Raw genomic sequence first — 72,089 nt, forward strand, 5'->3', positions numbered from 1 at the left:
TTAACTCATGTATGCCCCCTGGTGGTGGAGCATGTATGCAGTGGGCCTGGAAGCAAAGCCTGCTCCATATATGGTGATCTTTCACAGCTAACACACACTGATATCTCTGATCACAGCTGTTAACTACCATGTTTCCCTAAAAATAAGACACTGTCATATTAATTTTTGCCCCAAAAGAGGCACTAGGTCTTATTTTAAGGGGATGCCTTATTATACTTACCTAGAAGGCTCGGTCCAGGTCCCTCCCGCTGTTCTCTAGAGCTCCAACACGCCGAGCCACAGCATTGATTGGCCAATTCATAAAGCTTGCCTCCAGAACGAGATGGCTGTAATTGGTTCTTCGACCGCTGCTCAGACAATCAATACAGCGCTGGATGAACCAATGACAGCCATTGCATTGATTCATCTAGCACTGCATTTATTGGCTGAGCAGCATTCTAGAACCAATCAGAGCCATCACTTCCTGGAGGTGGGATTTATGAATCCCGTAACCAGCGAGTAATCTTCTGTGGGTGAACGTGGACTACAAGATGCACCATGGAGCTCCGGACAGCAGCAGGAGGACCCCGACCGAGCCTGCTAGGTAAATATTCCTTTTTTTAATGTAATACAGTTAGAGCTTATTTTCAGGGTAGGGCTTATATTTGAAGAATCTCCCGAAAAATCAAAATAGGCCTTCTTTTCATGCTAGGTCTTATTTTCGGAAACAGGGTATTTCGATGCTGCTGTCAAATCTGACTGTGGCATTTGAATGGCACAACAGAGGGAGCATACTCCCTCTATCCCCTGATTGGCCCACCTGCAATGAGATCATGAAATGCTGTTTAGGTGTCATGGTAGCCAGGTACTTGTAAAGACTTGTGTCTTTCTGCCTATTAAGATGTGCCTGTGTCATGTGTTAATAGAATGGCTGCATAAATCTATGATATACTGCAATATTGAAGTACTGTAGTATATTGGATACGTGATCAGATGATTGACAGTTTAAGTCCTCTATGTGAACTAAAAGAAAGTAAAATAAGTTGTTTTTTTTAATTATTACAAAAAAAATTTTTAAATCCCCCCTCTTCCACTTAAAAAAAAAAGAATAAATAAGCACATGTAGTGTCATCCATAAACGTCTGATCTATTAAAATAACATACCCCGCACAGTGAACACCGTAAGAAAAAATATACATAATGCCAAAATTGTGCATTTTTTGGTCACCATGTTTCCATGAAAAAATGTTATAAAAGGTGATAAAGTCAATGTAACCTAAAATAGTGTCAATAGAAACTACAGATTTTCCTCGCAAAAAAGAAGCCTTCACATAGCCTTATCGATGGCAAAATAAAAGAGTTATGAGGTCAGAAGATGGCAACAGAAAACATTTAAAAGCATTTAAAAATATAGTTCTATATAACTTTGTATAACTTTGTGTGAATGGTATGTTTCCACATTGCTCCTGCATTGACTACATTTGAACTGAATTGACTGATTTGACTCGACTTTGCTGGAATGCTCTCTGCTGTGCCATTGACCCATGCTCATTTCATTGTATAGCTTTGTGTGAAGGGTATGTTTCTACATTGCTCCTGCATTGACTCCATTTGTTGCTATATGCATTTTTCCCTCTCACCTCTCCCAACAGCTTTTTTGCCCACCCCTGTATCATCTTAGTGTTGTTGGTCACATTTTATCAAAAGAAAGCAATAAACCTCCCATCCTGTTTACTAGTCCTGCAAGGATGGGCCCAGCTGGTTAACTAATGTAATTTAACTAGCCACTCCCAGCTGTAGCTGTGTAGCTTGATCTATAGATTATTTGTTGGCCTCATCGGCACACATGGGTGTCCTGTAATAAGTGTCCTGGATCAAGTGTCTTATGTAGTCAAATTGTCAGGACTCGGGGTCCGGGAAACTGGAAGTCCCTGAAAATACCCGCAACCCCTGTCCCTACCTATTTGCCCCCCTGGGCTAAGCCCCAGGGCGACAACTAGGCGACGGTCCCTACACTCACTAAGGAAGGGGGACACTGGGACTAACAAACGGACAGACACTGGAACAAACAACAGCAAGGAGAGTCAGACAATCCGTGTCAGCAACGAGAGGGTACGTGGTACAAGAGGGTCAGGCAAAGGCAACGTCAGGTCAAAAGCAGAGAGTCAAAATCAAGAGCCAAAATCACAAAGTACGCTGGTGTAGCAGGAGAACCAAACTAACACTGGCACTGGTCTCCAGACACAAGCAGGTATAAATGCTGTCAGAGCTCCCGCCCCAGCAGCTGATTGGGGCAGGGAGCCTGACAGCAGCTGAGTGCACCCAGCAGCACTGGGGAACCCGCCCCCAGCCCTGCAGGAGGCAGGAAAGGAGACACATGCCTGGTTGCTATGATACCGAGGACGCGATGCGGGGCAACACCCACCGCGTCCCTAGCAACCCGGCGGCGAGGAGGAGCTCGGCGGCCAAGGGAGGTAACGAGGACCGGGACCCCCCTGCGCCGCACAGCAGGCGCATGTGTGACAGGACCGGCGGTGCGGGCACGACGGACCCGCGAACCGCCAGTCCTTACACAAATGATACAGTTAAACAGCACAATTCGACAGGGCAGGAGACAGGTAGACTCCACATTCCCCCACACTCTGCACATTCACATCCTCATGTTTGCACTAACCTCCACCGCTATCTTCACTACAAGCCTTAACACTTTCTTCCTACACCCAGCCCCAAACACACTCCATCTACATCAGTCCCTCTCCGCTCTCCTCGCCCGTGCAGAGCTCTCATACACTCCTCACCTTCCTCAAATGCCTCCATCCCCCCCTCTCACCATGCCATTCTCACAAATCCCCCAATCACCTGATTACCCTCGCTACCCTACTACTTTTAGCTGCGGGGGATAACTCTCCCAACACTGGCCCACCCTGCACAGCTCCCTACCAACACCTCCATCCAAGTCTAACCATTAGCCTGCACACACACACCCCTGTGCCTTTCAAATGCACCCTTTGGAACTCCCAGTCAATGTGCAACAACTCCCAAGCATTCACAACCTCTTCATTACCCAGCATCTCAACCTGCTTGCCTCCACCGAGACATGGATACAGCACCCCGACTCAGCCTCCTCCGCTGCATTGTCCTTTGATGGTCTGCAGTTCTTCCACACCCCCAGATTGGACGACTGGCGGAAGAGTAGATGTTCTCCTCTCGCCAAACTGCACCTTCCAGGTCATCCCCCCTGGCTCCCTCCCTCACCTTCTCATCGTTTGAAATACATACCCTATGACTGTCCCTGCATGTCGCAGTCATCTAATGACCCCCGGGTCCCACCCGCTTGTTCCTGGAACATTTTGCTGCTTAGCTCCCCATTTTACTAATGACCCCATGTATGCATCTACCTCCCAGCTTTTAATGCTCACCTCCTAATATTCTTCCGCCTCTGCACTGCTTCCCACTTTACTAACTCCCCCCCCTCACTTTCTTACCACAACCTCCTCTCCTTCTTTATTAGGCACCCTAGCATCTCCCCAGATCCTCCCACCTATCGCACTTCTAGGAACCTTCAGACCGTCTACACCGGACAGTCTGCCGAGACCTTACAGTCTACCCTGTCCCCCATCTCTTTCCTCTCATGCCCAAACCTGGTTGACGAACACTACTCCACCACCCTCAGATGCACTCTGGATGAAGCAGCACCCACTGTGACACGAGCCGTCCACCACAGACCATGACAACCTTGCCTCACGCCCCAAATGCGCTTCATCCAGCAATGCTCTGTGTATTGAACGTCTGTGGTGCAAATCCAAACAACCCACTTCACCCACTTCAAATTTATGCTCAACCTATAACCTTGCCATCCAGCATGCCAAACACGTTTAATTCATCTCCCTTGTCTCCTCTCTATCCCACAGCCCCAAACGACTTCGATACCTTCCACTCCCTCCTCAGCCCCAAAGAACAGGCTCCCGTGACGGATCTTATTGCTGAAGATCTAGCCACCCACTTCAAAGAAAAAATCTAAAACATCCGCAAAGAAATCTCCGAACACTGCATGGCAAGCCCCAGTCCTGGTCTCTTCAGCACTGCATCCATCATTCACTATCTATACTAGAACTAACGACAAAGGAAGAAGTATTCACACTGCTTTCTGACACTCGCCTCACCACCTGCGCTAGCAACCCTCTTTCCTCACACCTTCTTCAGTCCCACCTCACCACCATCTTTAACCTCTTCCCTCCTCATTCAAACAGTTCATCATATCCCCTATGCTAAAGAAACCAACCGTTGACCTGACCGACGCTGCCAACTACTGACCCATTTTCGACCCTTATCTCCAAACTGCTTGAACAACTGGTCTATTCCCACCTCACTCACTTTCTATCTGATAACTCTCTCCTTGACCCCCTTCAGTCTGGCTTCCACCCCCTACATTTGACCAAAACCGCCCTCACAAAAGTATCAAACGACCTGATGATGGTCAAATTGAGGGGCAACTACTCCCTACTAATCGTCCTTGACATCTCTGTTGCATTTCACACTGTCGACCATGACTTCCTGCTTGCTATGCTTCGCTCCATCGGCCCAAAAAGACACTGCTCTCTCCTGGTTCTCCTCCTACCTTTCTGACTGCTCTTTCAGCCTCTCCATTGCTGGCTTTCTCCCCTCCACTCACCCTCGTTGTTAGGGTCTCCCAAGGCTCGGTCCTTGGCCCCCTTCGCTTCTCTATCTACACAGTCCCAATTGGACAGACTATCCACAGATTTGGACTTCAATACCATCTCTACACTGATAACACCCAGTTATACACCTCTTCCCACGACATCTCTGCACCCTTCCTCCAAAACATCACCAACTGTCTGTCTGCTGTCTCTAACACCATGTCCTCCCTTTTTCTCAAACTTAACCTCTCAAAAACTGACCCCCTTGTCTTTCCGCCCTCAACCAGCTGACCTCACCCCAACATCTCCATATCAGTATCTGGCACCATCATAACCCCCAGACAGTACAGCCGCTGCCTTGCAGTCACACTGGATTCTGACCTCTCCTTTACTCCCCATATCCAATCTCTGGCCCGAACATGCCACCTGTACCTCAGGAACATCACTAAAATCCGGCCATTCTTCACCACGGACACGCTAAAGGCACTTATTTTCGCCCTCATCCATTTCTGACTCGACTACTGCAACTCGCTGCTCATTGGCCTTCCCTGCACTAGACTCTCCCCTCTCCAATCCATACTTAATGCGTCAGCTAGACTCATCTTCCTATCCAGCTGCCTCTCAGATGCCTCTACACTTTGCCAGTCGCTGCACTGGCTGCCCATACACTACAGAGCTCAATTCAAACTCATCACCCTCAACCACAATGCTCTCCAAGTTGCGGCGCTAACGTACATCACCCAGCCCATGCGCTCTGCTCTAAGGCTAAACACCCCTCTAATACAAACCTCACATGCTCAACTCCAGGACTTTTCTAGAGCAGCACTGATTCTTTGGAACGCTCTACCCCAAAACATATGCCCAAGGACTTTGACCTAATAGTGTCAACTCTTCACAAGCCCGTTCTTCCTTGGCGTATCTTCGTGTGATGCCTTTTCTTACTTTCATATCTATTTCTCTCCTACTTTTCCTATTCTGTTTCTCTTCCACCTTTTCCAATAATCCGTACCTCTTCTCCTACCCACTACTTATCCCCATCACCCCGTTTCTTTTCTTTTTCTTCCCCCTCCCCACTCAGTTCATTTCCCAGAGAGGACAATTTTTTTCTTTTTGGGTTATCCTTAAGGTTCATGTGTAATGTTGCCGTCCAACAAAGGATACAAGTTAGAGGATCAAGAATTTCCTTCTCTATGCTGTCCCATCTTTCCCCTTTCATTTCTCTTTAGTCTGAAATGCTGCTATCATGTAATGTGTATATTATCACTGCAGTATTTAATTTTCAGGCTGGTTAACCCTACCTCTTAGTCTGTAATATTTGCTTTGTTGTATTCTGCAATTTACCAGTGCATTGACTTTCCTTTTTGTTGTATATATATTTTTGTTTTTTTCTGGTTAGTGCTTCACTTCAAGACAACAATGACAACTATGCTGTAATTTTGAAAAAAAGTTTTAAATAAAGAATGTATAAAAATAATGTATAATGGCGGAATGGATTTTTTTTCCATTTCATCCCACCTAAAAAATTGTAAGCGTTTTTCAGTACATTAATGGTATGATTGAAAAATACAACACATTCTACAAAAATGAATCCTCAGATGGCTATGTCAACTGAAAAATAATGATGTTTTTTGAAAGCTTGGAGAAAAAAAAAGACCATGTCCTTAATGGGTTAAAGGGGTTATTCCATGAAACAAACATATCACCTATTCACAAAATAGGGGATAAGAATGTGTTTGGTGGGGCCTGATAAGGTAATTGCTGGGACCCCTCCAATAATGAGAACAGGGGTCCTGAGTGTCACTGAATGAATGGAGTAATGATAACATGTGTTATAGGCAAAAATTCAATAAAATTCTTGGAATTAAAAAAAAATGTTAAATAACTATTACATCCTTAGGCCTCATGTCCACGGGGAAAATCAAATCTGCTCCGGATTTGTAACGCGGATTTGGGCCGCGGATGCAGTGCGGATGAGCTTAAAATAGTATTTTATTGTATTTTATTGCATGCGGATGACACGCAGATGCGTTTTTTTTCACGCGTGTATGGACGCGGATGGCATTTTTGCATCTGCGCGTGAAAAAAAAGCTGCATTCAAAGTCCTGTAACTTTTTTATTTTTCTAAATACGGAGCTCTATGTGGGCTTATTTTTTGCGAAATGAGCTGTAGTTTTTATTGGTACCATTTAGGGGAATGTACGGCTTTTTTGATCACTTTTATAGGATTTTTTGGGAGGCAAAATGCTAAAAATTAGCATTTTGCCTCTGTTTTTTAGCGTGTTTTTTTACGCTTTTTGTCGTACAAAATAAAAAGCGTGTTCAACTTTTTGTACACGTCGTTACGGACGTGTCAATACCCAATATGTGGGGTTTTAATTTTTTTTCCCTTTTTTTATGCTAATATTAGAAAAAGCATAAAAAAAGGTGTTTTTTTTACATTTTCTTTACATTTTTCTTTTCTTTTCTTTTACACTATTCGAGTCCCTCTGAGGGACTTGCAGCACTATGCCTATGATCGCTGTCATAAGGCATGGCAGAGCTACTGCTCTCCCATGCCTTATCGCCTATACAGCGATTATAGGCACAGGCAATACAGGACGCCAGTGTCTGGCGTCCTGTTGCCATGGCGACAGGCCGGGCTCTCGCGATGACATCGCGAGAGCCGGCCGGAGACACCGAGGGAGCGCGATCTCTCTGTCAACTCTTTCCCTGTCGCGATCTACTTAGATCGCGGCAGGGAAGGGGTTAACAGCGGGGGGGGGGAATGCCCCCCCCGCTGTTGCAGCGGGACGCCGGCCGTGACTGACAGCCGGCTCCCGCTGCAGGATAGCGCGGGATCTTATGTGATCTCGCACTATCCCCAGGACGTACCGGTATGTCCTGTTGCGGTAAGTACCATGCTCCGAGGACGTACCGGTACGTCCTGGAGTGGGAAGGGGTTAAATCCGCAGCGGATCTCATGCACCCGATAAATTAGTATTTACAATCCGCAGCGGATCTCCCACACCCATAGAGGTCTATGGGGGCCATCCGGAGCGTGATCCGCACTAAAATGGAGCATGGCACTTTTTTTTCATGCTCCAGATTTTTTAAATTCCTTTTTATTGACCATCCGCGGGTATTTATCTACCCGCGGGTGGTCAATGCATCCCTATGGGGTGCGGATCCGCGCGCGGGAGATCCGCTGCGGATTTTAAATCTCATTTTGCCCGTGGACATGAGCCCTTAGGGCTCAGTCACACGAGCGATTTTTAAGTGCATGTATAGGCGCGATTTTAAATCGCATCTACATAGAACCAATGCTTTCCAATGGAAGCGGTCACATGTGCAATTTTTACATGTGCTTAAAATTCGTACCTGCAAAAGATAGAACATATGAGTGTGAATGGACCCGGTCATGCAATTTTTCTATACGCGATGTGCGATTTTTTTTTTTTTTTATGGCACCCATACGTGCAAGAAAAAAATCGCTCGTGTGACTGAGCCCTTATAATGTACCATATATCTTTCATGTGACCCCTACTGCCAATCACATGCATGACACATGCCTGCTGAGGCCAGAGATATGCTGCAGTGGTTATGTGAATATATGGGACGGACTGGACTTGTGGCATATTTAACAGTTGAGTAACTGGTGTTTTACTATTTTATACTGTTTTCTGCATATAGCCCATTTAAAAAAGCATCCTGCAAAACCCTTTTAAGTTACTGACTATTAGCCGACTTGAGTCAATACGTTTTACCACAAAAAATTGGTAAAACTTATTGACTCGAGTATAAGCCTAGCTATATTCGAGTATATACTAGGTAAAAAAAAAGCAATACTCACCTCTCAACCTGCGTGATGCTGTCCCCGGCGGTGCGGCAAGCTGCTTCAGTTTTCTCCCCGCTGTCATCTCCCCGGCTTAGTTTTGAAATCCCCACCGTCAGCGCTGTGTGAGGAAGCGCTGTGATTGTATCGAGCGCTGGCCAATCACAGCCGGCGCTCAATAAACCAATCACAGCCATTCAGAATTACATCACTGAATGGCTGTGATTGGTTTATCGAGCGCCGGCTGTGATTGGCCGGCACTCGATCCAATCACAGCGCTGACGGCAGGGATTTCAAAACCAAGCCAGGGAGATGACAGCGGTGAGAAGACGGAAGCAGCTTGCTGCACCGCCGAGGAGAGCATTGCATCGGGGACACAGACGCTGGCTGAGAGGTGACTATTGAGTTTTTGTTTTTTTTTACCTCACTTGAGTATAAGCCGAGGGGGACTTTTTCAGCACATTTTTTTGTGCTGAAAAGCTCGGCTTATACTCGAGTATATACGGTAATATTAATTCTATGCATTAAATTTTCTGCTACACGTGGTTTTTTCCTTCTTCTCACAGTTGTTTTGGTTATTTGAAGTTTCCGTAAAGCTTAGTTTTGTCTACATAACATGCAGTTGTGCTATTTATTTACTGTAAATTTGTTTGCTACAGAAAACTAATTATTAAAATGTGATGACAATGGGTAACATTCCCGAAAATGAAGCATGTAGCCTAGTGTTTAAGATATATTGTAAATAAAGGTAATATTGCACTGTGATCCTCAGTGTGTTTAAGTTGCTACTTTCATCTAATGACCTGTTATGTATAAATAAAAGAGTGCCGTATGCATGCTTTTAGGAGAAGTATATTTTTAACAACTTTTACACGTGTTGTATATTTATAGTACAGGGAAGAATATAAAAAGCTCAAAAAAGATAGTAATTTTAACTCACGGGAGGAAAAATAAACAGATTAGATCGTGGGAGGATTGAAAGAAATATGGGCCATGCACTGGGCTTACTGATGTCACATCACACATTTGGTGATGTCACAAAAAGGAAATCTTCAGTGATTCAGATTTGAGGTCCATTCCGTTGTCAATTTATAAATAAAAGTATATTGAAAGGTATACATACAAGTAAAGTAGAAAATAGTGCACATGGTATGGATATACTTACGTATTTACAATGTATAACATAATAACATAAAAGCATTGAATAGTAACCCAATACAATAGAGTACCAATTATATGAAACATAGAATGAAGAAGAAAAAAAACAGAACAAGACAACAATTTACATGACCGATACTATAGGAATAGATAGTAACGAGGCAACAAGAAATGAGAAGAGGACCACAGAGGAGAATAACACATGGGATTGGATGAGGAAGGAAAATAATATGTTGAACGAGCTGAGGCAAGAATGGATCACGTTAATAAAGTCAAATGCAGGTCACCTCCCAGCCATCCATTCTGCAAAAGCAGGAGAGGCCCTAGAAATAAATGAGGGGAACCATACAATCTGGTAGGAAACCACTAAAAAAAAACATTAAGGCTCAATAGACCTTGCAACTATTTCCTCCCTTCTCTGTAGCATAGAACAAGTTGGAATCCGCATAAAATACATAACATAAGTTTAACCTACCAAATAATGGACACTCTAAGTTAGAGACATATTACACGGCATGATTAGTCATTAGATATTAGTGATTTGCATGATAATTGTTAGGTGTAAACGCATGCAGCAAGGTGTAAACGCATGCAGCAATAAATGGTTTGATTATTGCTGATTGGAGCTTTCAGCGAGCCTAAAAATCATGGTTCCTCTGCTGCATATCCTTTTGTGTAAACAGGTGTCGTAACAGTTTATTGAATAGAAAGTAGTGGTAGAAGGGTTGACTAGAGGTGTGGTCATGATCGAAACCACCCAATTATTATTGTTCAGTGTAAATGTATGCCAAGCGAACGATGTACGAGTGCTATGCCACCACTGGTTGCATGCTCGTTCCAATTTATCTTAGGCTGGATTCAAATGAAAGTATTTGCACAGTGTTTAGCATGTGCAAAAATACAGAGTAAATTGAACCCATTGATTTCAATGGGTTCATTCAGATGCACATATTTTGTGCACACATTTAGGCCTCATTCACACTGAACTTAACCATGCAAAAAATAGCATGAATGGACGATTTCATGTAATCAAGCCACGAGCTTAATTAGTGGAGAAATTTCCCATTCACACAATTTGGAGCTGCGTAATGTTGAAAACGAGTGCTGCAGCTCTGAGAGGGGAGAGAGATGAAGGAAAGCCCTGGAAGAACCCATTTCTCTGTGGGGCTGCTCTTCATTTCAGCTGGGCTGGAGGGATATCCCCACTGCGGCGATGATGGGGTTCGCCTGCAGGAAAGAATAGGGGAAATCCCCCCAGCGGCGCGATGTCAGGGCTCGCCTGCAGGGGAGAATAGGGAAATTCCCAGCAGCGCGGGATTTCCTTATTTTCCTCTGCAGACGAACCCCGACATCGCGCCGCTGGGAATTTCCTTATTTTCCCCAGCAGGTGAACCCTGGCTCTTCAGGATTCCCCCATAGCAAGAAGAGATTAGGGGCGGGGCTAGAGAGAAGGCAGAGCTAGAGGGGTTCTCCCAGGGTTTCCCCCATAGCCTCCTTCACTTGGGGAAGTCCTCTAGCCCTGTCCCTTCTTTCTCCCCACTACATGGATTTGAAAGGAGATGAAAGGAAGCCTTGCAGAGAAGGGGGTTCCCCTGGGCCTTTCCCTTACCTCTATCTCTACCTGCTGCAGGGGGAGAGAGGTTCCTCTGCAGAGGAATTTCTTTCTCTCCCCTCTATGGGGAATTCCTAGACAGCTGAACAGCACATTTTAAATGTCTCACTGTAAACTCCGAATAGGGCCGATATAGGGGTTACTATTACTACTGAGGCCACTGTGGGGGTCTCTATTACTACTGGGGCTAACATAGGGGTCACTATTACTATTGGGGCTGATATAGGAGAAACTATTACTACTGGGGCTAATAGAGGGGACACTATTACTACTGAGGTCACTGTGGGGGTCACTATTACTACTGGGGCCAATATAGGGGACACTATTACTACTGAGGCCACTCTGCACGTGGCAGCATACCTCAAGCTGACTTAAAGGAGATGTCCCGAGGCAGCAAGTGGGTCTATACACTTCTGCATGGCCATAATAATGCACTTTGTAATGTACATTGTGCATTAATTATGAGCCATACAGAAGTTATAAAAAGTTTTATACTTACCTGCTCCGTTGCTGGCGTCCTCGTCTCCATGGTGCCGACTAATTTTTGGCCTCCGATGGCCAAATTAGCCGCGCTTGCGCAGTCCGGGTCTTCAGCAGTCTTCTATGGAGCCGCTCGTGCCAGAGAGCGGCTCCGTGTAGCTCCGCCCCGTCACGTGCCGATTCCAGCCAATCAGGAGGCTGGAATCGGCAGTGGACCGCACAGAAGAGCTGCGGTCCACGAAGGTAGAAGATCCCGGCGGCCATCTTCAGCAGGTGAGTATGAAGACGCCGGACCGCCGGGATTCAGGTAAGCGCTGTGCGGGTGGTTTTTTTAACCCCTGCATCGGGGTTGTCTCGCGCCGAACGGGGGGGGGGTTAAAAAAAAAAAAAACCCGTTTCGGCGCGGGACATCTCCTTTAAGTTATGTTTATATGTGGTAGTAATGCTGTGTTATTTCCGCAGTTCAAATTTCCGTGCCCAATTACGCAGCATTTTCACATCCAAAAACAGTCAAAATCCGCCAGGTCAGGTGAGGTGCCGCCAGTCAGGTGATGCTGGTGAGGTGAGGCCACTAATGGCTGCTGGGAACCAGAAGCTGGGGAGTACTGACAGAGGGAAACTTATGGAGGAGGTGAGGGGGAGCGCTGCATAGCATGAAATCAGCTGTGGGTAGGCATCAACATCCGCACCAATGGTTCTCCAGGGCTCTAGCTAGAAAAAAAAAAACACAGGGCGTCCGTCCCTGTCTATTTTAAAATGGCCCTGTCATTTTTATAATCACAGAGGTAAAATCATATGTCGTGATAAACCCTGCCCTCTGGCGTGTTGGTACTTTGTGATAAATAAGTGGGTTTTGGGTTGCAGTTTAGGCACTCGGTATCTAAAAGATTTGCCATCACTGCATTATACAAATCTGAACACTGGATGTTTATGCTCCAAAAAGTTGCTTTTGCCTAGTCAAGTAGATACCAGCAAAGGGCTAATGCCCACGGCCAGATTTCTGCCGCGTGAAATACGGTGGAAATCTGTGGCGCTATCCCACAGCTATTAGGTTCTACTGAACCTAATAGCGCAATGTTCACGCTGCGGAATTCTGCTGCGGAATTGCGCAGCATGAAAGAAACCGCGGCATGCTCTAATTGCTGCGGAAAAACGTGCTGCCGGCTGACATTGCCATCAGACTTAAACCTATACCAATTGAAATAGAAACCGTGGATGGGTCGCCCTTGTCCTCGGGACCGGTCACACAGGAGACAGCCAAACTGGAGCTTTGCATGAAACCAGACCATCAAGAAACAATTAGCTTCCAGCTCAACTTGTTCCCTAAATTTCCAGTGATTCTCGGGATACCCTGGTTCTCTACCCACAATTCCTCTATCAACTGGGAATCAAAGACTATTGCTTTCCCTTCAAAATTCTGTAAAGAGAATTGCCAGGTAGCACCATCCGCCCCTAAAAGAGTGCAAGACCCCGCGAATGGTCAACAGGATTTTGAGAAGTTACTGGTTCAATACCAGATGTTCAAGAATGTCTGCGGCAAGAAGAAAGCTGAGCAGCTGCCACCTCATCAGCCATATGACTGCCATAATGAGCTGCTCCCTGAATCTTCTATTCCATTTGGGTGTATCTACAACCTAGCAGAACCAGAGTTAGGTTTCCTTCAGGAACATTTGGATGACAATCTAAAGAAGGGCTTCATCCGTTCATCCTCCTCCCCAATGGGAGCACCCATTTTCTTCATTAAAAAGAAAAACTACTCTTTGGCCATGCATTGACTACCAGGAACTATACAAGATTACTATTAAGAATCGCTATTCTCTCCCATTAATTCCAGAACTGCTGGAGAGGCTTCGGGCAGCTAAGGTCTTTACTAAACTAGACCTCAGAGGAGCATATAAATCTGGTACGGATCCACCCCGGAGATGAATGGAAGACGGCTCTTTAAACAAAATATGGACACTTCGAATCTCTAATGATGCCATTTGGTCTCTGCAATGCTCTCGCTACCTTCCAGCACTTCTTCAGTAACATATTTCGAGACCTATTGGACCAATTCGTAGTGGCATATCTCAACGACATCCTCATTTTCTCTGATAACTTGGATGAACATCGCAAGCACATTTGGGTGGTCCTGGAGCGACTCCAAAAGAATACTCTCTACCTTAACCCCTTAATGACATGGCCTATTTTGGCGTTGAGGACCAAGCGATTTTTTGGTATTTTTCCATCTCCATTTTTCAAAAGCCATAACTTTTTTATTTTTCCGTGGACGCGGCCGTGTAAGGGCTTGTTTTTTGCGTGGCGATCTGTAGTTTTTATCGGTGCCACTTTTGGGTATATAGACAATATCGTAATTTTTTTTTTTTTTTTTTTTTAATGATAACAGGGAGAGAAAACGCAGCAATTCTGCCATAGATTTTTTTTTTTTTTTTACAGCGTTAATCATGCAGCATAAATGACACACTAAAATTTTTCTGCGGGTCGGTACGGTAACAACGATACCAAAATTGTTATATTTTTTTTAGGTTTTTACACTTTTTTGCAATAAAACCCCCTTTTTTTGGAAATCTTTTTTTTTTCTCTATAGCTGCATTCAAAGTCCTGTAACTTTTTTATTTTTCTATGTACGGAGCTCTATGAGGGCTTATTTTTTGCGAGACGAGCTGTAGTTTTTATTGGTACCATTTTGGGAAATGTACGGCTTTTTTGATCACTTTTATTGCATTTTTTGTGAGGCAAAATGCTAAATATTAGCATTTTGCCTCTGTTTTTTAGCGTTTTTTTTTACGCTTTTTGTCGTACAAAATAAAAAGCGTGTTCAACTTTTTGTACACGTCGTTACGGACGCGTCAATACCCAATATGTGGGGTTTTAGTTTTTTTTCCCTTTTTTTATGCTAATATTAGAAAAAGCATAAAAAAGGGGTTTTTTACATTTTTTTTTTTACATTTTTATTTTTTTTACACTTTTCTTTTCTTTTTTTTAATACTATTTGAGTCCCTCTGAGGGACTTACATCACTGTGCCTATGATCGCTGTCATAAGGCATGGCAGAGCTACTGCTCTGCCATGCCTTATCGCTTGTACAGCGATAATAGGCACAGGCAATACAGGACGCCAGTGTCTGGCGTCCTGTTGCCATGGTGACAGGCCGGGCTCTCGCGATAACATCGCGAGTTCCGGCCGGAGACACACAGGGATCGCGATCCCTCTGTGAACTCTTTCCCTGCCGCGATCTACTCAGATCGCGGCAGGGAAGGGGTTAACAGCGGCGGGCGCATCTCCGATGCCCCCCCGCTGTTGGAGCGGGACGCCGGCTGTGACTGACAGCCGGCTCCCGCTGCGGGATAGCGCGGGATCACATGTGATCCCGTGCTATCTCCAGGACGTACCAGGTACGTCATGTTGCGGGAAGTACCAGGCTGCCATGACGTACCAGGTACGTCCAGGAGCGGGAAGGGGTTAAACTAGAGAAGTGTGAGTTTAAACAGATCCAAATACAATACCTGGGATATGTTATCTCCCCAGACTGCCTGAGTACAGACCTTAACAATATTACAGCCCTCCTGGACTGACCCAGTCCAAGAAATGTGAAAAAGTACAGCACCTAATCGGCTTTGTGAACTTTTACAGAGAAATTATTAAGGACTTCTCAAAGGTTATCTCTAGCATCACCTCCCTCACAAAAAAAGCACACACGTTCTCCTGTGGAGAAACTAAATACTGATTCACCCAAGACCAGAAGTGCTTTTTGTTGTTGAGGTGGACACCTCTGACTCTGCAATAGGAGCTATCCTATTACAATGAGTCAGATATAGGATGCAACTACACTGTTGTGCATTTCTGTCCTACACCTTATCACCCGTGGAGAAAAACTATGACGTTGGGAACAAGTAACTTCTGGCCATCAAGGTGGCTGGCTTCCACTGAATGGAAGCACCTCTTGGAAGAAGCCCATCATCCAGTAACGGTTCCTACTGACCATAAAAATTTTAAATTTCTCCGCACTGCGAAGAGGTTATCTGCGAGGCAAGCACGATGGGCCTTGATCTTCTCCAGGTTTGATTTCATTGTATCCTACTACCCCAGTTCTTGAAATGGCAAGGCAGATGTATTGTCCAGGATATTTTCATAGCCTGAAGAGAGGGCAAATACAGACCACATAATTCTGTCCTCCAAAAGTTTTTGGGGCATCCTACACTCTGAAGACCTGCTAACAAAGCGTAAGGGAGGATATCAAAAAAGCTTGTTACTGAGTTATCCTTCTAAAGATGTGAAGCTTTTCTTTACAGAGCGGTTTTGGAGGCAAGAAAACCAACTATATGTTCCGGAGGCTGGTCGACTTAAAGTTCTTAAACTAGTCTATGATTCTAAGCTTGCTGGTCACCTTTGGATCACAAAGACTGTAGAACTTTTACTTTGTTCCTTCTGGAGGCCCAACTGCAGGAGGGATGTGAAGAAGTATGTCATCTCTTGCAAAGTATGTGCTCAGAACAAGATGCCACGAGCTTGCCCTCTAGGTTTGCTACAGCCCCTTCCAGTCCAATCCAGACCCTGGGGATCTATATCCATGGAATTTATAGTGGATCTGCCCCCCCTCAAAAGGGAAGACTACTGTCCTTGTGGTCATGGATCGACTTACAAAGATGGCCCACTTCATCCCCATAGAAAAGATTCCCAACCCTGAGCACATCACGGAGTTAATGATCTGGGAAGTTTTCGAGTTAAACAGAATTCTGGATGATGTGGTCTCTGACAGAGGGGTCCAGTTCACCTCAAAGTTCTGAAAACACTTCGGCCCTGGGAACTACTGTAAATCTTTCTTCTGCCTTTCATCTCCAGTCTACTGGCCAGACTGAGAGCACGAACCAGACCCTGGAGCAGTATCTTCACTGCTTCATTTCTCATCTCCAGGACGACTGGGTGGACTACCTACCAATGGCGGAGTTCACCTACAATATCTCCAGCAACGGTTCCACCGCTCTGAGCCCATTCTATGCCAATTATGGATTCCATTCAGTCTTCATTCCTGGCCTTCGAATCAACACTTCTGTCCCAACTATCAATCATAGACTGATGGAATTAGTAGAAACTCAGATGAGGCTGAAGGAAATCTTACGAAAAGCCCAGGAAGTTTATAAGAAAATGGCAGACAGACACCACCAAGCTGCTTCTATTTTCCAGTTTGGAGAGAAGGTGTGGTTATCTACTAAGAATCTTAAGACCAGCGTACCCTCTCTCAAACTTGGGCAAAAATTCATCGTTTGAAAGTTCTAGGCAGCCTTAAGATTCACCTCATCTTTCACGTGTCACTACTGAAACCATTCAAAGAGAACACATTTGCTGGAAGAAGTCAGCCACCTCCTCCACAAGTAAAATTCCAAGGGGAAGAGGAATACATAGTTGACAAAATTCAGGACTCTCGGATTTGCAGAGGTCGATTTCAATACCTGGTGTAATGGAAGGGGTATAGACCAAAGGGAAATTCAAGGGAGCCAGACCAGAACGTGCATGCCCTGAGACTCGCAAGGGAGTCTTACCTGAGGTACCTCGGTAAGACAACACCTGGGATGTCCAGAGACCGTCCTGGAAGGGGGGGGGGGGGGGGTGCTACTTTCAGGACTCAAACTGGAAACCTCTTGTGCTGCAAGCCCTGGCCCTTCCTATTGAGCTATCCAGCCTGTGAACACTTTCTCTGCATAACCCTCAGCCCTGTTCTCTTGTTTCTTGCTTTGATTGCATCTCCTATAAAAGCCTGGCCTTGTCACTCCCTTAGTGCATGATTATTCTGCCTCACAGAACCATTTAGTCAAGCTCCACATTACCTGCTCCTCTGATATTATTGCAAAGACTAGCCAATAACGACTCCTGGCTTCCACCTGACTACGCTTCCCGCCTCATCCTTTCTACTGCAAATGTGACCACCCGAAAAAGACTCCTGGCTTCCACCTGACTATGCTTCCTGCCTCATGCTTTCTACTGTAAACATGACAAACTGATAACAACTCCTGGCTTCCACCTGACTACACTTCCCACCTCATCCTTTGTACTGCAAATGTGACCACCCAAAAACGACTATGGCTTCCACCTGACTATGCTTCCCACCTTATCCTTTGTATTGCAAATGTGACCACCCGATAATGACTTCTGGCTTCCTCCTGACCACTCCCCAGACCCACTCAGCTACTACACCCATGGCTCCTATCCAGTGCCGGTAAGAAGTTACAAGGTGTTAGTATGGAATCTGGTAAGAACAAAGCTGTGGATGAATGGCCTACTCAAAGAAATTTAAAACAGGTTCAGGTGGGAGGTAGAGGGAGGTGTCTAGCCTTCCCTGTTAGGGGAGGACTACAAGAATGGGACAGGCAGATACCCTAAGTGGTGTAGGCTAGCAGAAGGTGGACAACCAGCTTACCTTGGCTTTAAAAGTCATCAGAAGGTGGCAGCTAGTCTCCCTTAGTGGTTGAGCCTAGCAAGTGGTGATGTGAGGTGGTAGAGGAGCTCCCTGCTCATTCACTGAAAATAGAATTGCTTAAGGAATAAGACAAAGGGTGCATTTGCACAGGGTCCCTAGCAGTCGGGTCCCCTGCTGCTGGCACCTTTTTTAGCTTTATCTGCCTCCTCAGAATACAGATACAGTTGAATACCATAGCCAATGGTAGATTATATTATAGGTGCCTCCCAAACCACCTACATTATAATGGACAATTACTTCATTAGATGCAGCCTGGGCAGGCAGCGGTTGCATGCAGCAGACTGGACATGGGTTATCAGATAACCAAGGAGTGGGCATAGAAGCTCTGCATACTGGCCAGCAACTCTGGCTACCTCCCTCGTGTGGCGCGCACACACATAAGCTATTCAAAGATATCTGGCTACAGCTGTCAATGGGGTTGTCATCTCCATCCATGGCCCCATCTAGCTACTTGCTATCTGCCACTGTGTGAGTATGTTACACTGTGTAGGTGTCAGGCAACAGATTTAACAGTCTCCCAGAACTTCATGTGGGACTGTGAAAAAGAAAAAAATATTATAAATAATATTATATGCTGTGGACAGGACCCATATACATATCTGTTTTTGATTTTTTCACAACCCTATTGTCCCCAGCTGCTTTCTGCCAAGCCATTTACAACATCTCCTAACCTGCCTTCCTCTTTTGCAATGAAGTCCTATTTACACTGGAGGCCAGTAGAAAGGAGATGGGCTGCCCCTCTTGGCGATAGATGCCTACAACAGATACAATGGAGGACTTCAGACGGGTAGCTTGTAGTTTTCTGTCAGCACTGCCCGGTCAGGGGTTAAAATTCCCCGCCTCCAGGAAGCGCTGGCTACGATTGGTACTCGATCTCTGCGGTTTTAGCCAATCAGAGTCAGCACTCGATGAACCAATCACATTCATTAAATGGCTGTGATTGGTTCATCAAGCACTGGCTCTGATTAGCTGAACCGCAGCGCTTGAGTACAAATTCACAGCGAGCGCTTCCTGGAAGCAAGGAATTTGAACCCCTGACCAGGAAGCGTTAAGAGAAAACTACAGGCAAGTGCCAGAGAGAAGATGCGGCGGCGTGGGACAGCGGCTATTAGGTTATGTATTTGTTTTTTTATGCAGCTAGGGCTGATTTTCGTGGTAGGGCTTATATTTCAAGCCTCCCAAAAATCCTGGCAAAAGAGCGCTACAAAGTCGCAAGAAAACGCAGCAACATCGCACAGACCACAGATGTGATATCGCTACAATTTTCTCGTGGCCCGTGCAAAAGAGGACAAAAATGTACTTTTATTGTAGTATGCACAGTATGCAAATCTACAGTCTGGAGTCACCTGAGTGGTCTCAAAGCCTTTCCGAGCCAGTGGTATAACCACGCTCAGTCCTGGTTGATGGAGAGCTCCTAGGGTGTGTGAACTGCCGTGCATGCTCTGTCCATTTCTCCTTGACTGTAGATTGTGCTCATGCATAGTCAATTAAGGTGTATCCATCCTGGCTTCACAGGTTCATTGTGCATGTGCCGGAAACTGGGCTAATTTTCGCTTCTCATGGCACTGCAGTGTCATCTGAGGATTTGGCATCCACATGCTTGCCTTTCCTACACAACATGAACAAAAACGTGTCTTAGGCCGGATTCACATGAGCGTATGTGTATTTATATGCACATTTGTGCTGTGTTTTGGCAGAATTGGCATTGCATATTTGCTCACACAACTGCGTTTTTTACTGTACTTTTTGCGGGCGCAAATCAGCCATTGAAATGGTGAATTTGTTTAATGAGTTCAATATGTGCTCTTTTTCCTGCACAAGCTGTATATTTTTTTGCGCTACCAAAATGCGCATGCAAAAAGTAATTTTTTTGTATGTGCTATAGCATTATGGTGGGGGGGGGGGGTTATACTGAAAAAAATGGTAACAGGTTTCCTTTAAGGATGTGAATCGATCTGGCCATGAGGACGCATTGTATTTGTTCATTTTCGCTGCACTGCATTCTGGGAACCATACTATAGCTTTTTACTTATCTTGCTTAAATTGCTGCGTGAGTTTCTGTTTTTTATTGCAGGGTGGATTTTTTCAGGTACACAAATTTTGTTATGAATAGAAACTTTCTTTAGGGCTTTTACCCACTACGTTTTTTTTTTTTTTATGCTGCGATATCATTTTTTTTCAATGGGACTTTCTAATGTTAAAATCGCATCGCACAAAAATCGCAAAAGCACAAACTTGCGATTTTTGTGCGATGCGATTTTAACATTAGAAAGTCCAATTGAAAAAAACGCAGCGATATCGCAGCATAAAAAAAACGCTAGTGGGTAGAAGCCCTTATTAAGTGGATTACCCCAAAACCCTCAATTCTGCTATTATTACATTATGTTTGAAGCTTATTGCAGGGATTGTAGTTTTTAAGGGGATATACTGTGTAATTTGTTTACGTTTTATTATAGTTTCTGGCTTTAATTTAATAAACACTTTTTTGTATTAAAAATAATCTTGCTTATTCTTTATTTCTCGTATGTAGTTTTCTTTAGCTGATGATTTTGTAAAATTTTTTTTTTGTCCCACAGGGACTTTTAATTTTTAACTTTATCATAATGCATTGGAATACTGATGCCTATAAAAGCTGTGGATCACAGACGCCTACTTGTAAGGTATGCCCAGAGCCCCTTATTGTGAGGATGTGCTTTATTATACAGTTTTTCCCTTTTACGTGCTCTACTGAGCATACTGCCGAATGTGAACTGGTAGATGCATATGTTTTCCATTGCTATGCTGCCACCTAGTGGCTAAATTATGACATTAATTGATATAGTACTGTTGTATTTTTGAGTACCGTATATACCGGCGTATAAGGCGACGGGGCGTATAAGACGACCCCCCAACTGTCACCTTATACGCCGGTATACAGTGGAGAAAAAAAAAATTCATTACTCACCTCCCACGGCGTTCTGTCGCGCTCCGGCAGGATGTCGCTCGCTCCTCGTCCCCGGCGCAGCATAGCTTTCTGAATGCGGGGCTTGAAATCCCCGCTTCCAGAAAGCTAATACACACGCCGGCAGCCATGACATCATTGAATGGCTGTGATTGGCTAAAGCACACGTGGCTTCAGCCAATCACACTATTCAATGACATCATTGAATGGGTGTGATTGCTAACACGTGCGCCTTCAGCCAATCACAGCCATTCAATGCTGTCATGGCTGCCGGCGTGTGTATTAGCTTTCTGGAAGCGGGGATTTCAAGCCCCGCATTCAGAAAGCTATGCTGCGCCGGGGACGAGGAGCGAGCGACAGCCTGCCGGAGCGAGCGACATCCTGCCGGAGCGCGACAGAACGCCGTGGGAGGTGAGTAATAAATTTTTTTTTTTACACTTTTTTTTTTTTTTGTATTACCGGCGCATAAGACGACCCCCGACTGCAGAGCAGATTTTTCGGGGTTCAAAAGTCGTCTTATACGCCGGTATATACGGTAATCATGTTTTGAGTTGGGTAAGGGTCATTTCATGGTAAAACATCACAAAAAATGAACTTTTCAACCCAACTGTCTCAGATTTTCATAAAATTTCCCCAAATGAAACGCACAAAGGAGAGATTACATTTACCTGTTTTACATACTTTATTCCAAAAAAAATTGAGCATACAGTTTTTTCGATATTCAAGTCATAGAATCATAGAATGGTAGAGTTGGAAGAGATCTCCAGGGTCATTGGGTCCAACCCCCCCGCCTTCCCTGCTCAGTGCAGGATTCACTATATCATCCCAGACAGATATTTGTCCAGCCTTTTTTTGAATACTTCCACTGAAGGAGAACTCACCACCTCCCGTGGTAACCTGTTCCACTAATCGATCACCCTCACTGTCAGAAAGTTTTTTCTAATATCTAATATCTAGTCTGTGTCTCCTCCCTTTCAGTCTTTCCTTGTGTGAATAAGAATAGGGCTGATCCCTCTGCAGTGTGACCGCCCTTCAGATATTTGTAGACAGCTATTAAAGGGGTTGTCCCGCGCCGAAACGTTTTTTTTGTTTTTTTTTAACCCCCCCCCCCCCCCCCCCCGTTCGGCGCGAGACAACCCCGATGCAGGGGTTAAAAAAACAACCCGCACAGCGCTTACCTGAATCCCGGCGGTCCGGCGTCTTCATACTTACCTGCTGAAGATGGCCGCCGGGATCCTCTGTCTCCGTGGACCGCAGGGCTTCTGTGCGGGCCATTGCCGATTCCAGCCTCCTGATTGGCTGGAATCGGCACGTGACGGGGCGGAGCTACACGGAGCTACACGGAGCCCCATAGAGAACAGGAGAAGACCCGGACTGCGCAAGCGCGGCTAATTTGGCCATCGGAGGGCGAAAATTAGTCGGCACCATGGAGACGAGGACGCCAGCAACGGAGCAGGTAAGTATAAAACTTTTTATAACTTCTGTATGGCTCATAATTAATGCACAATGTACATTACAAAGTGCATTATTATGGCCATACAGAAGTGTATAGACCCACTTGCTGCCACGGGACAACCCCTTTAAGCTTTGAGGTGCTGGCCATATGAAGATGATATTTTTGTTATTTGCACAGGTTCGCAGACAGAGTTGTACATGTTTTTCAGACATTTAAATGAAATGGATGTAGATATTAAGTTTTCAGTAATATCAACTGTAGTATCCTTACAATTTTTGGACACGCTGGTATATAGACAGGAAGATAATTTGGTAACAGACCTTTTTATTACATCAATAGACCATAATAATTTGTTGACATTTGAAAGCAACCCGCCAAGGTATATGATTGAATCCCTCCAATATAGTTGAAGGTTGAGAATCACACACATCTTACAGGATCCATTAAGGACTTTGATAAGGTTAAATGAGATGTGCATGAGATTTAAAGAATGAGTTACCTGCCTTCATTGTTATCTAGGCAATATAAAAAAGTTGACAATATTACTAGGAATGAACTCTTGAATGTCAATAATCACCCTGAGAATATGTCAAGATTGACATTTGTGTCTACATATTCACATTTGTCGCCGTGAAGACATTCACTGCATGCGCTCTGGACCCAGGCACCGCTTACTACCAGTGAGACCCGGAGAGCTGCCAAGAGACCTCCAGCAGCAGACCCAGCAATAGACACAATAATTAAGCGCACAGGTTGGTTTCGGTCTACTCTGGCAGCCACTGGAGAAAAGAGCCTTTCATGATTCCTGGACTCTCCACAGGCCTCCTCTTTGCCGGCAGACAAAGTCCACAGGGAGCCATCACAGGCCTGCACTGTTAAATCCCTCTTCCCCCTTCCATACTCACTCTTCCAGGAGCACTTCTCCGACTGGCACCCCACATGGCAGATCCTTCTCCACATCAGTGAGCCTCTCTCACTCCCACATCACCTGTGGACAGTGACAGTGGGACACCACCATGTGATCCAGCGAAGTTCTCTGCTTCTTCCTGCACCTCCTCATTTAATCTCCTCAATGTAAACAAGAGGTATGAGACACATAGGAGAGCCTTGGCCTCACAGAACAATACAGAGGCGGGCAGCCCAGCTCCTTCTCCCATTCATTGGAGCTCACAGCTCTCCCCTCTGGCAGAGAAATGGCCAGCAATAGGGAGTAAAGAGGCATTACAGACAACCGGCTCCCTACTACCTCCAGCAACTACAGCCTCATTAACCCTCTCACACCAGCCTGCAACAGCACAGACAGCTCTACAGACAACCTGCAGACCCATAGCTGCTGAGACCCTAATATCTCAGAGAATCAGCTCACATCCAAACCTTTCATATGGGCCCCAGTCACTTTCCCCTTCTACAGTAGAAACACAACATGTTCCTGGACCTCACTTGCTCAACAAGTTACCTACTAAAATATACTTAACTACCATGATACAAAAAGCTGAGTTACGTCAAGAGAGGGCTTTAGAAGCATTTCAGGTGGCATTGTTTTCAATACCTCAACAAATTTAAGCGCAGGAGCGAGCATCCTCCATATTGCAACAGCAACTGACCAAGGTTAAGTATTCCTTGTCTATGCAAAATTCATTCAACAGATACATCCTACTCCAAACAGATGGACAACAGGACAACAGACGTAGGTGAAACAATATTAAGCTACATGGCATACCTGAAGCAGTCCCGCCTAACAACCTCCATTCAATGGTTGTTGCTATCTTTAATAAGGCTCTATCCAAACCTGATTCTACCGATATTGTGATCGACAGAGTCCGCAGAGTAGCAGGTACTCGCCGAACAGAAGATGATACCCCTGGGACGTCTTATGTCGAGTCCACTTTTATAAGAAAAAAGGCATGGAAACAAAGACCAATCTCCTACCAAAACATAGTGATCACACTTCTCCCTGATGTATCATGGATAACCTTGGGCATGAGATGCCTTCTCAGGCCCCTTCTAAACCTCATCACAGAAAATGACACAAGCTACAAATAGGGCCATCCTTTTCATCCTATCATTTGAAAAAATGGAAGTACTTTCTCTCTACACTCAAAAGACCAAGCAGCTGCCTTATCACAGTTCCTAGAGCTAGCTAATATACATCTTTCAAACTAGTTGACATTCACCTTTCCCAATTCTCAGCCACCATTTATACCTCAATGCCCCGAACGTCAATCACCCACCAGACTCCATCGCTCACAACCAACAAGCTACAAACGGTCTCCCCAAGCAACCTCACGTGTCTCAGAGGAATGAAAGCACAAGACTCCCCTCAAGACCTCCTTCATCCCAACTGAAAGAGAATTACAATTTATACTACCAACCTATGCAACTTGCTACTGAATCCTAAACATTATCTCTCACATAGGGGTCAATGTTCTAACTAACAATGTTTTTTTTTTATTTATACAGTCGATATTTCTAATATTGCAGTGCCTAAGGAAAGGACACTGGTCTTTGTTTTTTCACTCCCCCAATTTATTTTCCCCCTGGTCCTCCTGGATTAACTTTATGGGGAAGTTAGCACTACTTTCTTATTCTCTCTTTTTCTTCTTCTGTACCCAGATTAGCTGAGTACAGCTACTGCCTACCTCTATTTTTCTATTTAGGCACATCAGACCTACTCCCACAGTCATATTCCTGGTAAGTTCCTGGGACTGACCTTCAGACTTACCTATAGCTTTGTACTCTTCTTCTACACTTTTTCCTTCTCTGACTCTTTTTTTCTCTACCTTCATCCTATTGTCTTCGAGCCACTCTCTCCACTTTACCCTGTTTATCAGCCTTGCACTAACTTGAAGGATTACTCCTACATATTTCTGTTCCTTTAATGTCAGAGGCCTGAATATCTCCCAGAAATGTAGTCAGGTTCTTTAACGAATGCATAAATTGAAGGCTCATGGTGTCTTATTCCAGGAAACGCACTTCAAAATGGGGCACAATTCCACTGCACGCGATAGTTACTTTCCAGTATGGCTCCATAGCACTAACCCGCTCTCTGGGTCCAAAGGGGTCTCCATAGGCCTACACAAATAAGGTCATGGACAGCTTGGAAGACACAGAAAGCTGCTACCTTTTTATCAAGGTACAGATAGGAGCTAAGATCATTACAATCGGTAACCTGTACCCCCCTAATACTGATCAGCTTCCCCTCCTAAGGACAATTTTCCATAAACTAACAGACTTTGGTGAAGGGCTAACCCTGATTGGAGATTACTTTAATCTCACTCTAGATCCTGTTATGAATTCCACACATCCTACAGGTCACTTAGCTAACTCACACTTATGCTCAATTAACCCTTTCCAGTTCAATGACTGACCTGTTCCGACATCATGAAATTCCTCTATAGCTCTGATGTCGGAACAGAAACGCTACTGCAGTGGAGCTGGGAGAATGGAGGAAAAAAATTGGATTGAAAAGGGTTAAACAACACCTTTATAACCTCCATTGTATGGTGAATCCTTCACCCTCAAGACAGGGGCTACTCATTTTTTCACACACATATCAATCCTATAGTCGTATCGATCTAGTTCTGTTGAGCCACCACACCCTCTCATGGCAGCTATAGAAAATATCCTATGGTCAGACCATGCACCTGTCTCCCTATTCCTAGAAATTCTGGGAACATTGAGGCAACCCTGGAAGTGGCGCTTAAATTACAATTTACTAAATGTTTCTGCATGTACCTCAGAAATTAGATCTACAATTACAGACTTCCCAAAACACCTCTTCATCAGATCCTACATTTTTACCCTACCAATAGGAAGCCTTTAAGTGTGTGCTATCAGGCAAACTTATCAAACACGGTACCCGTTCGAAGTAAGCTTAACTCCCTTAAGGTATCCTCCTTACAGACTAAATTACATAACTTGCCCCCTTACAAAAAACTTGCCCACTGCTGACAACAAATAAAAAAATATTCTTATGAATATGCTGACCAATGTGGTCAACCCCTTGCCAGACTCCTGCACCCTCACTCCTACCACAGCTTTATCTCCCATCTTAAAACTCCCACAGGTGATAGAGCCTACGATCCAACAACCATTTCTAACCATTTTCGAAATTACTATCAAGAACTATACAATATTAAAGGACCATTTGCAGATTTACATCGTGACACCCTGAATAGGAAAATACAGGAGTATATCCAAAAGAATCCCCACTTCAATCAATACAGAGACTAAAACTTTCCTTGAGCAGAATTTTACGGAAGAAGAAGTTGACACAGTCAGTAAATCTACCCTGGCAGGCAAAAGCCCAGACAGGTTCTCTTCCCGCTTTCACAAAAAATTCAGGGAAAAATTAACACCCTTTCTCACTAAAGTGTTTAACTCCATCTCACCACCTTCTCCGCTCCCATCTCAATCTCTCCGCAGTCATTACTGTAATACCAAAACTGGGTAAGGATCCTTCGCAATGCGCTGGTTATAAACCCATCTATCTGATCAATATAGATATTAAACTATACTCCCAAGTGCTTAGTGAATAGACCTAACCCTATCCTCCCATCCTTAATACATGGAGATCAGGTAGGGTTTGTGGGGGTCGGGAATCACACCAATAAAGCCCTACTATTAATAAAAGGAGGTACAAAACGTAAATCCTTTTTTGTCTAATCTCGGTAGATGCCGAAAGAGTCTTTAACCGTCTCACCCAGATAGGCATAGGGCAGGTATTTATAGACAAAGTTCTCTCTCTCGATGACAGACACAGGTCAGAATGAATGGAATACTCCCGACTCCCCTCTCCATTAATGACGGCACCAGACAGGGTTGCCCACACGCTCTACTACTCTTTGCATTAGTCATGGAACATTTCGCCATAGCCTTGCTACAAAACCCTAGTGTACACTGTCTCACCATTGGCTCCCAGCAGTATAAGGCATCACTATATGCTGATGGTCTGCTTCTACGTGTTACCCAGCTTCTTATTTCCCTTTCATCAATTCTAGCGAAAATCCAAAAAAATGGAAAACTCAGCAACTTCAATATAAGTATATCCTCCACCTATCACAGCAGTTCCCATTTAATTGGGGAAATTCCAATATCAAACACATATACAGACGCACACACAAAGTGAACACCCCTCTATACAGGCAGTAAATAATTATAAAGTGCAAATGCTCAAAGAATGAATATTATCATACAATTCATGAAGTGAATATGTAATGTGAATGCATGACCTAGAACCAGTTCATCTATCTCAATAAAGTACCTGTGTTACATTTAATAAGCAGTCAACGCTCCATTCATTTTAATGGGACTGACGGAAATACGCAGGTGGGTATGCTGCTCAGCTACTCAGCAGTCCCATTTAAAGTGATTGGAGCGCTTGTGTGCTTGCGTAACCAGTGCTCTAGTCAGTCTCCTCTTCACTGTAGGTATAGTAACTTCACAGTGACAAAGATGGGGGACATGGGACCTCCATTCTTTAAATCAGTGGGTGTCAACGATCAGCAAGTTAATCCCTATCCTGTGTGCAGTGACCACAGCGCAGGGCCCACATCTGAGGAGATGGCAGACTATCTGTTAGGGATGTCACGGTGGCACTACCATCTCCTCCCCTGAGAGACGCATGCAACCCTTTGCCAGGACCCTGACAGGCCTCTCCAGGCAACACTATTGCTGCGGCTACCTGTGTAAAACTCTGCGTGGAAACTTCCGTATATGTCACGGGTGACGCCACCATTCCATCCACTGCGGTGAACTCCGACAATGGTGCAATAAATAGTCCACACACACAGGGCTGCACTTTAAATAGACTAAACTTGGAACGGTCGGTAAAGTCTTTCTTTACTGTAACATCCAATAGGGATAATACACAACAGTTCTGGCAATGGAGGATTGGCTTTAAGACAACTTTTATTTGTGAGCAGGCAGGGAGGCAACTTGGGGCATCTTGATACATACAGTCCTCGTTATCTGTAGGATCACTCTCCCAGATGACTTCTCTCACTCTTTCTACCGGCCAACACTCTCTGTTTAGTTGTCTGTTAGGGCACTCTCTCAATCCTTCCATGGTAGCTTCTGGACTCTATACCAACTTGGGATAAGACGGGGTATTCTGCATTCATAGTAGATGGAAATATTGCTCCGCTTCTTTCATATAGGATGGGCCTAGGTGGGGATGTCTCCTGTCCACGTGTTGACTTGCAGACGCACTTGCTGTCGGATGGACTGACTAGACTGTCTGACAACCTGACTGATTACTGAATGCTTGATTACTGATTACCACATTTGCATACCTTGCAAACACATATATCTTCCATGCTCACGTGACAACATTGGATACATACAACTATTACATTTTGCAGACATAGCTAGACACATTGAAATTCGGGCCCGAGCGGATTCTCCATGCAGCGGGTCCCTCCTTTCCCGGGGACATGAGGCCTGAAAAATGATTTTTCTTACCTGTTCGGACGCTGTGGGTTCCCGTCCGTCGCGGATGGATCTTCTTTCCCTCTGCCCGGCGGATGCGCTCGGCATGCCGGCAGTGTGCCGCCCGCGCATGCGCCGTGCACTCTTTTTTTTTCTTTTTGAACTCCTCTTCTCTTGCACTCCCGCGCCAGAGAGCAGAAGTTCAGCTGCGGGTGTACCGCGGGACCGGAATGCTTCCATAGGCTTCTATGGAAGCCTGCGGGAGACCCGCAGAAAATGGAGCATGCTGCGTTTTTTCTCCCGCATGTGAGGAAACGCAAATCCATTAAAATGCCCTCCGAGGGTGCAAATTTCAATTTAATTGACCGCGGATGGCCAATGGATCCCTATGAGCAAAATTGAATGCGGATTTTGCAGCGGAAATCCTCAGCGGGATCCGCAATTCAATTTTGCTAGTGGACATGAGGCCTTAGGGATACATATATGAATTGTCATGGAGGGGTCAGATAGATATACTTCGGCCACTACTGTAGTGGCCCAGAATGTCCTACAGGATGTCACACATTCACTAATCTTTAGAACTCCCGTTTATGTACTCCTAAGGAGACATTTCTGGGGTTGTCTGTCAGAAAACCCTGTTTCTCCCCTTTCCTCACAGACGACGTCCTAATCTGCCCGGCAACATCCGTCTCCTGATTGGTTACTGTCACAATGATAGCTGATTGGTAGAGAGGATCCAAGCCTGGGAAAACAGAGCAGTGCAAGTTTGGATATGAGGAGGAGTTACACAGTTTTCAGTCAGACACTTTGAGCGGGAAGTGAGTTCCAGTCAGAGAGTCAGTGAGAGAAGAAGTCTGTGAGTCGTTCAGCCAGTCACAGTCAGTCAGAGCTGGAGTGTGAAGAGATTCAGTCAGTGAGGTATTCAGGGAGTGAAGAAGTCAGTCAGAGAGCAGTCTGAGGAGAAGTACGGCTGCAGCCTGAGGAAAGAGCCGTAGTCGAAAGTAAGGGAGCTCACAAAATGTCTCAATACCAGTGCAGTGTGTAGGAGAATAGGCTGGGCTCCTGCTACAAAAGCAGTGAGTGTTATGAGCCCCTCTTATGCTGGAGAACCAGGGAAAATACAGCCTCACCCTAGCCTCCATTACAAGTACAGTCTCACCCCAGTCTCCACAGACCTCACGGTAACCTACTGAGCACAACTCGCAAATACCTGGGACTGAAGGAGATCCTGTTCACAAAACTCCTTAAGATAGAGAGAGAGTGCATTGAAGAAAATCCTATTAAATATGCTTGACTGTGTTACATTCAACTGCTATAGTGTGTGTAAAGACCAATTCCTGTATTGCCACGGAGTGTATAATTTTGCGCAAATTGTGAAAGGTCTGTCAGTAAAACTGTGTACCTTCGGTTTTCCAACAGAAAAGCACAAAGTATTCAGCATCAGAAGATCACGAGATAGGATATTTACTAGAGATGAGCGAACGTACTCGTCCGAGCTTGATATTCGTGCGAATATTAGGGTGTTCGGGATGCTCGTTACTCGTAACGAGTACCACGCGGTCTTCCGGTTACTTTCAGTTTCCTCTCTGAGACGTTAGCGCGCTTTTCTGGCCAATTGAAAGACAGGGAAGGCATTACAACTTCCCCCTGTGACGTTCAAGCCCTATACCACCCCCCTGCTGTGAGTGGCTGGGGAGATCAGATGTCACCCGAGTATAAAAGTCGACCCCTCCCGCGGCTCGCCACACATGCCTTGTGAGTTAGCTGAGGGAAAGTACTATCGTGCTGGTGCTGCTGTAGGGAGAGCGTTAGGAGTCAGTGTAGGCTTCAAGAACCCCAACGGTCCTTCTCAGGGCCACATCTACCTGTGTGCAGGCTGCTGCTAGCAGTGTTTTTTTTTTTTTCTTCTCAAAATCGGCAGTGCAGAGCATTGCACCCGGCATTAGGGACAGAAGTGGTGTATAGGCAGGGAGAGTGTTAGGAGTGAGTGTAGCCTTCAAGAACCTCAACGGTCCTTTCTAGGGCCAAATTTAACCGTGTGCAGTACTGTGCTGGCTGCTGTTAGCAGTGTTGCATATTTTTTTTTTTCTAAAAATCGTCTGTGCAGAGCATTGCACCCTCCATTGATACTACAGGGACAGAATTGTGTAGGCAGGGCCACAACACAGTTATTGTTCATTGAATATACGCAGTGGGTCCTTCCCTTTGCTAAAAAGGACAAAAAATTATATTTGGCCAGCCTGTGTCAGTCCTAAGGTCTCCGTGTACGTGTGTGCTGCGTGGACAACGTACAAAAATCAGACGCAACCAGCTACGGTTTACTGCAGGCTTGCGCCATTGTCTTTCCTGACTGGCAAATACCTGCTCTGCTAGAGTTAATAACTCTGCTACACTAAAGTTGTGTGTCACTTTTTCAGGGCCACACTACAGTTCTAAAAGTTATTGTTCATTGAATATACGCAGTGGGTCCTTCCCTTTGCTAAAAAGGACAAAAAATTATATTTGGCCAGCCTGTGTCAGTCCTAAGGTCTCCGTGTACGTGTGTGCTGCGTGGACAACCCACAAAAATCAGACGCAACCAGCTACGGTTTACTGCAGGCTTGCGCCATTGTCTTTCCTGACTGGCAAATACCTGCTCTGCTAGAGTTAATAACTCTGCTACACTATAGTTGTGTGACACTTTTTGAGGGCCACACCACAGTTCTAAAAGTTATTGTTCATTGAATATACGCAGTGGGTGCTTCCCTTTGCAAAAAAGGAAAAGAAATTATATTTGGCCTGCCTGTGTCAGTCCTAAGGTCTCTGTGTACGTGTGTGCTGCGTGGACAACGTACAAAAATCAGACGCAACCAGCTACGGTTTACTGCAGGCTTGCGCCATTGTCTTTCCTGACTGGCAAATACCTGCTCTGCTAGAGTTAATAACTCTGCTACACTATACTTGTGTGACACTTTTTGAGGGCCACACCACAGATATTAAACTTCTTGTTCATTGAATATACGCAGTGGGGTCTTCCCTAAGCTAAAAAGGAAAAAAATTATATTTGGCCTGCCTGTGTCAGTCCTAAGGTCTCCGTCTACGTGTGTGCTGCGTGTACAACGTACAAAAATCAGACGCAACCAGCTACGCTTTACTACAGCCTAGCGCCATTGTCTTTCCTGTCTGGCAAATACCTGCTCTGCTAGAGTTAATAACTCTGCTACACTATAGTTGTGTGACACTTTTTGAGGGCCACACCACAGATATTAAACTTCTTGTTCATTGAATATACGCAGTGGGTGCTTCCCTTTGCAAAAAAGGAAAAGAAATTATATTTGGCCTGCCTGTGTCAGTCCTAAGGTCTCCGTGTACGTGTGTACTGCGTGGACAACGTACAAAAATCAGACGCAACCAGCTACGGTTTACTGCAGGCTTGCGCCATTGTCTTTCCTGACTGGCAAATACCTGCTCTGCTAGAGTTAATAACTCTGCTACACTATAGTTGTGTGACACTTTTTGAGGGCCACACCACAGATATTAAACTTCTTGTTCATTGAATATACGCAGTGGGTGCTTCCCTTTGCAAAAAAGGAAAAGAAATTATATTTGGCCTGCCTGTGTCAGTCCTAAGGTCTCCGTGTACGTGTGTGCTGCGTGGACAACGTACAAAAATCAGACGCAACCAGCTACGGTTTACTGCAGGCTTGCGCCATTGTCTTTCCTGACTGGCAAATACCTGCTCTGCTAGAGTTAATAACTCTGCTACACTATAGTTGTGTGACACTTTTTGAGGGCCACACCACAGATATTAAACTTCTTGTTCATTGAATATACGCAGTGGGTGCTTCCCTTTGCAAAAAAGGAAAAGAAATTATATTTGGCCTGCCTGTGTCAGTCCTAAGGTCTCCGTGTACGTGTGTGCTGCGTGGACAACGTACAAAAATCAGACACAACCAGCTACGGTTGAGTGTAGCCTTGCGCCAATTTCTTTCCTGCCTGGGAAATCAAATCACTGGTAATACAGCATGCTGAGGAGTAGGGGTAGGCCTAGAGGATGTGGACGCGGCCGAGGACGCGGAGGGCCAAGTGAGGGTGTGGGCACAGGCCGAGCCAGTGCGGTGGCCAGGGGTAGAGGCAGGGCCAGACCGAATAATCCACCAACTGTTTCCCAAAGCGCCCCCTCGCACCATGCCACCCTGCACAGGTCAAGGTGCTCTACGGTGTGGCAGTTTTTCACAGAGACGCCTGACGACCGACGAACAGTGGTGTGCAACCTTTGTCGCGCCAAGATCAGCTGGGGAGGCACCACCAACAGCATGCGCAGGCATATGATGGCCAAGCACCCCACAAGGTGGGACGATGCCCGTTCACTGCCTCCGGTTTGCACCACTGCCTCTCCCCCTGTGCCCCAACCTGCCACTGAGATCCAACCCCCCTCTGAGGACACAGGCACTACCGTCTCCTGGCCTGCACCCACACCCTCACCTCCGCTGTCCTCGGCCCCATCCAGCAATGTCTCTCAGCGCAGCGTCCAGACGTCGATAGTGCCACAGTTTGAGCGCAAGCGCAACTACGACGCCACGCACCCGCACGCTCAAGCGTTAAACGTGCACATTGCAAAATTGATCAGCCTAGAGATGCTGCCGTATAGGCTTGTGGAAACGGAGGCTTTCAAAAGCATGATGGCGGCGGCTGCCCCGCGCTACTCGGTTCCCAGTCGCCACTACTTTTCCCGATGTGCCGTCCCAGCCCTGCACGACCACGTCTCCCGCAACATTGTACGCGCCCTCACCAACGCGGTTACTGCCAAGGATCACTTAACAACGGACACGTGGACAAGCACAGGCGGGCAGGGCCACTATATCTCCCTGACGGCACATTGGGTGAATTTAGTGGAGGCTGGGACAGAGTCAGAGCCTGGGACCGCTCACGTCCTACCCACCCCCAGAATTGCGGGCCACAGCTCGGTGGTGGTATCTGCGGCGGTGTATGCTTCCTCCACTAAAGCACCTTCCTCCTCCTCCTCCTCCAACGCAACCTCTGTCTCGCAATCAAGATGTGTCAGCAGCACGTCGCCAGCAGTCGGTGTCACGCGGCGTGGCAGCACAGCGGTGGGCAAGCGTCAGCAGGCCGTGCTGAAACTACTCAGCTTAGGAGAGAAGAGGCACACGGCCCACGAACTGCTGCAGGGTCTGACAGAGCAGACCGACCACTGGCTTGCGCTGCTGAGCCTCCAACCGGGCATGGTCGTGTGTGACAACGGCCGTAAGCTGGTGGCGGCTCTGCAGCTCGGCAGCCTCACGCACGTGCCATGCCTGGCCCATGTCTTTAATTTGGTGGTTCAGCGCTTTCTGAAAAGCTACCCCCACTTGTCATACCTGCTCGGAAAGGTGCGCCAGCTCTGCGCACATTTCCGCAAGTCTCACACCGACGCTGCCACCCTGCGGACACTGCAACATAGGTTTAATCTGCCAGTGCACCAACTGCTGTGCGACGTGCCCACACAGTGGAACTCTACGCTCCACATGTTGGCCAGACTCTATGAGCAGCGTAGAGCTATAGTGGAATACCAACTCCAACTTGCGCGGCGCAGTGGGAGTCAGCCTCCTCAATTATTTACAGAAGAGTGGCCCTGGTTGGCAGCCATCTGCCAGGTCCTTGGAAAATTTGAGGAGTCTACCCAGGTGGTGAGCGGCGATGCTGCAATCATTAGCGTCACCATTCCTCTGCTATGCATCTTGAGAAGTTCCCTGCAAAGCATAAAGGCAGACGCTTTGCGCTCGGAAACAGAGCCGGGGGAAGACAGTATGTCGCTGGATAGTCAGAGCACCTGCCTGTCTATATCTCAGCGCGTTGAGGAGGAGGAGGAGGAGCATGAGGAGGATGAGGAGGAGGGGGAAGAGACAGCTTGGCCCACTGGTGAGGGTACACATGCTGCTGGGCTGTCATCCTTTCAGCGTGTATGGCCTGAGGAGGAGGAAGAGGAGGAGGAGGAGGATCCTGAAAGTGATCTTCCTAGTGAAGACAGCCATGTGTTGCGTACAGGTACCCTGGCACACATGGCTGACTTCATGTTAGGATGCCTTTCTCGTGACCCTCGCATTACACGCATTCTGGCCACTATGGATTACTGGGTGTACACACTGCTCGACCCACGCTATAAGGAGAACCTTCCCACTCTCATTCCCGAAGAGGAAAGGGGTTCGAGAGTGTTGCTATACCACAGGGCACTGGTGGACAAACTGATGGTAAACTTCCCATCCGACAGCGCTAGTGGCAGAAGGCGCAGTTCCGAGGGCCAGGTAGCAGGGGAGGCGCAGAGATCAGGCAGCATGTACAGCGCAGGCAGGGGAACATTCTCCAAGGCCTTTGCCAGCTTTATGGCTCCCCAGCAAGACTGTGTCACCGCTCCCCAGTCAAGGCTGAGTCGGCGGGAGCACTGTAAAAGGATGGTGAGGGAGTACGTAGCCGATCGCACGACCGTCCTCCGTGACGCCTCTGCCCCCTACAACTACTGGGTGTCGAAGCTGGACACGTGGCCTGAACTCGCGCTGTATGCCCTGGAGGTGCTTGCTTGTCCTGCGGCTAGCGTCTTGTCAGAGAGTGTGTTTAGTGTGGCTGGGGGAATCATCACGGATAAGCGTACCCACCTGTCAAACGACAGTGCCGACAGGCTTACACTCATCAAGATGAACAAAGCCTGGATTTCCCCAGACTTCTCTTCTCCACCAGCAGACAGCAGCGATACGTAAGCAATACGTAGGCTGCACCCGCGGATGGAAGCTACATTCTCTCTCACCATCCAAAACGGGGACATTTCTGCTTCATCAATCTGTGTATAATATTCCTCCTCCTCCTCCTGCTCCTCCTCCTGAAACCTCACGTAATCACGCTGAACGGGCAATTTTTCTTAGGGCCACAAGGCTCACTCATAATTTTTCTAAACAATTTTTATATGTTTCAATGCTCTTAAAAGCGTTGAAACTTTAACTTGAACCAATTTTTCGTTAAACTGGGCTGCCTCCAGGCCTAGTTACCACTTAAGCCACATTAACCAAAGCGATTAATGGGTTTCACCTGCCATCTTGGTTGGGCATGGCCAATTTTTTGGATGTACATTAGTACTGTTGATACAGCAATTTTTGTGGGCCCTCGCCTACAGTGTAATCAAATGAATTTTTAGCCCACCTGCATTACAGCTGACGTTACATCCGCTGTGTTGGGCAATGCAATGGGATATTTTTATGTACCGCCGGTGGGTTCCAGGGAGCCACCCATGCTGTAGGTGCACACGGAGTTTAACCTACATGTGTCCACTTGTAAAGAACCCCAGTCTGACTGGGGCATGCAGTGTGGGCCAAAGCCCACCTGTATTAAGCACGACATTACTACCTCAGCTGTGTTGGGCAATGCAATGGGATATTTCTACGTACCGCCGGTGGCTTCCTGGCACCCACCCATGCTGTGGGTACACAGGGAATTATAAATGCATCTGTTTCCACTTGTAAAGAACCCCAGTCTGACTGGGGCATGCAGTGTGGGCCGAAGCCCACCTGCATTAAGCACGACATTACTACCTCAGCTGTGTTGGGCAATGCAATGGGATATTTTTATGTACCGCCGGTGGGTTCCAGGGAGCCACCCATGCTGTGGGTCCACAGGGACTTCACAATAGGGAGTTGTACCTGCCTGTGTCTATGAATTAAAAACCGCGGTCTGACTGGGGCATGCAGACACCTTGACAGAATGAATAGTGTGTGGCACATAGGTTCCCCATTGCTATGCCCACGTGTGCAGCTCCTGATGGCGGTGGTACAGGATTCTATTTCTCATTGCTTCTGTACAGCATTGTGGGCTATCGCCCCGCCCCTTTTAAAGAGGGTCGCTGCCTAGCCGTGCCAACCCTCTGCAGTGTGTGCCTGCGGTTCCTCGTCATGGCAGACGCACTTCTAAATAGACATGAGGGTGGTGTGGCATGAGGGCAGCTGAAGGCTGCGCAGGGACACTTTGGTGTGCGCTGTGGGGGGGGAGGGGGGGGGGTTGGGCAGCATGTAACCCAGGAGAAGTGGCAGTGGAGTGTCATGCAGGCAGTGATTGTGCTTTGTTGGAGGTAGTGTGGTGCTTAGCTAAGGTATGCCATGCTAATGAGGGCTTTTCAGAAGTAAAAGTTTTTGGGAGGGGGGGGGGCACTATTGCCGCTATTGTGGCTTAATAGTGGGACCTGTGAACTTGAGATGCAGCCCAACATGTAGCCCCTCACCTGCCCTATCCGTTGCTGTGTCGTTCCCATCACTTTCTTGAATTGCCCAGATTTTCACACAAGGAAACCTTAGCGAGCATCGGCGAAATACAAAAATGCTCGGGTCGCCCATTGACTTCAATGGGGTTCGTTACTCGAAACGAACCCTCGAGCATCGCGAAAAGTTCGTCCCGAGTAACGAGCACCCGAGCATTTTGGTGCTCGCTCAGCTCTAATATTTACCACTAGAATTCCTGAGGATTCCTCAGATCCTTGCTTTGTGGCAGAGTACGACTCTTCTTGGCTTTTTAAGTTCTGGTTCTTATACCTCCTCCTGTGTCTCCAGCTTATTCTTCTTATGTGTTCATCCTTACGGCTATTTCTAAACAACAGGACTGTTTGAACATTGCATCTTTTTCTGTGTGCTCTTAATCACTACAATACCCTGGATTACAGCAAGATCTTTCTGCCAATTATATATTTTAGGCCGACTACACACGGGTGAGTCAGACCCTGCATGCGGAATTCCAGAAGCAGGGTTTGACCCGGTGCCCGGCCGGTGACCCCAGTGTACCTCTCTGCCGTCTTCTCCTCTGCTGCTGATGGGCTGGCTGACGCGCCGGCGCACATGTGCAGTACAGAAGACACCGTGCTGTGGCTATGGTGATGACAGGCTGCTGCGACCATTCTGCGATGATGATTGCAGAATGACCATGGGATAGACGATCATCCATTGACTTTAATGGAGGCTTGCTATGCATAGCCCGCACAAAATCGCAGCATGCTGCGATTTCTCCACCACAAGCGGAAACTCGTAATCGATTTCTGCTCGTGGGCAGGAAATCACGTGTTGTCATAGCATGCTATGGGCTGGATTTGCTGCAGAATCTGAAGGTGAAATCTCGCTCTAGATTTTGCAGTGCAAATCCGCCCATGTGCAGGAAGCCTTACCCATTTTCTCCTCCACATCTCGGTAGCACTTTTGGTATTTTCCAAATGTGTTCTAAAGTTAGAAAGCCATTGAGTCATATTATCTTTAAACAGCTGCAGGTCCTCAAGAGATAACAGAGAAGCTAATTTGTTCTGAACAAGTTCAGTGTTAAAGGAGTTGTCCAGTTGTAAGCTATTCATGGGGTGCATAAAAAGAGGCCTAGGGCTGCATGACAAGAACATTGTTCTTCCTCTTTACAAGTCACTGGTCAGACCACACATGGAATATTGTGTACAGTGTTGGGCACCGGTACTCAAGAAGGACATATCAGAGCTTGAGCGGGTACAAAGATGGGCAACTAAAGTAATAAATGGAATGGGCGGACTACAATACCCAGAGTGGTTATCAAATCTGGGATTATTTAGTTTAGGAAAAAGACTGAGGGGCAACCTAATAACTATGTATAAATATATCGGGACAATACAGAGATCTTTCCCATCATCTGTTTATACCCAGGACTGTGACTGCAACAAGGGGACGCCCTCTACATCTAGAGAAAAGAAGGTTTCTGCACCAACATGGAAGGTTTTTTTTTTACTGTAAGAGCAGTGAGACACTGGAACGCCCTGCCTGAAGACCTGGTGAATTAATAGAGTTCAAGAGGGTCATGGACGTCTATCTTGAGCGATACAATATTATATGTTATAATCATTAATAACGACAATAGGGTTATTGATCCAGGGATTATTCCGAATGCCAGATTGGAGTCAGGAAGGAATTTGTTTCCCTTAAATAGGGAAAATTGGCTTCTACCTCATTAGATTTTTTTTGCCTTCCTCTGGATCAACATTGGCTGAATTGCATGGACATATGTCTTTTTATGGCCTTACATACTATGGTTGCAGGATCTCTCCGTCAACACACAGAGGGTACAAGACTTAGACACTACAAAACATTGTAAGAAACAAGAATAAACATGGCAGTCATCATGATTTCCAGAGAGGCCTACACCAGTACCTCTTTACAGTGCGTTGGCTATTTAAGACTGCGGGCATGTGCGTGCCCTTTGACCAGCAGAGACACACTTACAGGAGGCCAGTGTATGGTGTCTGCTGTGGACAAAGGGAAAGTGCATGCTGTGGCTATCAGCAGGGAAAAGTGAGGCAAGCTGCGGGCTGCGAACCGTAATAGAAAAGATGTATTTCCAGTCAACCCCCATAGAATTCTCTCCTTGTCCTCACAAGGGCTCCATCACACTAGTGATAAAATCGCATAATTTTCGTGCAATACGAGAGTGAGTGAAAACGCAGAATTATGATTTTTAATGGTTTCCTTCACTCATACGATGTTGCGAGAAATAGAAATCGCGGCATGCTCTAGCTTTCTGTGTTTTGCGTTTTTTTAATCTGTTTATCTGTAACACATTCATCTGTTTAAGCCCTGACATGTAGTTAGCTATTTTAAATTTACCTGCTTTTATAAACTGCTAGTCTAGCCCCGTTGATGATGCCGACAATACATGAGTTCCATCTTCACCTATTGTCCCCATTTAGAAGAGGAGATACACATAATTTCCGATGATAAATATTATTGCAAGAAAGTATATTATTAACCCTTTCCAATCCAATTTGTATACTGGTATTCCTTGGGGGCCTACTCTTTTTCTGCCGTTATAAAACAACGCTATCTGCTGGCTAAAGCCAGTATTGCATGAGGTGACACGTTGGATAGGCACCGACAGCAGAGAGTCTGGCAATATACAGTAAGAGAACCCTGACAGACGTCTTCCAACATCAGAACTGTACAGCATTAAATCATAATGTCTTTAGACTTTAGACAGTGGATTTGAAAGGGTTAACAAGTATAGCTGCTTCTCCCATATCATCCACTGAATAATCCAGTTTGTGGAAATAAATCTATTGGATGCATGTTTAATATCACAAGGCCTGCACATGAGAGTATGTGTATATGTGCTTTGTGAGAACATGATTGTGCTGCGAATGTATCCACGCTGCTTACTGTACTTTTTTGTGCTGCAGGGCCCATACACATCGGCGCGGAATAGACCCGCGTCATAGTTGAACCAGCTGAACAGCCTAATTAGTCCCCCGTTTTATCAAATAACACTGCAAACAGTTCCGTGATTTTGTGTGGACGGGGTGTGGGGTGGACAGGGTGCACATTTTTGCACCCCACATAGATCCCTTTTTTTCCTTGGGTGCGCAAATTTGCACAAAAATAGAGCATGTTGCCATTTTTTTTGCCTGATGAAAATGTAGATGCAAAAACGATAAATGTGAAGGAACGCATTGAAATTAATGGCTTCTATTGTCAGTGGTTTGTGCTTGCAAAATTGCTTGTGTGAAGGAGCCCTCAGTGAAGCTTTTTATTTTTTTAAACAATTGTCAATAAACGTCATCCAGGAACATTTACACAGAATTGTAAGGTAAAGTCCAAGTCATATTCCTGACATTCTTTTCATTTTAAGCTGACGAGAAAGAAAACGTTAATACCATCTCAACTCTAGACGTTAATTGAACTTTAATTGTGTGCGTGGGTAACGCACGTGCTAGAAACCGAACCGTGTGATCTTTAGTTTAGGACAAAAACTGATTGCTACTTTTAAGCTAAATTGTCATAATCAGTTTCCAGTTCTTATAAACAGTAAGATGGCTCTAAAACTACATTAAATGAGAACAGACAACATCAAAGACTCAGGACTAGGTACAATGGGAAACTTTGAGGAGAGAGAGTGTGTGTGTGTGTAGGGAGGGGGGAGGGGGAAGGGGGGGGGGTGCTCTACGACCTTGTGTGGTTGACTTCTAGCAGTCTCCGGTAATCCACTGAGTTCTGGAACTCGAGCCAGTAGAACCATGTCTTCGCAAACTTTTCTTGAGTGCTTTTGAGAGACGCCGTAAGGTCCTCTATCTCCTTTATCCCCTGTATCGTGTTAAGCCATATGGCCACCGAAGGCGGCGTAGTCTGACGCCAGAGTCTTGGTACACATGACCTTGCTGCAGCAACCAGGTGACACACTACTGAGTTTTTATACACTGAAAGAGGAATCTTGTTATGATGTAAAAGAAAAAAGGCAGGTGTTTTAGGAATGGGGTATTCTGTGAATTTAGAGGTAATCTGCCAGACTTCCGTCCAGAAGCCCTCCAGCACAGAGCAGTCCCAAAAGACACGTAAGAGAGTCCCTCTAGCAGAGCCACATCTCCAACACAGGGGACAGATCGATGGGTATATTTTGTTTAAAAGGGCGGGCACCCTGTACCAGCGTGATAGCACTTTATATCCTGATTCCTGGGTTTTACTGGACATGGATGAGGAGTGTGTGAGAGTAAAAATTTTTTCCCTTTCTGTCGGGGAAAGTGTTATTTCAAGATCCTCCTCCTATTTCTGAATAAAGCCCGGAGGTTGTGATTCTGGTTGTGTGTTGAGGATGCCATATACTAGTGACAGCGTGTGTCTGGACTGTTTGCCAGAACAGTATTGGAGATGGGTCTTGTGTCTCCGTCAGGAAGTCCGTAGGTAGCCATTGTCCGTCGTGTAGAAAGTAGGTGGCTCGAAATCTACCTCTCTGGAACCAGAGGTGGAAGGCTTTGCCCTCGTTACCCAGGGAAAACGAGGGGTTACCCAGTATTGGGAACATTGGAGAGGGTCTGGAGGCAATGCCTGGCCTTGTCAAGGTTTTTGCTGCGATCGCCAGGGTGGGACCGATTGTGGGATGATGAGTCAGCTCCATGGAGGTTTGTTCTTGTAGCTAGGGTAGAACCCTCAGAGGTACGGATGTAGCTGCTTGTTCTATAGAGATCCACTGTTTAACCCCTTAATGACATGGCCTATTTTGGCGTTGAGGACCAAGCGATTTTTTGGTATTTTTCCATCTCCATTTTTCAAAAGCCATAACTCTTTTATTTTTCCGTGGACGCAGCCGTATAAGGGCTTGTTTTTTGCGTGGCGAGCTGTAGTTTTTATCGGTGCCACTTTTGGGTACATAGACTATATCGTAAAAGTTAAATTTTTTTAAAATGATAACAGGGAGAGAAAACGCATCAATTCTGCCATAGATTTTTTTTTTACAGCGTTAATCATGCAGCATAAATGACACACTAAATTTTTTCTGCGGGTCGGTACGGTTACAACGATACAAAAATTGTTATACTTTTTTTAGGTTTTTACACTTTTTCACAATAAACCCCCCTTTTTTTTGGAAATCTTTTTTTTTTCTCTATACCTGCATTCAAAGTCCTGTAACTTTTTTGTTTTTTTATGTACGGAGCTCTATGAGGGCTTATTTTTTGAGAGAAGAGCTGTAGTTTTTATTGGTACTATTTTGGGGAATGTACAGCTTTTTTGATCACTTTTATTGCATTTTTTGGAGGCAAAATGCTAAAAATTAGCATTTTGCCTCTGTTTTTTATCGTTTTTTTAAACGCTTTTTGTCGTACAAAATAAAAAGCATGTTCAACTTTTTGTACACTTCGTTACGGACGTGTCAATACCCAATATGTGGTGTTTAAATTTTTTTTCCCTTTTTCTATGCTAATATTAGAAAAAGCATAAAAAAAGGGTTTTTTAAAACATTTTTTTTACATTTTTCTTTTTTTACACTTTTCTTTTCTTTTTTTTACACAATTTGAGTCCCTCTGAGGGACTTGCAGCACTGTGCCTATGATCGCTGTCATAAGGTATGGCAAAGCTGCTGCTCTGCCATGCCTTATCGCTTATACAGCTATCATAGGCATAGGCAATACAGGACACCAGTGTCTGCAGGGAAGGGGTTAACAGCGGGGGGGCGCATCTCCGATGCTCCCCCGCTGTTGCAGTGGGATGCCGGCTGTGACTGACAGCCGGCTCCCGCTGTGGGATAGCACGGGATCTTGTGTGATCTCGCGCTATCTCCAGGACGTACTGGTACGTCCTGTTGCAGGAAGTACCAGGCTCCCAGGATGTACCGGTACGTCCTAGGGTGGGAAGGGGTTAAGGGACGCATGTCTGTGCCAATCTATTATGCGAACCAGATGCGCTGCTTGATGGTATCGCGTAAAACTTGGGAGGCCCACACCCCCTTCTTTTTTAGGTCTTGTCAGGATATTGTGGGCGATGCGAGATGGTTTGTCCACCCACAGGAATTTGGAAGTAAGAGAGAGTAGTTGTTGGAAAAATTGTCCGGGTACGTGGATGGGGAGCACTTGAAACAGGTATAGTACTCTGGGGAGGATGTTCATTTTGAAAATTGCACATCTCCCGAACCAAGAAAGGAGTCCCTTAGTCCAGGATTTCAGGTCTGCCCTTATCCTACTCAGGAGTGTAGGATAGTTAGCCGTGTACAGATCCTCTACCTCGGGAGTAAGACTTATGCCTAGATATTGAATGTGGCCTCCTGCCCACGTGAATGGGAATGAGTTTTTAAGTTCACTGACTAAAGTTTGGGGGAGAGCTATGCTGAGGGCCGCGGATTTGTGGTAATTGATTTTGAAGTTTGAGAGCTCGGAGTATTGTTTGATTTCAGCTAACAGGTTTGGTAATGAGATTCGCGGGTTAGTAATACAAAATAGGAGATCGTCTGCATAGGCTGCGATCTTATGTTCAGCATCAGCTAGTTTGATTCCTGATACATTTGGGTTGAGGCGAATTCTGGCTAAAAATGGCTCTAGGCACAGGATGAAAATTAGGGGCGATAGGGGACACCCTTGTCTCGTGCCGTTTGAGATCGGGAAGGGGGGTGAAATTTGCCCGTTAACCCTAACCGACGCCGTGGGGTGGGAGTAAAGCCTTGAGATCCAACGTAGCATTTTGGGGCCCAGTCCCAGGTAGGTCATAGTGGTAAACAGGAAATCCCAGTCCACCCCGTCGAACGCTTTGTCTGCGTCTGTGGACAACAAACAAGCGGGTATAGCCAATTTATTGGCCAGGTGAATTAAGTTTATCGCTTTTGTCGTGTTGTCCCTTGCGACCTGGTCTCTGCGGATTGTATGTTGCAGGAAAGGGGAGATTCTTTTTGCCAATATTTTTGCGAATAATTGCAGGTCAATGTTCAGCAGGGAGATAGAGTGGTAACTTTGACATTGTGAGGGGTCCTTCCCTTCTTTTGGTATTACCGTAATGTGGGCTCCTAGAGTGTCTCTGGGCATTTCTCTTCCTGAAGTAAGGGAGTTGAAGGCTTGTATGAAATGTGGGGTCAGGGTCTCTGAGTATTTTTTATAGTATGATAGAGTGAGTTCATCTGGCCCAGGGGATTTTCCCGTTTGGAATTCTGTGAGCGCAGCTGTAAATTCAGTCTGCGTAATCAGGTCCTCCAATATACCTGATTTCTCTTGTGAGAACCTTCGCATGTTTGATTGTTGTAGGTATTCCTGTATTTTGGACTTCTATGTGGCCCTATCCTGGTCCGACAATGAGGGAGTTAAATTGTATAGGGATTGGTAGTAGTCACAAAATGCTTCAGTTATCTGCTGAGGTAGGTGCATGGTTTGGCCGGAGGAGGAAAAGATATGGGGGGCATATGTTTTGGCTCTGGTGGCGCAGAGGGCCTGGGCTAGAGTGCGGCTTGGTTTGTTACCAAACTCATAAAAATGACGTCTACATTTTGCTAATGACCCCTCCGTACCTGGTCCGTACCTGGTCCCTCAGTTGTACTAGTTTCCCCGCCCTGGCACTATCCTACGTGGTTTTGTGTAGGAGTTCAAGTGTCTGAATTTGGTCTATTAGCCCAAGCAGGTGTGCTCCCTGCTGTTTTTTAATGTGAGACCCTAGTCCTATGCAGAAGCCCCGGATTACACATTTGTGGGCCTCCCAGATTACCAATGGATTCATATCTGAAGTACAATTATTTTCAAAGTAATCTGTTATGGCCTTTTGAATCTATCCCGATGTCTCAGGGCCATGGATGAGGAATTCGTTTAGGCGCCAGTGCCAGACTCTATCATGGATTGTGGGAAGTGACAGGGAGAGGGTTATGAGGGCGTGGTCCGAGAGTGTGATGCTATCTATCTTCACTGAAGCTAGCAGTGGGAGGGTCAAGTGGTGTATCAGGAAAAAGTCAATCCTAGAGTATAAATTGTGTGGAGGGGAGAAGAACGTGTAGTCCCTGGTGTCGGGGTGTAAGACCCTCCAGGCGTCTATCAGCTGTTGTTTGTGAAGCGTTTTCTTAATCCTACAATGTGCGGACAGTGTGAGGCAACTGCTTCTTTTGGATGTGTCTATGAGTGGCTCGAGCGGAATGTTAAAATCTCCCCCCAACACCAGGGTGCCCTCCTTGAATTCCTCCAAGTCCTCCAGGGCCCTCTCTAGAAAAGACACCTGGTTGGAGTTGGAAAGGTACATGGTTGCTAGCGTGACTGGTGTGCTGGCGAGCTTACCTTTAACAAAGATGCATCTTCCCTCAGGGTCGCACTGCGTTGCCGTGTGTTCCCATGGGATTGAGCTGGGAATTAAGATCGATACTCCTTTTGATTTGGACACTGGATTCAGACAGTGGTAGGCGTTCGGGAGCCTGGCGTCTGAGAATCGAGGAGCTGCTCCTGCTCGGAAGTGGGTCTCCTGTATGAAGGCTACCTTTTCTTCCAGAGGAGGCAGAGGATGGAGGACCTTTTCTCGGGGACATTTAGGCCCTGTGCATTAAGAGAGACAACTTTGAGATTTGGGGTAGTTGAAGGCATGGTCAATGCACTTGTGGTCGTATCGGGGAGTTGTTATGGGGTTAGTTGAGGTAAAAACTGTCAGGCAGGGGGAGGGGCAGGGAAGTAGAGGAAAAAGAGGTTAGGTAACGGGCGGATAACATGCACAGAAGGGTAGGAGAGGAGGGTTGACACAGACAGACAAATTTTCTATTATCTCTAAGTTAGTCAGAGGGCCTGTACTCCCACGAAGGAGGGGAGCACCAGGAGCTCTGTAGCCCTACTGGGGGAAGTGAAGCTATTTTTATAAATGATGTTATCTTTTTCACTAGCTTTTGTATATCTCCCTTTTTTGTGTGTCTGCAGTTTAAATGTCATTGTGGGTTTACCTAGGTGGGAATGTACTTTCAGGATGCATCATAGCCGGCGCTTCTGTAAACTACAGTTCCTAATTTCTTCATAATTTCTGTGCTTGCACTGTACAAGACACAGCCTGTATTATAGGTCATACACAAGTAGAAAATGTAATTATTTGTATAAATACTGGAAACCAACTCTTATGTTTAATATGTTTTTACTAAAACTTGTATGCAATTTTACATATAAACAACAAAAACAAAAGTATGGCATATAGCAGGTCTCGCAGGACCGCAATAATGGCTTATAAAGAAAAAGGAGATATTGTATCAGATAATGCGACAATAGGTTCTACTATACATCCTGCGGGTACATCGTATATAAATTATATATGCATAATAAAACAATATATCGCCGGGCCCTTGGACCTAACAATTTCTTGCGCTCATGAACTAATGCAACTTTAAAACACCTGCAGCCATATAGAAAAAAAATAAAAATATTAAGGGTAAAGAAAAGGAGGGATAGTAAATCTTGGGAAGAGCAAGAAAAAGGAGAAAAGGAAGAGAGAAAAAGGATGGGGGGTGTGGTGGCTAGCAGAGAAGAAGGTAAACCCTCTAGTAGCAATAGAAAAAGAACTAATTGAAACCTCGCTATGTATCATCAAGAAACTGGCTCTAATCTAGGGCCTCCTCAAGAACCCTTCAAGGACCATCTCTCTAATATTTTGGAACTTGGGTGAGTCATGGAATGCACGACCCTCATCCACCAATTTCTCCATATATACTAATTGATTCAGCTCCTGGATAAATTCCAGAGTCGAGGGGGTGACGCTACTCCGACAATCGCATGGGATTACAGCCCTGGCCGCAGTGAGGAAATGGCATAATAGACCTTTTTAATAGTGGAGTAAAGGCCAGGAATGACAGAAAGCAATGCCAGCTGCGGGTTGACCTCCACCATGCCACGGGACACGCCCCTCAAAGACTTTATTCGAGAAAGGTTGAATGAGTGGGCATTCCCACCATATATGTAATATGGTACCAAGCTAGGATCCACATCTCCAACATACATTTGAAATTGAGGGAAATATGCAGTGAATCAGGTCTGGACATCTATACCACCTGGAGAGGAGCTTAACATTTTTCTCTTTCGCCACACAGACCAAGGGTACTTTGTGTGCAAACATGAAAGCTCTCTTCCAATAAGAGTTCTGCAACTCCATGGCCAACTCCCTCTCCCAACCCCTGATGTATGGTGGAAGACCTTGTGTGAGCCTCCCCAAAATGATTACATAGATCCTAGAGAGGACCCGGACCAGGGAGTTGGCTCACAAAACCAATTCTTCAATGGGTTCAGGGGGGGTTGGAAGGGGTATAACCCCAACTGAGCCCTCCAGAATGAAGACAGCTGGAGATATTCCATCCACATCAGTTACTGATCAAGTCAAAATGCCTGTAGCTCATTAAATGTTGGCAAACCCCCAGAACTCGCAATCTGGGAGCACCGCATGTCCTCCTCTTCCCGCTAGCTGAGGAAACTCTGTCTCTCCTGCCCTGGAGGGAATATGGGGTTGTGAAAAAGGGGGGGGGGGTCAAAGCTCCTCTAAGAATCACAATGTCCCCTCTGGTTGTCAACCTGTCCCACACGACCAGACAGTTCAAGGTCAGTGGGGCATGGGGTAGAACTGCCAGCCTATCCTTAACAAGGATCCACGGCAATAGGCGTAAGTAGGGACAGATCAAATCAGTCTCCAAGCCTACCCACTGTTTCAAGGCAGCATGATGGTGCCAATCCACCAACCTGGTGAGGAACGCGGATGAAAAGTAAACTTTGAGGTCTGGGAGTCCCACTTCCCCCCCTGGGTTTCGTGTGTGATATGGTCCGGTAACTAATACGGCTATTCTCCCCCCCCCCCCATACAAATCTGCTGAACACCTGTTGAATTTGTTTAGAATAGTGTGTGGGCAGCTTAATTGGCAGGGTCTGGAAAGGTATAGAAATTTTGAGGCCACATCCATTTTTAAGACATTGACTCTCCCGAACCAGCTCAGCTGCTTAACATAGCCATTCAATTCACGAGGCACTTTCTCCAGCACAGAGGCTGATATAGAGAGGAAACATCTGCTGCTAAAGGCGCGCCAAGATATTGGATGAAAGATGATCGCCACTTAAAGTCAAATTAGTCTGCTAGGTGAGCTACCTTACCCATTGGGAGAGAGATATTCATGGCCTCTGATTCATGCAAATTAACTTTGAAGTTGCTCAAGTGTCCATAACTGGAAAACTCCAGAAGGATCGCCGGAAATGAAATGCGTGGCTGGGAGATGAACAGAAGAAGATCATCCGCGTATAAGGCCTTCTTGATGGTCTGGGTCCCACACACATCAGGATTGTTCCGCAGTGCCACAGCCAAGTGTTCCATAACAATGGCATAGAGAAGAGGGGACAGAGGGCAACCCTGTCTCGTCTCGTTTCCAATAGGTACTGGGTCAGACAAAAGGCCATTCACCCGGATCTATACTGACAGGTTCACGTACAATGCCAGGACCCGGTCCAGAAACTTAGGCCCCAGACCTAAATATGTCAGCGAGATTCTTAGAAAGTCCCAGCTAACGCCTCCTCTCCACCGAGAGCAGACAAAACGGCTGTGACAACTGCTGGGCCTGACTAATGAGTAGGAGAGTCTTGTTGCTATTATCTCTAGCCCTTTTATAAACTCCACTTGGTCATTGTGTATATGGGCTGGCAGAATGGGAGCCAGCCAGCTTGCCTGCCAGGACCTTAGAGAATAACTTGACATCTAAGTTGATGAATGAGATTGGACAATAACTGGGGCATAGACCTGGATCTTTCCCTGGCATGGGGAGTAATGAAATATGGGTGACTGAGAGGGAAATGGAGCAGAGGAAGATATTTGTTTGAACGGCTCTTTCAAAATAGGAGTAAGGATTTCCTGGAAGTGTTTGAAAAAGCGAGAGGTAAACCCGTCTGGGCCAGGGGCCTTCCTTGTTGATGTAGCCTTAATGACCTCTCCAAATTCCTCTGCCGTGAAATCCATCTCTAGAGCCTCTCTAGTTTCTCCTGGGATCCTCGGGAGGGCCGTTCTCAGTATACAGTCATTAATCTTAGCTTTTCGATTGGCAGGGAGCATATCAGCCAGCTGATCTTGTATGTTGTAGAGTCCGTGATAATAACCCGGAATGCCTCTGCAATCTCTTTGGGGTCATGCATCTTATGGCCTGTACTGTTCACTATGTGGGGTTCATAGGGTGAGGTTAGTCCTACAGTGAAGATAGTGCGCCAGTGAGCGTCCACACTTATTGGCATGCTAATAACAATAGCGCTTAAGGCTGTCCCTAAACCGCAAGTATTTTTGATCTAGAATGTGCCTCAACTCCTCTCTTGTGTTTAACAGTTCATTCTGTGTGAGTAGGGTGCCTGACCAGCAGAATAATTTCTCAAAATTTCCTATTTTGGCCAGCAGGGAGACGATGGTGGCTGACTTCTCATGCTTCAGGTGCGCCCCATGCTTAATAAGGACTCCCTTTAAGATGCATTTAAGTGCCTCCTGTTGCACTGGTTTAGGTGTGGTGTCAACCCGATGATCGTTGAGGAAGTTTTTGATAGTGCTACGCAAGTCCACACTGCACACCGAATCCTTCAAAAGATTGTCAATCAACCTCCAAGTCCAAGGTCTCTCTGGAGCCCCTGGAACATTTAGAGTGAGAAGAATTGGGGCATGGTCTGACCATATTGCTGACCCAATAGATGCCACCGGGCCCCAGGTTAGGGCATAATGACTCTTGACTATAAGGTCAATGAGCCTATGTGAATGGTGTGCAGGGGAGAAGTAAGAATAGTTCAGTTCTGTGGGGTGAGTCACCCTCCAGACGTCCACCAGCTGTAGCTTCCTAAGAGCCTTGTGGAACAGACGGAGATGTGGCTGAGACTTTTAGTGCCTTGATGTTCAGTCTTTCTCAGGATCTAACGGGAAGTTAACCCCTTAACGACCAGCCCATAGTGTTTTTACGTCCTCCCGAAGTGGGCTTTATTCTCTGAGGACGTAAAAACACGTGTCCTGCAGAGACTAATGCCCCTCGGACTGTGGACGTGACAGCTCCATGCTGTTGGTGTCCGCAGGTAGCTGACAGCATGGAGCTGTCATCCCGGGCTGTTCGGAGCCCCCCCCGGCATTGCGATCGGCGCTATGCAATGGATAGCGCCGATCGCAAAAAAGTAAATAAAAGTGCCCAAAAAGTTAAAGATTCAGCTGCTCCGATGGATCGGATCCATCGGAGCAGCTGAAATTCCTCACCGAGCTCCGCCGCACGACTCCCCACTGTCCCGATGCTTCGGGCGCCGTAGCCGTCCTTCTGCGCATGCGCGCCAGGCGGCATTACGTCAGCCGCATGCGCAGAAGGCCCGGCGGCGCGGGAGACTTAAAATCTCCTGTCTCCCGGCTCCTGTAGGCAGTCCCCGGTACCGCGATCGCCGTTATGCAATGGATAACGGCGATCGCGGAAAAGTGCAAAAAAGTGTAAAAAAAGAAAAGTTTCACCTCCCCTCATGGATCGGATCCATGAGGGGAGGTAAAAAAACTCACCTCAGGTCCGCCGATGTCCTCCGGCCGGTGTCGGGACCCCCCGCTGGCTTCTGCGATGTGCCGATGCGGCGCGCATGCGCAGAAGCCGGCGAGCCCGGCAAATTCAAAATCTCCCTGCACCCGGCTGTCACAGATAGCCGAGTGCAGGGAGATATGACTGGGGACCGCTGTATGCGGTTTCCAGTCATATGATCATCATTATCCATCAGATAAGTTAAAAGTAAAAAAAAGTTTAAAAAGTTAAAGTTTCATCTCCCCTTACGGATCGTATCCGTAAGGGGGGATGAAATTACGTACCCAAGGTCCCGGATTTGTTCCCTGGTGGGATGTTGATCCGCGGATCTTACCCCAGCTTCGGCGCATGCGCCCGTCAGCATGATGGCGGACGCATGCGCAAAAGTGAAATATTGCCCAAGAAATATAAAATCTCCCTGCTGCTGGCTACAAAAGGTAGCCAAGAGCCTGGAGATGTCACGGGGAGCCGTGGTATGCGGTTACTGGTCACGTGATCGCCGTTATCCAATGCATAATTGCGATCACGTAAAAGTTCTTTAAAAAGTGGCAGTTTCATTTCCCCTCACCGATGCGATCGGTTGGGGGAGATGAAACATCTTCTCGGAGGCTTCCGCATTTGAATCCAGATGCGATTATCCTCCATGGATCCTGCCAGCTTCTGGGTATGCGCCCGCTGGCAAAATGCCGGACACATTCGCAGGAGCCGGGAAGCCCAGGAAATTTTAAATCTCCTTGCTCCCAGCGACCAACGGTCGCTGAGTGCTTGGAGCAGTGACCGGTGGCCTCGCTGAGCGGTCCCTGGTCACGTGATAAAGTAGCGATCTAACATTAGGCCGGTCACGCATGAACGGAGATGAATTACGGGTTCTGCATGCGCTTGATCAGCGGTAATCCACGGATCAATCGCATGCATTGGATTACACAATTCCCCCCAATTAGCGGGTCGGAATTACGTAATCCACTCGCAGAAACAGAACACAGCATTCTATATTTTACCGCGGATATCCGCGACCTAGAGCCCATTGTGCTCTATGACCGCGGATATACCCGCAGCCCATATGCAAACACATTGTGTACGGCTGCGAGTACCCGAGTCATCTCTAAGCGACGGCACGGGAAATGCAAACAAAAAAACGCCTGTGTGAGTAGGCTGTTATGCGCAGTACATTACGCGGCCGTACGCAGGGTCACAGCCGGGCTCACAGATGAGATCCACTGCGGGCCTCCGCAAGCAGATTCCGCCTACGGCTACGTGAGCCCGGTTTTATTCAGACCGCTACCAGTAATCCGTAATTTACAAGAAGCCCCGGGAACCTTCGTCTTCCTGCAGTTCCAGGCGCAGCTTGTTGAGCGCCTTCTCTGTGAGACCGCTGCACCGCAGCAAGATTACAAAGCCTCACAGCGCAACTTTCTACACCCCATCTCCGCCGCTGAGGTTACGAAATACCCCCCAAAATACATGAGAGGAGGGGGGGGGGATACCCGGTTTTCTTGCCCCATGTGCCCAACCCAACCAGCCTCCGTAATTACCCCTGTCTTCGGACATAAAACGCAGTTTATATTATTACCTTTATCTAATATTTAGGGAATGCCAAAAAATGGGGGGTGGGGGGGGGGATTATTTTTAGGAAGTCAAATTTTTTTCCGTATAAGTGGGCAAGGGGGCCTGGAATTTATGCAGTTCTGCCCTGAAATCCAGCGGGCATTCCCTCCATTATGGGCCTAGCCATGTGTCCTGTAAGTATATTAGGGCTACAATGGGTATGTTTCTGAACACGGGACAAACAGGGGTATCCATTTTAGGGTGAACGTCTTCATTCCTATGTACACTGTACAAAAAAAAGTGTTTTTAAATTGACAAAATTGCCAAACAAATGAAAATCGTAATTTTTTCCTTTTGCTTTGCTTAGATTCATTCAAATATGCAGTACACCCCTAGATGAATTTGTTAAGGGGTCTAGTTTTCAAAATGGGGTCATTTGTGGGGGTTCTCTATCGTTTTGGACGCTCAATGGCTCTACATGTGGGCAATGGGGACTGGAATTTATTCCGTTGTACCCTGAAATCCAACGGGTGCTCCTTCGATTATAGGCCTAGCTATGTTTCCTTTAAGTAGATTAGGGCCACAATGGGTATGTTTCTGAACACGGGACAAATGGGGGTATCCATTTTGGGGTGAAAGTCTTCATTCCTATGTACACTTTCCAAAAAAAACAGTTTTTAAATTGACACAATTGCCCAAAAAATGAAAATCATAATTTTTTCCTTCTGCTTGGCTTAGATTCATTCAAAAACTGTGAAGTCAAAAAATTCATCATACCCCTAGATAAATTCGTTAGGGGGTCTACTTTTCAAAATAGGGTCACTTGTGGGAGTTCTCCATCGTTTTGGTCACTCAATGGCGTAATCAGGCTTGGTCACTAAGGGGTTAAAGTCTCCCCCCCAAAACTACAACACCCTCTGCAAAGTCTGCCAACTTGATAAGTATTGTTCTACCCATCCGTACAGGACTCTGATTGGGAAGGTACCACACTGCAAGAGTGAGGAGTTTGCCCCACAATCTGACCTTTAAGAAGATAAAGCACCCCTCCGGATCAGTCATCTCGTCTAGAACCTCATGAGGTACCACTCTGTAACGCTATCAACACCCCTCTTGACTTGGTTGTCGGATTTGTACTGTAGAACCATGTTGTAAAGTGCCTGTCTCCCGAGACCTGCACAGAAGTGCATCTCCTGAAGAAACAATACATGGGATTTTAGTTTATGCAATTGATACAAAATCTAACTACTTTTGTTGTGCTACATTAAGGCCCCGCAAATTTAGGGAGCAGAAATTTAATTTAGACATGTCTGGGGGCAGTAACTATAGCACAGTGGAGGCCACAAAGGATGCCGGATACAGACAGACAGAAAACCACCAAGAGGAAAAGCAAGGAGGGAAAGGAGAGAGAGAGGAAGAAGAAAAAAAGGGAGGGTGTGTGGAGGAGGAGGGGGGCAATGAAAAAGAAAGAGAAACAAATAAGTGTAGGGCCAAACAAGAAAAAAAGAAAAACAGCAATTTACACGAAGATCAAAGAGTTACTCGGGGTGTACACGAAACCAAAATATTAGCAGCCGCCCCAGAAACATGGAGGCCGCCGCTTATCTGGAGTGTACCCACCCCTCCTGCAGAAGAGAGGGACGCCTGCACCCCAAAACATAGAAAGGGGGAAGTAAAGAAATTTAGAAACTTCCTGTGGGCTGACTGCGGAGTATCCACCCTAAAAAGCGTCCCCTAGCCCACAAAAAGCCATCAACATCATGTAAAATTTGTGAAAAACCATTCTCAGTTAACTATGGTAACCTTAATACTAGCAGCATATAACATTTGTAACAAAAAGGTATCGGCAGAATTCCTTAACTTACGACTATCAGCCACGTGGGGAGCGGGCACCACCTTGGCTCTCTTGGTGTCATCGTCTTCTGGGGCCCTTGTGCAGTTGCCGAGGTAACTTGGCCACGGGTAGAGAAGGCAAGGTTGGCACAGGAAGACCAAGCATTTCACAGAAGGCCAGAACCTCCTCAGGGTGCTCTCTCAGAATTCCTCTCTGGTGGACCTGAAGGCGAAAGGGGAATCCCCAGCTGTAAGCTATGTCCTGGCAGTGGAGCACCTCCAGCAAGGGGTGGAGAGCCCTCCTTTTGGACAAGGTAAATCTGGAGAAGTACGGTACAATTTGGAGCCTTCCCCCTTCATGCTGTATTTCCCGTCACTATCATACTCCGCTCATTATAGCTTCTTTCAATCGAAATCGATGGACCCTGCAGACGACATCAAGAGAGCGATCTAGATCTTTGGGGCGGGGGCCAAGTGTCCTATGACATCTGTCCAGCCCAAGCGGGGCGTCTGCTGGAGCTTCTCGAAGATTGTTGAAAATATGCCGTACAGTTTTCACCAGCCCAGGGGGGTCTACATCTCCCAGAGACCTCTGATACGGATGTTGTTCCTACATCCCTTGTTCTCTACATCATCCAGAGAGTCCATCAAGAAATGTAACTGGTGGGATATGGTAGCCAGAGCAGACTCATGATAATATAGATATATTATTATGTCAGGGTGCCTATGGGTTACTTTAGTTTGCACAAAAATGAAGAATTAAAAGCTAAGTTTTACTTGTAATGTATAAACTGCAAGCACTGATTCACAGGTGAGTATGCAATTTAGTCCCATGAAACATGCTGCGTTTTCATGGACCAAATCTGCAGATTCCCTGCTGCGTTTTTGTTGTTGTTGTTGTGCACATATTCATTGTGTATTTTACACGTGCAAAAAACCCCCAAGAAGGCCCCATTGATTTCATGCATAAATACTCAGTGAATATACATGTATAATGCGTATTTACGCAATCTCATTGACTTTAATGGGCTATTTCAGTCTATTTTCTCCATGTGTACATTGAATCTTAAAAATTCTAATAAATTGTTGCATTCTACAATGCTGTACATCATTGATTTGCACACTAGAGGGCGATCTACTAACAGTAAATCAGGGTTGCTGACTTCACAAATTCCTGGACAGTCCATATAAATAGGGGATATTTTTGTGTTTATGGAAAAAAAAAATTGACGAGTCTGTGATTTTTTTGAGGCTGGTGCCACTCGAGCAGGCTATTATGATTGTAAATATCATTTTACAGCTCACAGTAAATGCTGATAACCAGTTCATATAAGTATCTGACCCATAAACATGTATCACTTATAATCTTTATCATTCATTGGGGTTCTCCGCTTAGGGCTTAAATAGATAGGTGTGATTTTGTTCTGTTATGCGGCTGTCAAAATCACAGCCGCATAACGGGACAAAACCAAACCATTGATTTTAACCCCTTAGGGCTCAGTCACATGGGCACATCGGCACCCGTACACCGGCACCGATGCGCCCGTGTGACTGACAGTTAGAAGACGGCTGTCTCTCTCCAGCGCTGATGAAAGAACACATGACCGGGAATGAAGTAGGTCACATATTCTTCCTCCCGGCGCTCCAGAGAGAGGTCCGTCTTCAGGTACGGCCATCTGCTGGCTGCAGTCACACGGGCGCCGATGCGCCCGTGTGACTGAGCCCTTTATGACGTGGCCCTTTTTTTTCCATTTAGTTTTTTTCTTCCACACTTTTTAAAAATCGTAACTCCTTTATTTATCCATCCTTCAACATAGCTGTCTGAGGGTTTGTTTTTTGCGGGACGAGTTGTATTTTTCAATGGTGCTAATTAATGTACTAAAAAACTTTTAAAAAATTTCATAATTGATTAAAATGAAAAAAATAACAACATTTCACCATCTTTCAGTGCGTCTTTCTTCTACGGTGCACAAAATGCGACAAAAATGACATAAGTTTATTAAATGGGTCAGTACAATTACTACGATACCAAATTTGCATAGTTTTCTTGCTGTACTACTTGTATTTTTTTAAAAGACATTTAATTTTTTAAAAATTTTCTGCTGACATCTTCTGTGTATAATAACTTTTTTATTTTTCCGTTGACTTAGTTCAGCGAGAGCTCATTTTTTGCGGGATGTCCTGTAGCTTACGTTGGTACCATTTTGGAATACATATGACTTTTTGATCGCTTTTTATTGCATTTTTTCTGGGAGACAGGGTGACTAAAAAAGTGCATTATTATTATTATTGCTGGCATTCTTTATTTTTATTTTTTTGGACGATGTTCACCATGCGGGGTAAAGATGCAGCGATACCAAATATGTATTTTGTTTTATTATTTAGATTCTTTTATTATAAATATGGCAAAAGTTTTTTTTTTACTTTTATTACTTTTTAAAAATTTTTTATTTTAAATAATTTAACTTTATTGAGCTTATTCTTAGTTTTTTTTTTAGTCCCCAAAGGGGACAACAACTAGCGATGCTTTGATCGCTGCTGCAGTATGATGTAATGCCATAGCATGGGCATGGCTTGATAGGCATTCTGACATGACAGCCCTGGAGCCTTTCAGAAGGCCCCCTGCTACCAAGACACCAGTACAGATCCCTGCGATCCCATCACGAGGGGCCGTATGGGACCCCTGAACATTGTTTGGGGGATTTAAATGCTGCTGTCAGAATTGACAGTAGCATTTAAAGGGTTAACAGCTCCGATCAGTCGCGCAGCTTGTTGGAGCTGCTGCCAGTGGGTGTTGGGTCTAAGAAACAGCTGTCACCCGCGATGTATGAAAGGAGATTGCCGAGCAATCTCTATTCATACATATCTTGCCGATACAGGTCATCAAAAGGCGTATCGGCGGTCACTAATGGGTTAAATAAAGCACATATAGGCTGTTTACTGACAAATCTTTACCAAAAAGATTGGCTGGATAATGCTTCAATGCAAGCAACTTAAAGAGGACCCAAGAAGAAATATAAAGATGCATGAAGCTGGAAAAGGCTACAAAAGCATTGCTGAAACCGTGTGTGTAGATCAATCCACAGTTAGGCAAATTATCTACAGATGAAGAAAATTCTGGACTGTTGCTACCCTCCCTTGGTGTGGATATCCTGTTAAGATCACTCCAAGAGCACAACAGGCAACTCTGAAACATGTGGCATACAACCCAACAGCAAAAGATCTACAGAAGACTCTTAAAAACTGCGCAAACCTCTGTCCTTGTGTTCACTACTGGAAATACACTGAACAAGAATGGTGTTCATGGAAGGACACCACAAATGAAGCTACTGCCACTGTCCCAAAAACCATTGAGGTCCCATCTAAAGTTTGCTGTAGACCTCCTGAGTGTTCCACAATGTTTTTAGGGAAATGTTCTGTGAATTAATGAGACAAAAGTGGACCTTTTTAACACAAATGCACAACAATATGTTTGGAGGAAAAGAATACTGAACATCAACATTAAAACCTCCATGTGAAACATCTGGAGGGAGCATCCTGGTTTTAATTGTAACACGTGAATGAAAATGTTATAACATTTGGACGCTGTGGTTTCATTGCTGTGCTTTTAGTGCAGCTTACAAACAGCACATTTCTCTTGCTGTTTGCATCCATTTCCAGTTTTGGATCAGAAGAAGACATTCAAAAGCTGTATCAAAATACAGAGTGTAAACAAGACCTGCATGGGAGAAGGGTTGTTAAAGTGGTTGTCATAAGATGCACATTTATTCGCTATCCACAAGATAAGGGCTCTTTCACACGAACGTATATTGGACGCGTCTTCACGGCCGGCCGATATAGACTACTTATCTAATGCATGTTCAGATGGGCGTATTCCCGATGCATAAAAATATCCGGGTGGCAAATACAGTGCATATGTTGCGCATTTCAGCCGGACGTTTTTACGCCGGACGGAAAAGATAGTTGTAGAATATGGCAGCGTCTCCCATAGACTCCTATGGGAACCTATGGGACCTGCCAGAGAAGGGAGGTGGCAGGGAATGTAGCAGTGTGTCTGCTAAACGCTCACCCCCACTCCTCCTCTTCTTCGCTCCTTGCCAGCTGTCTGCAATGGGAAGGGGCAGGACTGGGCAGGAGCTAGTGGGCTAAGCTTCCACCTCGTTCTGCCCCCTCCCATTTCTGGCAGCCAAAAAGGGGTGCATTGGGGGTTGGGAGTTTAACACACTATCTCCTGCCCCATCCTGCCCCCTCCTCTTGTCCACAGCCCTGCTCGATGTTATTCCAGGTGCAGCATATAATAGCCACACTCAGCCACCTGAACGGGTGTTAAAACGGGAGTTAGAGATGTGACTTTGTCAAGGCTGCTTCTTGTTCACATGATTACTGAACAGTAATTAGGTAATTTTGATAATTCTTCGGATCATAACCGCACCTCTTCTTAACCCTTCTGCCACTATTTTCTGTTAAATAAATCGTTACAACGCTTGTTTACACAAAAGGATTTGCAGCAGACAATGATTTTTAGGGTGCTTTCCCACGAACGTATATCGGCTCGGTTTTCACGCCGAGCCGATATACGTCGTCCTCATGTGCAGGGGGGGGAGGATGGAAGAGCCAGGAGCAGGAACTGAGCTCCCGCCCCCTCTCTACCTCCTCTCTGACCCTCTGCACTATTTGCAATGGGGAGAGGTGGAGCGGGGGCGGGGCTAATTTGTGGCCCTTAGCCCCGCCCCGTCCCACCTCCTTTCATTGCAAATAGTGCAGAGGGGTGGAGAGGAGGCAGAGAGGGGGCGGGGGCTCAGTGCCTGCTCCTGGCTCTTCCATCCTCCCCCCCTGCACATGAGGATGACGTATATCGGCTCGGCGTGAGAACCGAGCCGATATACGTTTGTGGGAATGCAGCCCACAGTCCACAGGAAAGATCCAATCAGCAATAATCTAACAATTTATTGTCCTGAAACTGTACATATGTACACCCAACAGTTATCTATGTGTGCCATAAGCGTGCCGTGTATTCTTTTTTATAGGGCAAATATGTATCAGTATCTGTCTACTAGAAAATAAAACCAATGACAGTAAATACGGAGGCAAATACTGATGACTTATATTTGTAATGTCATCTGTAAGGGCTCATGTCCGTGACCCTGATTCCACCTCGTATTATGCATGCGTTGCACGGAGGTGTAATACACGGTGAATGGAGTCAATAAAAGTCGATGGACTTCTATTGATCCACGCACATGTCCGTGTAGACACTGCGTTTCAAGAGAAATAAATCACAGCAGCTGGAGCCCTATATACTTGTATGGGCTGCGTATGAAACATACGCAATACATTACGTTACAATGTACTGTTCACTGCCTAAGTGGCTGTGCTACACAATGCCTAAATAAATATCACCACACAGTTCTCAAGTACTATTGATATACAGTGACCAAATAACAGATCCATAAATAATGTTGCAAAGTACAGGCAGGAAAGTATTCTTACAATGTGCGTTATCCACATCTGTGTGAAATCCAAATGACCTGATCCTTTTACTTCATGATACTAGTTCCAATTCTTTAATTAAAATACAGTCCACATAAACAATGTAATTTGTACTTCCTTAAATGCATAAACAAAGTGCAGTGTATTAAAAAAAAGAAACAAATAATGACATAAATGGACTTATTTCTTTATTTACGTGAGTACATGCAGCGATAACGGTCAATCAAGTTCACAATAACAAAAACCTACTTTTCCCAGGAAATTTCATCCAAATTCCTATAATATACGCTTTATGTTTATGTATTGTATTTGTATCATTTAATTAAATGCATTTAGTTGTCCTAGTAATTAGTCAACATACCAAGGCAGAATTTATAAGATGTTGACCGTTTTTGGAAAATATGAGTGATCATGTTCTGGTCAGGTGAAGCTATTTATCATTACGGAATTGTATAGACTTCCATCCACTTGGGAATGAGATACCAGACACAGTACATGGACAGATGTACAACCAGAAGTGGAACGCACAGAGAGAAAGTGTAATGGAAAGATTTTTATTTCTTCCGTATTTTGGACCCGCTTCTGGTTTTGGCTCACAAAACACTGATGAAAAATACGTCCGTGTGAAGAAGCCCTAAAAGTTGGGCTCACACATTGTGGACATATTTCATTTCTTTTGCTGTGGTTTTCCTATATCGTGGTAAAACACTGTTTTGCTGGAATTTCGGAAAATCCTCTTTCCCCCTTTCCTGTGTGTCCTCTGCTAATGCCTAGCAGATGCCTGCTTACACAAGGGAATCCAAAGCTGGAAAACAACAATTTTATGTCATCATAAAAGACTCAATCAACATCAAACAAGAGAATTCTCACTGATTGTGCAGTCACTGCGCATGTTTACACTGGACAATGATTGAGGTCGATTTGCTCAATATAATAATCATAACCTTTAGGATCCGTTCTAGGCTCAACTGTATCTAGGCTGCAATACTGTATATACACAGAGTCATGTTGTCTTGGATGGGAATACCATATTTTCAAGTAATATATATTTAAGTAAGTTATTGAATGTTTTTACTTTTGGATGCTGGAGGCTTCTACTTTATTTTTGATGAAGCATGCCAGTACGCAGAGCAACTTGTGGATATTAATGCATTTCAAAGCTAACCTTACTTAAAGGGGTTTTCCAGGACATAAAAAAATGTTTTAAGGGCTTAAAATGAAAAGAAATTGAGCACTCACCTATTCACGCGGCTCCACATCCAGTACTGTAGCTCCGGTGCCTGCCGAACTGAAACGGGAGAAGCGGCAGTCCATCACATGCCTTTCATTGTGCAGATCACCGATCAGCTAATCGCAGGTTTCACCAGTGAATCTTCCATGGCTGCTGAGGCCTGTGACTGGCTAAGTGGTCACATGCACAATGAATGGCACATGACGGCCTGATGCTTCTTCCTGGTTCAATGGGTCAGACCGCAAAGCCGCAGTGCTGGATGTGGAGCCTCAGGGATAGTTGAGTATTTAATTCCTTTTCATCTTAAGCCCTTTTAACTTATTTTTTACGTCCCAGAAAACCCCTTTAAAATACATGATGTTATAGCGAGGGTTATGGAGTAGATCTAAAGAAACATGCATTTATACATAGATAGGAAAAGGCACAGACCTGGTGTGATTAATTTGCTCTTAAATCAATGCCATAACAGGATGAAAAAGCACAAACTTGGAGTGATTAATTTGCACCTAAAATAATACCAGTACAAAATGGGTAGAGGAGTAAATACGTAAATAGTCCGCTGACAAGGGATTTGACAAGTTTTATGATCTCTAAATTAGTCTTAGGGGGTCACCAGTGTGTTAAACACGCTTGAGATAAGACACTGGTGAACCGCTAACACACATGACATTTTCTTGTCAGACTGTTTTTGTGGGGTGGTTTGCCGTTGCCTTCCCCAGTCATCTTTTACCCACCACCAAGCTGGGTATTAATTTTACCAACCTCGGAAGGATGGAAGGCTGAGTCAACCTTCAGCGAGCTACCTGAACCAAGCAGGGATTAAACCCGCAACCTTCAGGTCGTGATATTTTAACTATCCAGACATTTCTTGGGAATCTCTCTCAGGTAAAAGTAATGGATCCAACAAATTCTTATCCGCTCTTGCTAACAACTTTATCTTCCAAAAGGTAGAAGAGAAAACAAGGGGATCTGCTATCTTGGACCTAATTCTTACCAACATGGAGAAAATGGTTGAGGAAGTACGGGTGGCTGGGATCTTAGAAGGCAGTGATCATGCTGTCCTTGAATTTTGGATAAAAGGGGAGGAAGACCTGAGAAAACTCAGACCTCAAGGTTGGATTTCAGAAAGGCGAATTTCAATGAACTCAAAAAGAGGGTAGGAAGAATGCAATGGCTGGTTATTCTTAAGAACAGAAATGTCCAAGAAGATTGGGAAATATTGTGAAATTAGATTCTCAAAGCACAATCATTAACAATCCCTAAAAGAAGGAAGAATGGGAAGCATTTAAAGAGACCAGGATGGATGAACACAAAACTTGCACACATGTTAAAAAGGAAGAAAAATATGTTTATCTAATGGAAAGAGGGCGGAATATCTAAAGAAGGATATAATGTGGTCTGCAGAAACTGTAGGGCAAGTGTCAGAAAAGCTAAAGCTGATAATGAATTGATGCTTGCAACAAAGGTCAAAAGCAGTAAAAAAGGATTTTGGGAGTATGCCAAAAGCAAAAGAAAAGTCAAAGATGCTATTAGATGCTTACAAGATGAAAATGGTGAAATGGTTAAGAATGATGTTGGGAAGGCCAAACTTTTAAATTCCTATTCTGTATATGTTTTCTCTCAGACAGTAGTTGGAACATCAACTGATCTTCCCCGTGCTATTGGGGGAATAAAAGAATGCAGGCTATCTATAAGCTAAGAGATGGTGAGGGAACACTTAGCTAACTTAAAGGAATTCAAGTCTCAAGGTCCAGATGAATTAAATCCTAGGATACTAAACGAAGCAGCGGAGCTAATTGATAAAGCATTTACCATAATCTTTGAAGTCCCAGAAGAATGGGAAAGGGCAAATGTTGTCCTATCTTCAAAAAAGGGAAGAAGATGGATCCAGGAAACTACAGGCCTGTGAGCCTGACTTCTATACTGGGAAAGATCTTTGAACAAATTATTAAACTGCATGTATGCAAGTACTTGGATGAAAATAGAGTAATTAATCAGAGCCAGCATGGGTTTGTAACAAACAAGTCATGCCAGACTAATCTAATTTCCTTCTATGACAGAATCACCGACTGGGTTGATCAGGGAAAAGTGATGGATATAGTATATCTTGACTTTAGTAAAGCATTTGACAAAGTATCTCATACCATACTTATTGAAAAAATGACCAAATGTGGGATTGACAAGGCAACTGTTAGGTGGATTCACAACTGGCTGAGTGATCGTACTCAAAGAGTGGTCATAAATGGCTTCACATCCAAATTGCAGAATGTATCAAGTGAGGTATCACAAGGCTCTGTCCGAGGCCCAGTGATGTTCAACATTTTTATAAATGATCTAGAGGAGGGAATTGATGTAAAACTGATCAAATTTGCCAACGACACAAAGCTAGGAGGAATAGCTAACACTAGAGAAGAGAGTATTCAAAAAGATCTAGAAAACCTTGAACAGTAGAAGGCGACCAACAGAATGGTATTTAAAAAGGAGAAATGCAAAGTCCTACATCTGGGCAAGAAAAATGAAAAAAGCACATACAGAATGGGAGGAATTGGGCTAAGCAGCAGCACATGTGAAAAAGACTTGGGTATACTAATAGATCATAGACTGAACATGAGTGAACAATGTGATGCAGCAGCCAAAAAGGCAAACACAATTCCGGCATGTATTAAGAGAAGCATAGAGTCTAGATCACATGTGGTAATTATCCCCTTCTACTCTTCCTTAGTCAGACCTCATCTGGAATACTGTCCAGTTCTGGGCACTCGACTTTAAAAAAGACATAGACAAACTGGAGCAAGTTCAGGGAAGAGTTACCAAGATGGTGAGCGGTCTGCAAATCATATCCTATGAGGAACAGTTAAAGGATCTGGGAATGTTTAGCTTGCAAAAAAGAAGGCTAAGAGGAGACTCAATAGCTGTCTACAAATATTTGAAGGGCTGTCACAGTGCAGAGGGATCAGCCCTATTATCATTTGCACAAGGAAAGACTAGAAGCAATGGGATGAAACTGAAAGGGAGGAGACACAAATTAGATATTAGAAAAAACTTTCTGACAGTGAGGGTGATCAATGAGTGGAACAGGTTACCACAGGAGGTGGGGAGTTCTCCTTCAATGGAAGTCTTCAAACAAAGGCTGGACAGACATCTGTCTGGGATGACTTAGTGAATCCTGCACTGAGCAGGGGGTTGGACCCGATGACCCTGGAGGTCCCTTCCAACTCTATCAACTCTATCATTCTAGGATTCTATTCTATGATTCTGTGAGTGAGAATTTAGGATTGCATTTCTGCTGCTTTAACACTCTTTGCCACACGAGACTCTTTAATAGTTTAAAATGAAAGCTTAATTTTTACTTGAGTATAAATGAAAATTATTAATGTGTGGTATAATGTAAATGTGTCACATCCTGTGAATAAATGTGTGTTGGGGCTTAATGTTTCTGACCAATCAGGGCAGCATCCAGATGCTTTTTTATGTTACTGAAAAAAACTATACAAAGGCCAATATTACCACCATTCAGTGACCATATAGCTGTATATACCAGCTCTGCACAGGTGTTCTATAGACCATATAAGTGATTACAGAACCATTATATCCAGTGATCACAAGTGATGTCTTCTCCAACTGAAGTCGTTCAGTTTCCCTTTTTTTCCATCTGGTCTCCACCACCATGATGATTTGCCCCAGCTATCATTTGTCTCTGCAGAATATAACGCACAATGCTCCTTACATTTTCCACAGCTCTACACAATCTCTCCATCTATAGTGTCCCCGATAGTAATAATGACACCCATGGGGCCATGTACAGTAATAGTATTCTCTATTCTTTGTCTGCTGTTGGCTTCACACAAGAAATTATGCTTTTAGTGCCCCCACAGTAAAAGGGCCCCTTTCATGTCCCACACAGTAGTAATGCCCATTTTATGCTCCCACTCAGTAATAATGACCCCTTTATGAATAAAAAGAATAACAATTCCCACTTTATACCTCAACTGAGCAATAATGTCCTTTTTGTGGTTCTAGCAGGTAATAGTGCCCTTTTCATGACCACAGTGAGTAACAGAACCCACTTTATGGCCTTAGTGCATCATGGTATCCCCAGCATGGCCCTGCTGAGGAACAATGCCCTCTGCATGGCCCCACAGAATCGTAGTGGCCCCTGCATGGCCTTGCATTGTATTATTACCCCATACATGGCCCCTCTCAGTATTATTGCTCCTTGCAGGACCCCAGGCCCACTCAGTACTATTGCCTTCTGCACTGTCCCACTCACTGTTCTTGCCCTGTGTATTGCCCCACTCAGTAACATTATCCCTTGTATAGTCTTATTAAGTAATGCTGGCCCAGCACCCATCTTTTAAAAAAATATGGGGGAATATAAAACATTTTTTTTAGTCACATCCCCTTTTTTGCTTTCTCTGCACTCTGATCGCTGTCCCAGCTGACCTCACCAGTCTCCGGATGCCTTACTCCCAATGGCCATGTGCCATCTAAGCATTTGACCAGTGAGGCTAATCACTGGCTAAGTTAATAGCAATGTTGAAGCTTGGAACTGGCCATGGCCCGCAGCAACACTTGTCTGACTGCAAAGAGATGAGTGGAGACTAGTGGGATCCAGAGGGATGGCATTCAGAGCAAATAGGGAGCGGAAAAGTTGAGGTGAGTATAATGTTTTTTTTTTTAATATTTACCCATTTTTTTTAAATGACAGGTGATATGTATGTATATATATAGAGAGAGATATATGTGTGTGTGTGTGTATATATATATATATTTTTTTAATATACCGTGTTTACCCGAAAATAAGACAATAATTTTTGTTCAAAGAGGTTTAATGTTTTTACATGTATAGCTGCCTGGACACTATTTAAATTGACTTTTTTAATTAACTGTAAGCAGGGCTTAATTTTGGAGTAGGGCTTATATTTCAAGCATCCTCAAAAAGCCTGAAAAATCATTTTGCATCCTCAAAAATTCTGGAAAATCATGTTATGTCTTATTTTCAGGGAAACAGGGTATATATCTCACCTGTGGAGTGTTAGCGCAATACTTGCTAGTTAGTATGTTTTCAGGTGGCCAAATTCAAGAGTAAATGCTGGAGCTCAAGGAAGCTTACAAATCACAACCAGCATTGAATGTGATAGGAAGTCATCTGATTTATTAATCAACAGAAGTATCTACACACAGACATTTGACGCTAGGCTAGAAGACGCCTCGCTTGTAAATATGTATAATTTATTATAATTCATTTATTATCATTGGTTATTAAAAACTCAAAAATTGCAGTAACGTCTCTTTAAAGTCAGGACTTCTCTCAGGCAGATTGAAGCGGTTTCTCATGAGACCTCAGTAAATGGCCTTGGAAAACGGTCTTTCATTCCTGTGATTATTTTTTATCATAATATCTGTATATGTGCAAAGAAAAGACAGATAAATGGAGAAGAGCAGGTTACAAGACAAAATAGAGGATAGTAAATATTATGAATCCTCTCACAGGAGCGTTTATTTTTAGTGTAGGCCAGTGAGGGCGAACCATTTAGAGACCGAGTGCCCAAACTGCAACCCAAAACCCACTTATTATTAGCAAAGTGCCAACATGTCAGGGGTCAGGGCCTATGACAACATATGATTTTTACCTCCGTCATTCTTAAAAGGACAAGGCTGTTTCAAAATAGACCGGGTTCAGATTTTTACTGCTTTTGGATGCGAAAATGCTGTGGAATTTGCCACGAAAAGTTCCACTGAGGATATTCTGCAGCATTCCCGCCTCCTGTAAACATACCCCAGCGGTAATAGTGACCCCCAGTGCAACCCCAGCGGTAATAGTGACCCCCAAAGCGGCCCCAGCGGTAATAGTGACTCCAACAGTGGCCCCCAGTAGTAATACTGACATCCCACAGCAGCCCCAGTGGTAATAGTGACTCCTACAGCAGCCTTCAGTAGTAATAGTGACACCCCACAGTGGCCCCAGTAGTAATAGTGACACCCTACAGCAGCTCCAGTAGTAATAGTGACACCCCACAGCGGCCCCTGTAGTAATAGTGAAATCCCCCCCAAGATCCATATACTTACCCTCCCTCCTCTGCTCAGCGCTGCTGCTGATCCTGGGTGCACACTGTGATGTCAGTGTGCTGCCGGATGCCTCCTCCCCTCTGCTCTCACAGAATCTAACAGGAGACGTCAGGGAAGGGGGAGGAGGATCCTGGCTGCACACTGATATCACAGTGTGCACCGCTAGCAGTGCTGCTGAGTGAATGCTGGCAGGGGAGCCTCAGCCCCTGCCGGTATTCACTAACATGGTGAGCGGCCAACGGCGGTGAGTGCCAGCACGGAGGGCTCTGCGTGCTGCCTCTGGCACGCGTGCCATAGGTTCACCACCACTGGTGTAGGCAGAAAAAGCAGGCAACTGGCTGCTGCTGCTTGAGAAATGGAAAGGGACATCATTTCCCAATGCATCTTGCTTGAGAAGGAGCCACTGCCGCTGGGAACACCCGTCCTAGCCCCATCCTCTTCCACTTCAGCATTAGTGCAGTCTGCCACAAAGGAGTCATGATGGTCTGTAGTTCAAATCTGTGGTGATTTGGGTGTCACAGGACCTCTAGGAGCCCTGGGTGACCACCCAGACTGCCAATACATATGAATCCACTATTGGACCCAAGTTTGATGCTAGTCAGATAGAGTAGTGCTTGAGCGGGAAGCCAAGGTTGGAGGTGAAACTTTATGCCATGGCACTACTGCCATGATGAGTCGCTCTCCTTTGCTGATGAGCTTTTTTTCTTCTGTGTTTATCAGCTGCAATGCTGTCCGACCACTCTTCCAAGGACATGTGACGCCCCAGCTGAAGCAATTTTGGTGCAAAAGACAGGGGACCCCTTTGGGGATAGGGACCCTGGGCAATTCCCAGTCTCTTCACCCCTAACTCTGGCCCTTTAGACAAACCTTGGCCCTTTGCAAAATTAAAGGTGGGGCCCCAAATTCTCAAATACAGTACGAACAACACAGTCCCTTTTTAGTTGATTCAAAAATTTATATAGTAAGCAGCCATAGAGGTTAATACAGGAGCTGAGTTGCATGCTGCAAGTAGAGGCAGCTTCAGTGTGTGTTTCTGCTCCTGTACCCATCGTGCGTCTGCTTCTGCTTGTGTAGTGGCCCAAAGTTGTAGTGTTGATGTATGTGAATGACTGTTGTGAGTGAATCCTGTGTGTGTATCCCTAACTGCGTGAGTGACACGGTTGTAAGTCTTGGGTAGTTATAGGGTGGAGCCTAGGAGAAAAGGAAGAGAAAAAAAGATAGTTAAGAGAATGTAGTCGGAGGAGGTGGACGTCCCAGCGTGAAGCTGAGGCGTAGAATAATGGTTCTCTTGCTACCTTAAAAAGAAGAAGAGAAATTTAAGGGGCCTGAGAAAAGTGAAGCTCGAGTGACTACTTTCACTGTGTCAGGAGTGCAAACCCCACGGACGATCTATCAGATAACTGGGACTGAGGATGTCTGGAGTTCAGAGGGAAGAGTGTCTCCTAGAAAGCATGTGAAACTGAAAGTGCCAAAAAGGAATGACACCTTTTTGTTGGAGAATCAAAGTATGAGTAACTCAGGTTGTTTTCTTGAGACTTCTCTATTTGACTTTTGACTCCTTATTTTGCGCAATGTGAATAGTGGCCTAGAAGAAGTGCTGGCATCACGTGACATTTATGTAAGAAGCCAGGAACATCATAAGCTGTGATGCTCTGCTATGTAACTGTGCACGTGACTGAGCTAGGCCATGCTGATGCTGCTGTCCGAAGAGATCATAGAGCCTCCAATGACCGCCATGGTAGTTTCCCCGTGGTCACCTCCGCAACAGTGGGCCTCCCGCTTGGGCCACCGCACTTGCGGCATCTGTCCTGGCTCCTTCATCCTCTGCACTATCAGACATAAAACAAAGCACACAGGGTATTCAGAACTGGGACAGACGCAAGTAGTATAATGTCCATACATCTCATCAAACTGCCCCCCTTTTGGAAAGTGACACGTGCCATGCCCATTCCCATGACCTCTGACCCCCCCCTTTGATGTGCCATCTGGCAGCCTTCTGGAACCTGGGGGCTCCTTACGCATTCCAGGGGCTGTGATGTATCATGAGACACACTGTGTATACAGTGTGTCTCATGATAATACGGTAAAGGCTTTATTATATTTATAGTCTGGCTTGATGTTATGTACCATTCAAGTCCCCTTATGAGTATGAGGGTTAATATATAGTATGCATTTCCACCCCCATAATAAGCTTTTAGCATTTCTACCCCTAATAAGCTTTTATGTATAGCCTGACAGTGACTGTATTATAGAGAACACACAGTAGACAAAATGCAAAGTTTTATGAAGCTTTATTGAGCGCACTGAATATATAACCGACGTGCGCTTAAAAAATATTTTAGAGATTATAGAGTTATTACATAAATGAATGCATAAACGGTGTACGTCAAAAATATAAAAATATTGGTTATAGAATTATTACATAGACATGTATAACACTGTATAATATTAACAGATATATAGTTACTTTTTACAATCATTTACAAACTTAACCCCGCCATGGTTTTGATCGCTTTTTAGGCAGTAAGCTCCCCTGTGTTATTCTGGGTGGCGTAGCATGACGAATCAAGTCCAGAATGTTTGAGTGGCAACAGCGCAAAAGTCTTTTTGACTTAAAGTTTAAAAACCATCATGAACTTTATTAAAAATTCAAGCTTCAATGAGTCCACCAATTCACGAGTACATGCGCCTGCAGCTATATCAGAACATTAGCCTCTGCTATTGCGTGCATAAAAACGTTCCAGCCCATCAGGATAGTTTTTCTCAAGAACGTGTGACTCTGCGTCTATTGTCTGTTCAGCGCGCGGAAATTGGTTCCGTGAATTGCGAGATTTTTATGTACCAGTTTGTCCTAATCGTTCCATGTGATAATATTCCGATGATTGAGTAGCGCAGTCAACAATAGCGCTGTGTTTTTCTTGCATGGTTGCGGCAGGCCCCAGCGTTGTATGACATCAGCTATTTCAGCATCGTAACACGCTCGTTCAGCTGCGTGTATGGACGGAATTGCGTAATCCGATGTGTCCATATCAGAGTCTTATCAGATTGATAGCAGTGATTATGGTCTCGTATAATATCCTAATATTACTGTAATATAATAATATAATATATTATATGTATATTTTTAATATACGCTCCTTAATATCTGCATGGTATAGTACTGTATTACTATAGTGGTATGATGAATATTTTAAAATGTGTTTTCTAGCGACCAGCTGCATTGCTAGAAACAAGTTTTTTGGCATATTAATGTTGTTTGTGTTTTTTCAGATGGAAAGCTAGTTCCCCCTTTGAAATTACTGCCATCCAAATTGGTAGCTATACATCGTTTACCCATTTGATTTCATATAGTGCTAGATATGGATACATTTTAAAATGTGCTAATTTTATCCACTTATCATTTTTCTGTTTAAAGTGGATAACTGGTACCATCCCATCAAGGATTTTGATGCCACACGATTCAACCTTTTATCTCCGCCACCCAATTGTAGGTTTTATACAGACGTATGCGCTGCTTTACGCATTTGTTGTTATGTGTTAGGCTAAATAAGTATTGTTTTGATACAGTTGCTGCGGATGTAAATGGATACCTACAAATGTTGTATCCTCTAGAACCAACCATAATTCACGAACGAGCATCAACGTCGACGGAAGTCGCCAACCACCCATGCAGTCCGTTAAGACAGCAAAATGGATGGGTGAGAATGGAGGACCCATCACCTATCCCAGGAGCCTGCAAAAACCAATAGCGCAGCAACGATCAAAGTGTCATCGGTAAGTCGAATCAATGATTTCATACGATATATTGTTTTATCATAACACAACGCAGACTGCCCCCACCGCGATTGCTCACTAATGCAAACCGTGCACCTGCATTGACCACCACAGTAAGTCACCGAGGCAGAAATTCCTCCAAATTAGTCTAAGAGTAGTCACTGAAGAAGAATTTAATAAAAATACTAACTTTATTAATAAAGATTAAAATCAATTTGGACAGAACAAAACATATATCTTTAGTTGACGTATTAGGGAAAACCCTTCACTCTATGATTCAAAGCAGGTTTCTTATCAATGACCCCACTAATGGATGTTAGGTGTCTAAAATCCCAGGTCCAAGTTGAGAGAGTACATGGGATGACAACCTTCCATTATTAATGTGGTACGGTCATTGAATTGAGTGGGGTTTAACCCTCCTCCTGCTGATACACAAATTAAGGGCTTGCCCTTATTGTGGGTCCCCAGATCGGCATTGACCACCACAGCTTATCTGCTCCCGGCGTATTCTCTGCTCTGCTATGTGCCGGCTGCCGCCCAGCCAGCACATGTGCAGAGCAGAGCTGGCGCGTCAGCCGTGATGTTTCTGTGCGGGCCTCTGAGAGGCTCGCACAGAAATAGGAAATGCCGCGATTTGTTTACCGCACGGCTGTCTGCATAGGATTTTATTATCTAATGCAATCCTATGACAGTGTGCACGGGCGGTGATTCTGCGGGAAATCCCGCTGCGGAATTTCCGCCCATGTGCAGGAGGCCTGAGGCTACCAAGAGACCTACAACAACATTAAAGGAGCTGCGGGTATTTCATATGCCTGGGTTGTGGGGTTGGATGACAAGATGGAAGCTTTTTCTAACTAATAAAACATCTAAGCCCGGCTATATTTGCCAAAACCTACATCAAGTTTACCAAAAGCATGTGAGAAAACGTGTTATGGTCTGATGAGACCGAGGGGGAACTTTTTGGCCATAATTCCAAAAGGTATGTTTGACGCAAAGCCAACACTGCACATCATATAAAGAACACCATACCCACAATGAAACATGGTAGAGGCAGCATTATGCTTTGGGGCTGTTTTTCTGCTGCTGAAACTGGGGCTTTAGTCAGGGTGGAGGGAATTATGAGCCATTCCAAATATCAGTCTATATTGGCACAAAACCTTCAGGCCTCTGCTAAACAGCTGAAGGTGAAGAGGAATTTCGCCATTCAGCAGGACAACGACCCAAAGCATACCGCCAAATCAACAAAAAAATGGCTTCCCTAGAAGAAGATCAAAGTTTTGGAATGATCCAGCCAAAGTCCAGACCTAAATCCTATTGAACATCTGTGGGTTGACCTAAAGAGGGCGCTACACACGAGATACCCTTACAATCTGACAGATTTGGAGCGCTTTTGAAAGGAAGA

The sequence above is a fragment of the Eleutherodactylus coqui genome, chromosome 9 (assembly GCF_035609145.1).
Source record: "Eleutherodactylus coqui strain aEleCoq1 chromosome 9, aEleCoq1.hap1, whole genome shotgun sequence".
NCBI classification, from domain to species: Eukaryota; Metazoa; Chordata; class Amphibia; order Anura; family Eleutherodactylidae; genus Eleutherodactylus; species Eleutherodactylus coqui.